At 43.5% G+C, this 72,089-nt stretch overlaps 2 protein-coding genes and 1 long non-coding RNA gene across 12 annotated transcripts; 2 read left to right on the top strand and 1 right to left on the bottom strand.

Moving 5' to 3' along the window:
• Positions 1-24,975: 24,975 nt before the first annotated feature.
• LOC127784225 (mannose-6-phosphate isomerase 1-like) lies at positions 24,976-28,969 on the top strand. Its single transcript, XM_052311413.1, has 5 exons — positions 24,976-25,340; positions 25,452-25,619; positions 25,724-25,936; positions 27,741-28,007; positions 28,316-28,969. The coding sequence occupies exons 1-5, from the start codon at positions 25,038-25,040 to the stop codon at positions 28,631-28,633; spliced, it is 1,269 nt and encodes a 422-aa protein (XP_052167373.1). The 5' UTR covers positions 24,976-25,037; the 3' UTR covers positions 28,634-28,969.
• Positions 28,970-31,560: 2,591 nt separating this feature from the next.
• Positions 31,561-34,821, top strand: LOC127784243 (uncharacterized). 10 transcript variants are annotated; one of them, XR_008019473.1, is made up of 8 exons: positions 31,561-31,839; positions 32,092-32,233; positions 32,775-32,826; positions 33,300-33,651; positions 33,775-33,802; positions 33,983-34,053; positions 34,148-34,204; positions 34,580-34,821. It is a non-coding gene; the product is annotated as an uncharacterized LOC127784243 (long non-coding RNA). The 10 variants fall into 10 exon arrangements; XR_008019466.1 differs by having other exon boundaries at positions 32,775-33,651; XR_008019468.1 differs by having other exon boundaries at positions 32,768-33,651.
• Positions 34,822-37,165: 2,344 nt separating this feature from the next.
• Positions 37,166-52,508, bottom strand: LOC127783743 (lysine-specific demethylase JMJ26-like). The gene is given in 8 exon segments (XM_052310916.1): positions 37,166-37,212; positions 44,676-44,799; positions 45,494-45,579; positions 50,409-50,481; positions 50,558-50,788; positions 50,790-50,870; positions 51,201-51,530; positions 52,398-52,508. Coding segments are annotated over 8 exon segments (1,083 nt in total).
• Between the last annotated feature and the right edge of the window lie 19,581 nt (positions 52,509-72,089).

Raw genomic sequence — 72,089 nt, 5'->3', positions numbered from 1 at the left:
AAACCTAATCACTAGGGCTTCATGTTAGTTTGCCTCCTCGAATTTATAATTGTGGTGGGTCTCCAAGACTTTAAGCACACACCTTAGCACCCTGGAACTAAATATCCTACAATTAACTTGATGAAACGCATTAGTCCCTCAACCGCTTTTGTCATTAATCACCAAAGCCCACTAGGGGACTAGATGCACTTTCAGCCTCAACATGTTTTACCTCCATGCTGATTTGGAAGTTGATGCTGGGACTGCTGCACGTACTGAGGTTGTTGGAAAACCTCTGGTTGATGGAAGCTTGGATAAGCCGAATGATGAGGAGCACCCGGCACCTCATGTTGAGGTGGTGTTTGGAATCGTAGCTCATCCCGGCTTGAAAGCAATGGTGCTCTCGACATCGGCGGTGGTGTGCCAATTGGTGGAATCGGCAAAGATCCAGGTAGGAATGGAGGAACTTGAGTTGTCGGCTGGATAGTATTGGCTCCTGGCTGGAAGTCCGACATTGGTGGTTACTTCATTCTCGAAGCTTGAGCCAACTCCTCCTCCTGCTGTTTTGTCAGGATCATTGGCGCTGAAGATGTTGGAAGAGCTGATGTCGATGGCGCCAATGAAGTTGTTCTCACGGGAGCCGATGTGTTGACGAAAAATCTACCAAATTTCATTGTTAACACGACGTCGATGGAGCCATGATCATTGGCTGCTTGGTAGATGACTCAAGAGTAAATGTCTTCAATTCTCTGTAAGGTGGAAACTTGTTCTCTAGAAAGAACACCGGTCCTTGAGCAGCATTATAGATGGTGCCATCAAGCATGGACTTAACCACCGTTGACATTGTGTTGACTAGCATACCGGATTGATTGGCCAATGCATGATGAACAGCATAATCAACAACATCTTGAAAATGTGCATACGCCATCTTCGTCGACATTTGACTTCTTGTCGACCTCTGCAGATTATTCTTCTTCTCCGGAGGCTGATGTATCATCAACTAGGCTCAGCAACAAAATCTTGTGACGCTGGATGATGGTTCCATGCCGAGTCTTAGTTAACAATTGCAAATACATCACCTGCACGTGATCTTGGAGCATTTTCTTGTCCGCCTTGAGATCATTGGAAACAGATCTTTAGTAATTGGGATGACTTTCTCCTCCGAGATCTCGCCAGCATCCTTCGTCACGGTTTTTTTTTTGACTGGGAATACTGCCAGGGCTTTGCCCAGCAGTTTAAATTTTATAAAATGGAAATATGTACATAGTTACAGGGCAATTTACAAAAGAAAACAAAGAAGCCACAAAACTATAGGGCCTGCAACCAGTCAGAAACAGATTGTTTGAGAGGATCTTTCATTCTGCACAGATGCAGAAGAACTTCTTTCATGAAGAGCGATTCCCATGATTGAAAGGTAGGCTGGATATTTTCGAAAATAAGACCATTTCGCTGCTTCCAAATATGCCATGCAGCCAAAAAGAAAATCTCCAGCAACCCCCAATGAGCAAACCGAAATCTTCCCAAAACAACCATCTGGAAAAACTCCAAGTTCTGGCTCCACTGAATTTCCAAGTACTGCCAGCAGTTAGCACTAAACGGGCATGTGAAGAAAAGATGAAGTCTTGTTTCTCTGATCAGTATTGCACAAGACACATGTCAGATCTTCATCCTCTTTAGCACAATGCCTTCTGTCCAACATGTCGCGTGTGTTCAGTCTATCACAAAACAAGAGCCACGCAAACACTTTAATCTTCATAACACATTTTGTTTTCCATAGCCACACCAGGGACCTGGGAGGCTGTAAAGCAGAGAAATTCAGCTTGTAAAACCGTTTGGATGTATAAACGTCAGAGTTCCAAATAAAGCTCCATACATCTCCTCTTCCAGGTTGAAGCTGTAAGCTCTCTAAGAGTTCCTCCAACTGCAAAAATTCACCATATGCTTCAGATGATGAAGGGAGCAAAAAAGAATCCTCCATTGGTCTGGAACACATATCTCTGACCGAATCATTCTTGTACATAACCACATTGTACAAATGAGGGAAACTTGTGCATTGAAAATCATCATTCCAGAGATCATTGCGAAAGAGAGCAGTTGAGCCTGACTGAATTGAGCATTTGGTTATACCCCTGTAAACATCTAAAAGAACAATGATATCCCTCCACCAGAAAGAACCCTTACTCATGATTGAAGTATAATATGTTTCTGAGATCAATTTCACCCATGACAAATCTGCAACATTATAAAATTTTACCAGGTGCTTTAGAAGTAAAGCAGTGTTTTGCACCCTCAAATTTAGCATTCCCAGTCCTCCTTTCTCCTTCGGTGTGCAAACTCTATCCCAAGACGCCAATGATTTCCTAGTTGAGGTTGGGTTATTTCCCCTCCAAAGGCAATTTTTTCAGGTTGTATCAATTGCCTTAATAATAGTAACAGGGAGCTGCAGGGAACACATATAATAGGTAGGGATTGAAGAGAAAACTGAGTTGATCAGAGTTAATCTTCCACCTTGAGGCAAGAACATGGAGCTTGCTGTCAATCTCCTTTCCACTCTATCCACCGAAGGAGCAAAATCAACCACTCTTGGTCTAGTTGTACCCATAGGGAGCCCCAGATATGTAAAGGGCAGAGATCCAATAGTGCATCCTAACAAGCTAGCCATCAAGGATGCCTTTTCCTCTGAGAGATTCAGAGGGTATAAACTGGATTTGCTAAAATTCACCTTTAAGCCTGTTGGCTGAGCAAACATGTTCGAGATGGCCTTGAAACAGAAAATCTCTCTTTGGGAAGCTTTCAGCAAAACTAAAGTGTCATCAGCATACTGAATAATGGGAAAACCACATCCATCATCCTCATTGATTGGTTTTGAATCAAACCCATATCAGAGGCTTTGTTTACTATTTTTTGTAGAAGCTCAGCACCTAAGACAAAGAGTAAAGGGGACAGAGGATCACCTTGCCTCACCCCTCTTTTACACTTGAAAGAATTCCCTGGCTCTCCATTAAGAAGAACAACAGAGGAGGTATGGAAAAGACCATCTGTACCCAATGAATCCATTTTTCAGGAAAACCCATATGCTTCAGGACTGAGAGAATAGCAGAGTGCTCAATGGTGTCAAAAGCCTTTTCAAAGTCCAATTTCAGGAGTATGATCTCTCTCTTAGACTGTTGGCACTGGTGAATGTATTCAAAAGACCAAGCAAGGCAGTGTTGTATAGTTCTTCCTTTGATAAAGCCATACTAATTATCACTGACTAGCTTGAGAATTACCCCTTGCAATCTATCTGCCATGAGTTTGGTAAGAAATTTTAGGCTGAGCCCCATGAGGGAAATAGGTCTAAAATCATTGACAGTCTTTGGAGAACTCTTCTTTGGGACCAAAGTTATGTAAGAGCTATTACGGATCTGTAGATCAGTACAACTAGCATGGAAGTGTGCAGCTAGTCCGTAATAATCTTGGATTATAATGTGCCAGCATTTATTCAGAAAATAGCCATTGAATCCATCTGGGCCAGGAGCTTTATCTGCTGGGACGATGCTTACGTGGCTGCTAATCTCTTGTGTAGAAAACATGTCAACCAAACTATCCAAATTTAAACTCTGAGAGAAGAGTGAACCCAAATCAAAAGCTATCTCAAGATAATTTGTGACCCCCCCCATTCTGTTTTTGAAGCTTTGCAGAAAAAGAGAGGCTTTCTGTTCATGTGAAAAGACAACCTGTCCATTATTGTCCCTAACTTGGGATACTGTGTTAATTATATATCTCTCTGTGGCAATGGATTGAAAGAACTTTGTATTTTCCTCCCCAAGTAACATCCATCTGTTAGTACACCTCTTCTTCCAGTAAATTTTCCTAAACTCCAGCAGCGTAAGGATTTGCACTTTCACAATTTCTCTGAAAATCCATTCGAATGTCGTTAGATTTCTTGCCTCTTGCACCAGATCCAGAAAGTCAATAACTCTATTGCAATTCATCAAGAGAAGCATCAGCCTGGACAGATTTTTACTCCATAAGAGAAGTTTTTTCCTCAACAACTTCATGTTAAAAGAGATACATTTAGCAGGGTCCTCAAACCCAGGGTCAAAAGACCAGACCATCTGGACAATATCATAAAAACCATCCATATCCACCCAAAAGTTCTCAAATCTGAAAACTGGTGATTTTGGGATTTTTGTGTCAATTTTGACCACACTGGGCACATGACCAGAAATATTTCTTGTTAGCGGCTGCACAGTTGTATTTGGAAAAGCCAAAGTCCAGGCAGCTGATGTAAACACCCAATCAAGTCTTTCTAGAAGGGGATTCTGCTACATATTGCTCCAAGTAAAACTTCTACCCTTCAGAGGGATCTCTAATAGACCAAGAGTACTGATGATATCATTGAAGATAAAGATGTCATTCATATCAGCTCCTGGCTTATTCCTGTCTTGCACAGACCTGTGGAAGTTAAAATCACCCAAAAACAACAAATTTTCCTGGGCATAAATGCGAATGTTCTTGAACCAAGAAACAAAATTTGATCTCTCAGGACCATTACAGGGGCCATAACCACATGTCAGAGACCAGATTTGGGCTGAGTGCCTTGAGGTGAATTGAATAGTTACAGAGAACAGATTAACTTCGGTCACAACACCCACAAAAAACTTTGAGGCCCAAACTACCAAAATTCCTCCTGAGGCACCAGCAGAAGGAGCAAAAGCAAAAGAGTCAAAACGCTTTGGAGCAAACTTTCTTATATCAGACAGATCAAAATGGTCCTTTTTAGTCTCCTGTAAGCAAAAAATCTGACAGCCACTGTCCTCGATTTTCTGTCTTAAAGAAAGCAACTTCGGTTCAGCATTCATTCCCCTTATATTCCAGCATAACACATTCCAGGATTTGTAGCTATTCATGATTATGACAGTAAGAAAGAGGAGACCATCCAGAGCTAAAATAAGTAGCCTGGTATAAAGTAACAACCAAAGTGTTTACATATAAGCGAATAGAATTCATAATTCCAGCTTCCCACATAATATTATAGACCACATCATCATAAAAACAATGCAGGCCCCGGTCTGCTAAAACCAAAAATATGACTAGAATCATTTATCCTCCATTTCTGCCCTGGGCAACTTCTGTCTTCTATCACCCCCCAAGCTGGATTCAGCTACCTCCTCAGGAGCCAAGCCACACATGTCCACCCCCATCTTTTGAAGCAGAGACACGGAGCAATCAGATGGAGAGGAATCAGAATGTATATCATCGTAAGTATTACCATGAAAGTCAGAGTCTTTTAAGTTATTGTCAACAAAGATTTTTGCTATACCTGCTAGCTCTTTCAGCTTCTTAACGGACTTTCCCGTAGGTTTTCCAATGCCCATTCTGGGATCTTCCTTCAGTTCAACTCCCTCCTTATTTAGCTGCAGTCTTGCACTCTGTCTTCTGTATGGACTGTAAAGCAGAGTCTTACCATCCCTTTTTTTGACAGGGGCTTTGGGGAGCAAAAGAGGACTAGGTGCATTGCAAACTGGACTAGAGGGAGGTTCAATACACAGTGGCATGACATCTAAAATCTCCATCCCATCCTGGGTTTGAGCATCCAGAGGACCAAAAACAGACTTGTAAGGCCCGAGGGCCCAATCAGTAGCCTTGGATTCTACATAGGGGCAGCATCAAACATTGTCTTCTTAGGCAGAACCAGAGGAGTGAAATGGTTCAACATTTGTACAGCTGTTGGGATAGGTTCAATACTTCGCAAGTGATGCATGAGATCTTTTGCCTTGCATAAAAAATCTACTTTCTCATTCAGGCCTGCCATAGGATAAACATAGTGGTGCTTAGGATATTCACTCCTAGCTAACCTTTCCAGGCGTGCAAGGAACTTCTGAACATTTGGATCCTGTACTGGGACCAAAACCCTTTTCCCCTTATCTGATAGGTCCAAAACCCTTTTCCCCTTGTCTGATAACCTTGAAGAAACAGGTGGCACAACAAGCAAAACATTGGCATCCTTAGGAACAGCAGGAGCCAAATCAATCAACCCATCTAGATTAGCTTCCATAATCTGGCCCATAGGGTGGTCTTGGCCCCATGCATCCTCCTCCTGCTCACCAGCAGCTTGCTGCTGCTGTACCATAGCATCCTAGTCGTCAGGTGCTGCAGGGTGTTGCCCAAATTGCCAAATATTGCCATCATCTGGATCATTGTCATCATCCCCAGGATTTGGCTGTGGGCCCGCAGGAGGTAGGTCCTTATCAGGTGGCATATTGATGAAATCTCCCTCTAAAATAAAAATAGAAATTGTCCAATATTCACCACCTCCACCCATTCCCACAAGATCATGAACAAAAATTTTACATGGAATAGAATCATTGGCTTTAAATTTCGCCCTAATAAGCACCCTCCCCTTTATTTGATCTCGTTCTAACCAATAAGACAGCTGTCCAAAAGAGGCTGTGGCAAGAACAGGTGTTCCCAGTCAACAAAATCAAGCAGGAAATGCAAGAAAAGGAACCACCCCTCCCTATGATACGGAGAAGCCCTCCAGTTAGGGCCTTGGTCATGCTTAACAAAAGTTACCGAGTGAATACCATCAAAAACAAAAGGTTCACTGTGAACAAGAGCATCTCTATGCATCGGAGAGCGAAGTTGAAACATCCCTACCGCAGAAGCATGACGGAAGCTAGCCCTGACCTCAAACAAGCGCCCATCCAGAATATTTTCAAGAATCAACTCCCGGTGATGTTCCCAATCCTATTCCGGTAAGGCTGGCTCCACCAAGGCAAGACAAAAATCTTCATGGCGACGCGTAGGTCTTTCAGGGATAGTAAGATCAACTCGGGGAACACGAAGATTTCCTCCCAAGTGCACAATGTGTCCCTCACGAATGAACCAAAGGGGGTTAGGGTTGAGATTAGCCATGGGAGAGGAGCAATGAGGTTGGGGAGAATGCAGAGTATTCGCAACAGGAGAACGGAGAAGTTGAGAAGGCTGCGAGATAACCGGAGCTAACTTTTTAGGATGCCAAACAAGATTTCCATTACTCCGGGAGTGTAGGACCTTAGCAACCGCATTAAAGCGAGGTGCGGCAATAGACTTGGCCTTAGGCCGAGGCACATTAACTGCAGGGGCATATGCAGACTTGCTAGCACAGAAATGGGCTGCATACCCAGGGGCCTTTCACTTGCGACAGCAAAAAGGCCCAGTACAAATGCTCTTTGAATGACCCGACTTCAAGGAACGGCCACAAATTAATTCAGAATTTAAAACAGGCTTAGAAGACGGATCCCGATTACCTTGCGAAATTTGAAATTTGGGTTTAACCGCCTGTTTGATCACCGGAGCATCACTGGCGGCTATCTTCTGCAGAGGTTCCTTTAGTCTACCAAAGACATTCTTCATCGGGATATCTCGATGCTGGACCGCTTGATCATAGAAACGATCAGGCTGCCTTAAGGAACCAGAAAAGCATTTCTTGGGTGTCACAAGAACCCACCCTTTCTCCTGCTCATGATTCCAAGAATCAAACTCCCAATGGCAATTTGGACCACCATTTCTCCACAGGAAGAAACGCAAGGCAAAATCATTGCAAGTATAAGATTTCAGACGATAAATCCAAATACCCACTTGCTTAGAGCAAACCAGAAAGGAGTATGAACGGTCTTTGAGATGAACAACAGAAAGGTCAGCACGAGAACCACCAATAGCAGCCCTGAGGGCTAAAGCCACTGAAGAAGTAGTCAGCCGGAAATTAGAGCAAGGCAGATCCACCACTAACCAAAAATGCGAAGAGCTGAATCTGGAAGAAAAGTGAACGGGTGATCGAAAATGATGCCAGGTGTGGAGATTATGGGTACCACATACCCATATGGCATGGATATCCGACTAGTTACAGAGATACCATATGCAGATAGAATATGTTTATTAAAGGACTTGGTTGTTATGTTAACTTGCATATCAAGGAAACACCCGATAGTCCTAGTCGGTTATGGTTGCAACTTATCTTTACATGCCTAATCCATAAGGAACATGGGTTGTATGTTGTAATCTCGGCTCCTCCCCCTATATAAGGTGGGATCCGGGTGCTCTTAGGGGGCATAACTTTTCTCCCAGATCTCACGGTCAATAATATACTCGGCGGTTCAATCCCTGGATAGGAGTAGGGTATTACTTCTTGTCAAGAAGGTTTGAACCTGTATAAACCTTGCGTCTCCTAACCCATCCACTTTTCCAGCTTGATTGCCACACCCTTTTCGTATTGCCGAAATCTTGTTTCGACAGTTGGCGCGCCAGGTAGGGGTTGCGTCAAGTTTTTCGCCAACTAGTGCGATGGGACTCGTTTTAGGCATCGACGACTTCGCCTTCCCTCCCGGGCAGGCGTACCAGTTCAGTAGCCTCGACTTCATCACCGACAGCTTCGACAAGATTTCTCTTCTCGACTCGGATTGAAACCAGTAGGGAGGAGATGCCATCTCCGCCCCGTTCGGTCTCCCGGACTCGGCAGAGATCTACTCCAAGACTTTCTCGTCTGAGTAGGCTTCAAACCACTCGGACGGGGATCCGTCGACTTCTTCATAGCCAGATAAGACGGAGCAGTTTACCCATCAATCTTGATGCGGCTACCAGATGATCTCGCTGCTGTTTTCACATCAAGAGCACCTTCTTCCCGTAGGTCCAGATCTAACCCGGTTTCGACCTAGGTCCGATCTGGCTCCAGGGAAGTTGGTGTAATTCTCCAACGACTTGGATCCATTTCCACGAATGAATTAGGAGACTACCTCAGCTCTCCCAGTGTCGATTCCCGCCATCCGACTGAGATTATCGACTACGGCGACTTCGACTATGACTACGACTTCAACAACTTCAACAACTTCGACGACTTTGACGATCTTGATGAAGACTTCAGCCACAATTATGAGGACAACTACACTCCACTCTTTTTTGGTGTTTTTATGGCCGACAACGAGATTGAGGAACAGCGCCTTGCTCGCGAAGCTAATGAACAACGGACACAACAAGAAGCCGAGCGACTCAGATTGGAGCATGAATGACAAGCACAGGAGCAAGCAAGATTGCTGCGCGACCTACAGGAGCGCGATCGACTGGCAAGGGAAGCTGAGGAGCAAAGACAATGTGCCTTGGCGTCTGGGCACCGAGAATGGGAATTGATTGGCCAACAAGACATTGATGGCACACAAGTTTTTCGCACCCGCAACAGAACACGGTTGCTGCGATTACACTTTTGGATACCCTTCTAACAGCGGCGCCACCGGACAACGTCTCCAACATACTTAATCAGACGTAGACGATGATCACCGCAACAGTTCCAATTAGCTCGGGGAGCACTCGGACGCCTACAGGCAGTCGGGTTCCACCTCTCCCATCTCAAAATTATCATCAACCAAATCTCAGCATAGCAGGCTCAAGATCACATTATGAGAGCAGGGCTCATCGGGAGCGTTCTGTTCACTCACCCGCTGACGGGCATCGAAAGCGTCGCGCTGAGCAGCCTCGTTCGCCCCGCCGTCGGCAACCTGTCGACCTACGTGACACCCTCAATCGCCGCCATGCAGAAAGAGACGATCGACGACGCCACCCACCAGATCGCTACGATGACGATGACGAGGGAGTTGCGGCTTTCACAAGTGACCTGCGTCAAGTGGATTGGCCGGCCGGTTACAAGCAGACTGGTATCGAGAAATACGATGGTACAACAGACCCCGAATCGTGGCTTACCGTCTACACTCTCGCAATCCGCACAACAGGAGGAGACAGCAAGGCAATGGTTAATTATTTACTAGTCGCCCTAGCTGACTCGGCCCGGAGCTGGCTCGCCGGGTTACCACGAGGCACAATTGGATCCTGGGCTGAGCTTCGTGATCACTTCATCGCCAACTTCCAAGGCACCTTCGAGCGACCCGGCACACACTTTGAACTCTACAACGTGATTCAGAAGCCCGATGAATCTCTTAGGGATTACATTTGATGTTTTTCTGAGCAACGCAACTAGATCTCCGACATCACCGACGACGTCATCATCGCCGCGTTTACAAAGGGAGTTCGTAATGATCTCCATGTCGGCAAGTTTGGATGCAAGCCTCCCAGGATGGTCAAGCAAATGTTCGAGAAGGCCAATGAGTACGCCAAGTCTGATGATGTTGTTCGTGCCTCCAAGCAGTTGGGCAGTGGCTGGAAATCCAAGATGGACGGAGCAAACACTGGGGCGAGTGGAAGCGGCACCAGTCACAAAGATCGCAAGCGTAAGCACGAGGATCTAGTTGCTACTGCAACGCATTCATCACGCCAACGATCGTGCGTTAGTATTTACGACAAGATTATGAACGCCCAATGTTCACATCATCCCAAATCCAACCACGGATTGTTTCGTCTACAAGCAGTTTGCTGAACAGTATGCTACACAGTTGAAGAAGCCGACTGACGGAGAACAGAGCACCTCGAAGAAGAAAAACGACGACAGCGATTAGGCCCGTCTTGTTTTCAAGATTCTCGCAAGGAGCTCAACCATATCTTCGGAGGGCCTCAATTCTATGAGTCCAAGAGGAAGCAGAAGCTGACCAATAGGGAGATCTACGCCGTCCAGTCAGAAACACCCCAGTACCTTCGATGGTCAAAAGTGGCAATAAAGTTCGACCGCTCGGATCATCCCGACCGAGTGGTCCACCCGGGGCGGTACCCCCTGGTACTAGACCCAGTGATTCGCAATGTCAAGCTCAGATGATCTCTTACTGATGGTGGCAGTGCACTCAATATTCTTTTTTGCCAAGACTCTGGATTAGATGCAAAAACCAAGGACCGAGTTGAAGCCGAGTAGGGCACCCTTCCATGGAGTCATCCCGAGGTTTTCTTCTACACCACTCGGCCAGATCACTCTGATGGTTACTTTCGGCACTTGGGAGAACTTCCGTGCAGAGAACATTTGTTTTGAGGTTCCTGACTTCGAAACAGCTTACCATGCCATACTCGGACGCCCGGCGTTAGCCAAATTCATGGCTCTCCCGCACTAAACCTATATGATGATGAAGATGCCAGGACCATGGGGAGTCATATCTCTGCGGAGCGACATCAAGTAAGCAGTTACCTGCGACAAGGAGAGTTGCGAGATGGCTCAATCTCGTGAAATAGGACTCGACCATGAAGAAATTCGACTGGTTGCATCGACCACGGCTGAAGGAGAAGTGTCTGCTACAGGCTACCCAAGACCGGAGAAGGCGACACCAAAACTAAGAAAATCCCCCTTGACCCATCTGATCCCTCTAAAACTGCTGTAATAGGCATAGAGTTAGATTGTAAATAGGAAAGCGCGCTCATCACCTGTCTTCAAGCTAATAAATATATTTTTGCGTGGAAACCATCTGATATGCCTGGTATTCCTAGAGAGGTGATTGAGCACTCCTTAAATGTTAAAGAGGACGCGAAACCCATCAAGCAATAACTCCGCCAATTTGCACAGGACAGGAAGGACGCAATCAAGGAAGAATTGACCAACCTATTTGCAGCGGGCTTCATCAAAGAAGTCTTTCATCCCGACTGGCTGGCTAACCCGGTCCTAGTTCGGAAGAAAACAAGGCAATGGCGCTTGTGTGTTGACTACATAGATCTCAATAAGTCATGCCCTAAAGATCCTTCTGGATTCCCTCACATTGACCAGGTAGTTGACTTAACAGCCGGCTGCGAGCTACTCATTTTTTTGGATTGCTACTCAGGATACCACCAGATCAGCTTAAAGGAATCCGACTGTTTGAAGAATTCATTTATCACTCCATTTGGTGCTTGTTGCTACATCACTATGCCGTTCGGATTGAAGAACGATGGGGCAACTTATCAACGTATGATTCAAAGGTGTTTTTCAACCCAGATTGGTCGCAATGTTGAAGCCTATGTCGATGATGTTGTAGTCAAAAACAAGTAAAAGGATCACCTGATTGCTGATTTAGAGGAAACCTTTGCGAGCATTCGTGCTTTCAGGATGAAATTGAACCCTGAAAAGTGCACCTTCGGAGTACCGTCAGGGAATCTGCTTGGCTTTATGGTGTCTCTTAGGGGCATACAAGCCAACCCGGAGAAGATCAAAGCCATTCTCAACATGAAGCCAGCTAGTTCCCAGAAAGATGTTCAGAAGCTGACTGGGTGCATGGCGGCGCTCAACCGATTTATTTCAAGACTCGGCGAGCTGGGGATGCCTTTCTTCAAACTACTCAAGAAGACTGACAATTTCCAGTGAGGTCTCGAAGCCTTTGATGATTTCAAGAAACTCCTCACAACTCCACCAGTCCTGGCTTCACCACATCCTCAAGAGCCATTATTGTTGTATGTGTCTGCAACGTCACAAGTGGTGAGCACGGTGCTGGTTGTTGAGCGAGAAGAGGAAGGCCATGTTCAAAAGGTTCAACGGCCAATTTACTTCATTAGCGAAGTCTTGGCCGACTCCAAGACAAGATATCCTCAGGTACAAAAATTATTTTAATTACCGTAAAAAAATTGGCCCGTTATTTTCAGAGTCACTCGGTTACGGTGGTCACATCTTTTCCACTCGGCGATATACTTCATAATCGAGAGAAGACTGGTCGCATTGCAAAGTGGGCTTTGGAGTTGATGTCTTTGGACTTATCATTCAAACCACGTACGTCGATCAAGTCTCAAGCTTTGGCAGATTTGGTAGCCGAGTGGACCAAGTGCCAAGAAGACACACCTGTGGAGAATTTAGAGTACTGGACTATGCATTTTGACGGGTCAAAAAGAATCTCGGGCACTAGATCAGGGGTTGTTCTGATTTCCCCGACTTGAGAGAGGCTCAGCTATGTGTTGTAGCAGAGTACGAAGCATTGCTCCATGGACTAAGGATCGCTGTGTCTCTAGGGATATGGCGCCTGGTGGTCCGTGGTGATTCCCAGTTGGTTGTTAATCAAGTCATGAAAGATTGGTCCTGTCTCGATGATAATATGTCTGCCTACCGACAAGAAGTCCACAAACTAGAAGACAAATTTGATGGCCTGGAATTAACCCATGTGCTTAGGCACAACAATGAAGCGGCCGACAGGTTAGCCAACTTCGGATCAAAACGAGAAGCATCCCCTTTCGATGTTTTTTGTCGAACATCTCTATGAGCCGACAGTACCAAAGAAGGACAAAGTCGAGGACGAGCAGGCCACGGAAGTAGGAGTGATTGACGCCGACTGGAGAGAGCCCATTATCAAGTATTTAACTCAACAGGAGTTACCTCAAGACAAGAATGAAGCTGAGCGCATTTCTCGGTGCAGTAAGCTTTATGTTATGGTCGAAGCTGAGTTGTACAGGAAGAGCCCGTCTGGTGTTTTTACAGTGTTGTGTTTCTCTTGATGAGGGCAGGCAATTGCTACAAGACATTCACTCGGGAATTTGCAAAAATCATGTTGCAGCTCACTCATTAGTCGTCAAGGGATATCGACAGGGTTTTTTTTGGCCCACAGCGGTGACAGATGTTGAGAAGGACATGCGGACATGTGAAGGTTGTCATTTTTTTTGCTATAGAAACTCATCTACCAACTCAAGAATTACAAACTATCCTGCTTTCATGGCCCGTGTTAATGCCAAAATTTGGTAAGCCCAAAGTCTTCATCGGCCTAAAATCAGTATCAGCTTCGGAGTCTTGGAATCGGCCGATGGGAGTCGTCAAATCGCTAGCAGTTGTGTTCTTGATGGAGTCGGATCAATTAAAGGAAATTTATCCAGAAGAGTCCGAGTTCAAGGACAATGCGGCATGGCAAGTGTATCTATTAATTAGGAATAGTTTGTTAGTTCATTTTATCTTTAGGAAAGTGTGTTTAGTGTCCTGTAAGGACTTTATGTTTTCCTTTTATCTCTAGGAAAGCTTCCCGCCCAAGCTTGTGGTTGGAGTTGAGCCCTCACTCGACCGGGTGTGGGGCCCAAGGGTAAGGCGAAGGCCCCGTCGGGCGGCTCATGTCGGCGACAAGCAAAGAAGACGGGAAAAAAAAGAAGTAGGAGACATGCGTTTATCAATTTCCCCCCAACTTAAGTTTGGTGAAATACCTCTTGAACTGCGTTCATCAATTTGGTAAATCTAGGGGCAGATCTATGGGTTTGGCGGAGCAGAGCCACCAATTAGACTGGTGAAGTTAAAGGTGTTTTGAGTAAAAAAGAAAAAACTAGATCTAAATCTAGTTTCGATAAATCTGAAGCTTTTCCACATAGCCATAGTCGACGGGGCAGCAACGCGGATCGGCCAATAGATCAGTAGGAGACATGCATGGCAGGGGCGGATCGCCATGTGCGGGAGCGGGTGCGCCGCAGCGGATCGTATCGCCCAGGCCGGCCCTGGGGCCTGTGATGAGGACACAACTAGCTCGGATATAACCATGACTACCATATGTATTAATCAACCAACTGAAGAGTGATCTTACGTCCCGATCTTCCGATAGGTATTGATAAACAGTCGAATTGGGCAGAGTCGCGACACAACTCGATCCGGCATCTGAACGAACACGCTACTGAGCCCCGCAATCGCAGCACCACGTCTCCTCTGGTTATCAACCGTGCCAAAACCCGGTTGACCTCGCCGAGAAGGCTAATTCTTGTGTGCGAATCGAAGAACACCAGCAAGAACAAGATAGATTACAACACAATTGCATCTGAATGATTAAGCACTCGAATTTGGGGTTCCACAAACCGATCTAGCGGCGAAACTATTTTTGGCAGAATAATCTAAGCAAAACCGGACTCCAAACGATGAAAGCTACTAACAAAATATGATTAGGGACGTCCTAGGGTTGCCCCAGGGCGCACACCCCCTTGGGCTAAGCCCACGACACAGTTCCGTGGCAGATACGTGGCTTGTTTTGCAGATTCCCGGCAGCTCGGTAGGAATTTTGACGTGGGACCAAAACCATCAGAAAGTAGACTCCATAAGCTTTCCATCAAGTACTCATGGACCCCGAAATTCTTTCTAGATCAGCGGCTAGGTTCGTTTGAAGTTGATGCTGTCAGGAGGCCCGAATCCGAATCCATACCGTGTAGAACATTATCTCTTGTTTTCTATGGACCAAAAGTGATGTGGTGAGATGAAAGAAGACTTGGAGAAGGTCTTGGTTTGGTCACCAATCAACTTCTTCAATCATCCATGCATTCCTTACACTCAGTCTCTTTTCTTTCGCCCAAGCAATTACCTCTGCAAATGGAAACACACAAAACTCATTGTGTAGCAACATTTGTTCAAATATATAACAAGTAAATCTAATATAGAACATATGCACCTTTGGTTGATTAATACATAAGGTAGTCATGGTTATATCCGAGTTAGTTGTGTCCTCATCATCCTCCCCTTCTTGATTGGAAACCGTACTCGGTTTCACCTTGTTATGGAGCGTATTGAACTATCTTTGTCTATCACAACACCCGGTGAGGAACATTTCTTGATGGCCATATGATTGGATCCTGAAATCTTGGTAGTCGAAAAACCACCACACTCCCCTTCTTGCAAACCAACCTATAACTCATTTAAACAACTAGAGGAACTGGATAGAGAATTACGTATACGCATGCGGTCCTCTGGCAATACATTTCATCACGAAAAGGAGGTATAGTCAAATTTGAACAAATATATACTCGATGCACATTATTTTCTCTTTTACTATCATAATTGCCAGTAACATGAAAAATCACATCAGAAGGGCATGGCAATTCAAATCAAGCAAATAATTTCTTCTTTAAGCAGTTGAGTGGACAAAGATCATTAAATTGAATATAACCCCAAGTATTTAAAGAAGATAGTAATTTAAGCTCTTCATTCTCGCTAGCAATGTGAATAACATGTTTAAACTCAACACATGGTGGCTCTACTGTAGAACTAACATGTTCATTCACTACTTGTGGCATGGATATAAGTGAAGCATCGCACAACTCTTCTTTATCACAAGAAACATCAAGTAAATTGTTTTGTGACAAAGATATTTCAACAATCGTTTCCACTATGGGTTGCTCTAATGTAGCACAAGTAGTGGACATAGTTGGCACATCATAAATATGCATACCGTGAGTAGTTATAGCACCATTGTCATTGCATTGTTTCTCATCTTCAGAAATTACAGGCGCTTGGTCAATTAAACATTCCTCAAGCATGCATGGAGCTATGGATAGGTCTTTTTGCTCTTCGTCTTTCTTCTCTTCCTCCTCATCATCTTCAACATCGGAGGTGCTGATGTAGCCATCTTCCGTGGTAACGTATGCCCGTTTACTAGGGCAAACCTTCTGCACATAGCCAAATCCATGGCAGCGCTGGCACTGAATTTGTCCCGTCGAAGAAGCGACGGATAAGGCACTCTTGGCGGGTGTTAATGACCAAATTTGGTAAATCATGCATCAAGTTTGAAGCTAAAGTCGAAGCGGATTTAGCTGGAGATCGTTTCTCAGAAACAGAGTGCGCATCGGCTATGGGGGCATCGGCTAACGTCTGCATCGGCTAACATTGGATTGGACAAGGGATACCCGATGTAGCCGATCTCGGCAAGGTGTTTCTAGAATCATCCTCGGGATAGATTGATGTGCTGCAATAGTATTGCCACGTATGGATTGAGTTCTAAGAAGGCAATTGTATCTATTAATTAAGATAGTTTGGTAGTTTTCTTAGAGATATGTTCGGTAAGGGCCCACCTGAAAGGGTTCGTTTGTATTTTAAGTTATGTTAGAGATGGAGTCGTGTCCAACAAGGACTTGATATCTATTTTGGGTATAAATATGACCCGAGACCATGTAATCAATTAACGCTAGTTTAATACACTTTCGGCGCATCGCCACCTTTTTACCTTCATTATTTTCGACGAGTTCTTGATTTCGAGTTGGGCTGCATCGAGTTCGATCTCCGACGAAAAGATAAAGCTTGTTATGGCGGTTTACGTTATTGGGGTTAGGGCTTACATCTTCATGACACTCTAATCATGTTCTCATAAGTTGCTAAGTTATCATATATGTCATATAATCTAGATCAACATTCTCATCTGACCTCATCGGCTAGCCTATATCATCGAAAATAGCAGATAGTCTTAGATGTTAATGCTTGGAATAGATTATATAACATATCTACCATCTCGAAAGGGTTTTTATCAACTTGTTTAGATTTATGCTTCTCTTCATACTTAATGTTGCATCGGTTAAATTTGATCTATTAAGTAATGTTTGGAATTGTATCATCTAGCTCGCTTTATAATTACCAATAGAGATAGTATCGGAGTTTTAGCCGATCTTACCTGATTTAATTATCTTGATTCTTTCACTTGATATGCTAAATCTGCCCTTTATATCAAGATTTCACTTTGGTAAAATATATTAAGCTTGTTATCAGTCTTTTAGGTTATCCTGATATTAGACTGGTTCCTATTTAGTATATTTAATCAGTATTGATATCTTAGTATAAAGTGGTATCGGAGTACTAGCCGATACGTATTAGGTTTACTTCATCGGTTATGCTATGAATATATATAATCCCTGCTTTGAGGTACTTTTGTACATAAGTGATTTATACTATCTCAGCATGCTTTCCGATCTATCCCAATCACTTGGTTTAAACATATTTCAAAGCTTAGATTATATGTCATTGATATCTACAGCCGATCAAGTAAGTCTAACTCTTTCTTTATTTTATTTTTCATGGCCGATCTGATGCATATTACATTGGCTTAATGCGAAACGATATGTCATCGGCAATCTAGCCGATCGGCTATCGTTAATGGACTTAACTTCGTTTCTGCTATTTCTTGTTGGTTGCAGGATCAAACCAACTGGCACGCCTGGAACCCGAAAGCAATTCTTTGGACCTGCACTGATCTCCCAGGCCAGTGTGTGTTTTTCACATCAACAGCGGGTACCTGCAAAGAACTTTTACCTGAATCTGCTGGTCGCGGGGGAGGTGGTTTTGGCGCTGCAGAAACTCCAAACGCAATTGGTCGCTTGCTCACTGGTGGGGGCTCCCAGAAAGAGATGGGCTTGGGAAGCCTCGAAGATGGCTTCGCCCGCGGCGTGTACGTGCTCGCCTTGTTCTTGACCTGTTGATCACGCCCCTGCAATTCCTTCTCTGCAAGCATAGCAAACTGAAACAACTAGTTGACAGTGTTAAATTCCTTATCATCAACTATGTCATGAATTTCGCGCCTCAATCCCGAGTAAAAACGACAAATAGAATCCTCGGTTCCCTCCACTATGCTACATCGCATCAATCCCTTTTGTAGCTCATCATAGTAATCATGTACATATTTATTCCCTTGTTCTAAACGCATCAGTTTCTTGCTTAATTCTCTAAGATAACATAGTGGAACAAATCTATCACGCATAGCTACCTTAAGTTATTTCCATGTAGTAGGTAAAACTCTCTCTACAGCTAACCCAGTCCACCAAATATAAGCAAACTCTTTGAACTCACTACTGGCTTGTCGAACTCTATGTTGCTCAGGCACAAGGTGGGCACTAAACTTTTGCTCTACTGTCATCTCCCAATCAAAGTATTTCTCAGCATCATAATAACCTAAAAAAGATATTATTTTAAACTTAACCTTAGAATAAGGATCATCGGGCACACGATTATTGTTACCTTGTTGGTATTGCTGATTTTGAGCGCCACTCATACCTGTCATTGCAAACACAAAAACAACAACAAACAGTGAAGATTATCCCTAACAACAAACAACAACGCATAACAGTATTTCTCCCTCCCTCCCAAGATGGAAATCAAGTCTCAAGGAGGAACTAAGTCTACATTTAACTAGGCTTAGAGTATCTTTCAGACCTTTCCTTCAATCATGGATTGATAACTTGTAATTAATTTGTACAGTTTTTCTTTTTTTAATGAAATTACCGTGGGGGACTCCCCCACTGTTTCCTGGTCAAAAAAAAAATAATCTGCTACGCGGTGTACTGATGCCTCTCAACAACTCAGCAAAATGGAGCACCTTACCAAGCTCTTACAAGTGTCTTACCCATAATGCTAAGGACGGTACAACCGGTGGCTGGTTCGTGACATCTTGAAGGACGTGATGTGGCGATTGCAAGGATCACAGCGGTGCTGAATAGAAGTATATATGTGGAGCTTAGGAGGCACAATATATAGTAGCAAAGGAACGCAATTGTGCTAATCAGAAAAATGCAAAATTGAATAATTGTTCAAAGTACTAGTCAATATGGTGGCCTAGCTTAGACTCAACTCTAGCTCAAGCAAGCACCTGACAACACTAAGGACTAGATATGAATCAATGCACAACTATGAATCAATGCACAACTCTGCACTCTCAAAACATACTCAAAGGACGAATGATTTTTTTTTTCTTTTTCTTTCTTGGTGCGGCTTTTTTTAAGCACCTTTTTGCCTTTTTTTTTCTTTTTTTAGGTGCGGCTTTTTTCTTTCTTTTTCTTTGCACCTTTCTGCATTTTCTTTTTTTATTTTTTTTATTTTTTAAACAAGAACTGACCACTAACCTCGAACAGAGACTCAAATGTAAATATGAATATTATAGGGATTGAAATGCAAAGTGCAAAATTAAAATTATATCACCTAAAAAATAGCATGCTCACATCACGTAGGTTCCGTTTTTACAAAAATATCTCAAATCCGTAACAAATATTTGGTATATGTAAGACTACGGACTCGATACCCGGAGAACTAGAGGTGGAGAAACTCTATACCCGGAGGTTCAGACTGGGAGGGTGGGAGTCGGCTCGGTCAGGTGGGGAGAGAGGCGAGTTGATGTTGAAGATAAAGTAGTCGCCCTAAAAATTAGGAAACCAACAAAAATTGATCTATATCTTAACCTCACACTTTTCCTTTTTCTTTCTCACGGCACATACGCACATATGTGACACTGGAAACCCTAACAACCGAGCAACTTCAAAACCACTCGATAAAAACTTCTCCAAACCACAAAAACGGAAACCCGACGATGAGTAGATCCGATTTTTCAAGGTCCCGGCAACAACCGACGAGATGAAAAACTGGACCCAAAACTAACGCCCAACTCAGTTGTACACCGACAGATGAACCCTAGACCTAAGTGATGAACAAATGCAATACTCAAAACTAAAGATTAAATCTAAAACTAAACTAGCACTCGACACGACGATGCAATCTAGAATTCAACAAAGCAAAATCTAATAGAACAATGTAATGGCCCAAATTGTATAGGTAAAGAATAAATATTTTTGTGTGGCAATTTTCTGGTTATGGGAAGATAAATTACCTAATGGACAACCGCGCTCTGATACCAACTGAAGAGGGATGTTAGGTCCCGATCTTCCGATAGGTATTGATTAACAGTCGAATTGGGCGGAGCCGCGACACAACTCGATCCGGCTTCTGAACGAACACGCTACTGAGCCCCACAATCGCAACACCACGTCTCCTCTGGTTATCAACCATGCCGAAACCCGGTTGACCTCGCCGAGAAGGCTAATCCCTGCATGCAAATCAAAGAACACAAGCAAGAACAAGATAGATTGCAACACAATTGCATATGAATGATTAAGCACTTGAATTTAGGGTTCCACAAACCGATCTAGCGGCGAAACTATTCTTGACTGAATAATCTAAGCAAAACCCGACTCTAAACGATGACAGCTACTGACTAAATATGATTAGGGACGTCCTAGGGTTGCCCCAGGGCGCACAACCCCTTGGGCTAAGCCCACTACACAGTTAAAAGGCCCAAAACCCAAATCAGATTCGGACCAGATGAGATACGTGGCTTGTTTTGCAGATTCCTGGCAGCTCGGTAGGAATTTTGATGTGAGACCAAAACCATCTGAAATTAGACTCCATAAGCTTTCCAACAAGTACTCATGGGCCCCGAAATTCCTTCTAGATCAGTGGCTAGGTCCGTTTGAAGTTGATGCTGTCAGGAGGCCCGAATCCAAAACCATACCGTGTAGAACTTTATCTCTTGTCTTCTATAGACCAAAAGTGACATGGTGAGATGAAAAAATACTTGGAGAAGGTCTTGGTTTGGTCCCCAATCAACTTCTTCAATCATCCATGCATTCCTTACACTCGGTCTCTTTTCTTTCACCCAAGCAAGTACCTCTGCATAAGAAAACATGCAAAACTCATTGTGTAGCAACGTTTGTTCAAATATATAACAACAAAATCTAATATATAACATATTCATCTTTGGTTGATTAATACATAAGGTAATCATGCTTATATCTGAGCTAGTTGTGTCCTCATCAGCCTGCTTGGTGCAAAAGTCCTACGGGCTATCGATCGCTGGGCACGATCGGTCCCCTCCCCACATGATTTCCTTTTTGACATTGCCGTACTTTCCTGTTTTAGTAAATTTATACATCTAAACTTTATACACATTAAGTTTACACATCTAAAGTTTATTTTTTTTTAGATAATGGAATAGATAACATCCCGGCCTTTGCTCAATAGAGCAACAGCCAATTATTATAAAGTATCACTCAAACAAAGAGTGTAGTTCAAACCAAATTAAACACACTCAAATAAAAATAAAGCGACCCACCAAGGTAAAGAGCACACAATTTTTCAAGTCTATTTAAGAATCTCCATTCATAGTTGGCAAAAAGTTGCATGACCATCGTCTCAAGCTTACGACATGCAACCTTCAGAAGCTCTCCATCTTCATCACACATTTGTAGTTGTGCCCAAGATCGGAGCCAATATGTTGCCCTGAAAATTGCCTGCATATATGAGAAAGATGGTGATTTGTCAAAAACAAAATCATTCCTACTCAACCACAGAGCCCAACATATAGCAGATGCTCCTACAAGTATTAGTTTGCTCTTCTTTTTGTCAACCCCCAAAAGAAAACCATCAAACATATGGGATATGGTATTAGGGAGGTATAAACCAAAAGCAAACCGTACCGCCCTCCAAACAAATTTCGCAAAATGACAATCCATAAACAGATGTTGGATAGTCTCATTTTTCATGCAGAAGCAGCATCTTAAGCTTCCATTCCAATTTCGTCTTGCCAAATTATCTTTGGTTAACACAACCCCTTTGAGCAAGTACCACATAAAGATTTTAATCTTGAGCGGCATCTTAAGCTTCTAAATGATCTTATTTCTCTCAATATAACTATTATTGATTAAAGCTAAATACATTGACCTTACTGAACACATACCATTCTGATGGTAATTCCATCTAAGGCCATCAGGAAAATGATTCAATTGAATATATACAATAGAAGCACATAACTCATGCCAATAAACAAGATTCTGACCCACTAAAGCTCTCCTAAAATAAACATTAAGCGGAACAGATCCCATAACATTAGCAATAGAAGAACTTTTCCTTCGGACTATAGAATATAAAGAAGGATATTTATCTTTGAACGCCAGGTTTCCTAGCCACTTATCCTCCCAAAATCTTATTTGTTCCCATTATTCACAATCCAAGAACCCATATTTAGGAAAGTATTTTTAACTTTCATGAGACCAGACAAAAATGGGAATCACCCTGTTTTTTGTCAACTTGGGTTATAGACTGATTGTAAAGATATTTTATCTTTAATAAGGTCTACCAAACACCCTCCTCATTTATCAACTTAAACAACCACTTGCTCAAAAGACACTTGTTTTGTATTTCCAAATTATGAACCCCCAAACCACCTTGATCTTTGGGCTGACAAATGATATCCCATCTAGTAAGTCTGTATTTTTTTTTATGATCATCCCCTTGCCAAAAGAAACGCGATCTATAATAATCAATCTTTTGAAGAACCCCTTTCGGTATCTCAAAAAAGGATATCATAAACATAGCTAAACTTGAAAGAACAGAGTCAATCAAAACCAGTCTACTCCCAACAGACATATGTTTACCTTTCTAGCTACTAAGTTTTTTCTCAATTCTTTGTTCAATGACTCTCCAATCTTTATTACCCAATTTTCTAAAATGCATTGGAATCCCTAGATATTTGACAGGAAAGGTACCTAGCTTACAGCCAAAGATATTTGAATATTGATCATAATACTCCTTTGCTTGGCCAAAACAGAATAATTCACTTTTGTGAAAATTTATTTTCAACCAGATAATTTTTCAAACACGGATAAAATCAATTTCAAATTCTTTGCTTGTTGTAAATCATGCTCCAAAAAGATGATAGTATCATCTGCATATTGTAAAATAGACAAACCATCATCTACTAAATGAGGTACTACCCCATGAAGAGAACCAGCATCTTTAGCCCTCTTAATTAATAAAGCAAGCATATCTGACATCTAAAGTTTATACATCTAAAGTTTGTACACTTAAAATTTGTAGGCCCAAAGTTTATATACCCGATTCAACTTTGTATTTAGATTCAAATATGTTTTTATATAGAATATTTATATACATAAAGTTTATATGTGGGAAGTTGTTAACAGTGAAATTTGGTAAGCCCGGAGTAATCATCGGCTTAGAGTCAGCATCGGCTTCGAAGTCCTGAGATTAGCCGATGAGAGTTGTCGAGTCGTCAGTTGTCGGATTCTTGCTATATTCGGTTAAGGAAATTGATCTATTAAAGGAAACTTATCCAGAAGAGACCGAGTTCAAAGAGAATGCGGCATGGCAAGTTATCTATTAATTAGGAATAGTTTGTTAGTTTCCTTTTATCTTTAGGAAAGTGTGTTTAGTGTCCGACAAGGACTTGTATCAACCCATGGGTATAAATATGTACACCCGGGGTCTATGTAATCTATCACATCGATCAATACAACTACTCTCGGCGCATCGCCACCCTCTTTACCGAGGTTTTTACTTATCTTCCGGCGGAATTTGGGCACCTGACGCGGGGCTGCATCGGTTCAGTTCGATCTCCGGCGAAGGGGTAAGTCCTACGTTCCATCGGGCCCTGGTGAATTTGTCATCTACGTCGGCGTCGTTCAAGGCTGCATCAGTATATTCGACCTTTTGGATTGCTACGGTTTGGATGATATATCAACCTACCTATTTATCATATGTCTCTGTTAATCTAGTCTTAGCATATCAATTTAGCTCTATCGGCTGCTACTCGCTTTAGGGATTCTGTCGGTATCGGCTAAATCGTGTTGCTAGATTAGATTAGCTTAGACATCTACCACCCTGAAAATAAATCAAGGGCTTGATTGTCTATATATTGTGTTTCTCTCCATACTTAGTGCTGCATCAGTTAAGTTTGATCTAATAAGTCGTTCTTAGAACCATAATCTCTAGCCTGCTTGTTGACTGCCAATAAGGGTTTCATCGGGGTTTCAGCCGATGAATTATCTAGACGTTGCATCGGCTTATAAGGATTGTATATATAAGTTGGATTTAGCCGATGACAACAAAGATTTCACTGTTTAATCTAATCTTGTGGATTTTATGACATCGGATCTCCAGCCGATGTATGCTTTAACCTTCGGATCAATGCTTATCTATCATATCATTATTAGCCGATTGGTTTATACTGGATTATATTGTTGTTATATTTTATCATCATCAGCCGATTGCCTTTATATCATCATATACATTGGACATATAGCCAATTGCTTAAACCCTATCGCTATCGGCTGGTATCGGCATCGGCTGGAATTACTCCATCGGCTTATCAGCCGATCGGCTGTTTGATCTATTGTTTACATATCTTGTCAGTTGCAGGATCAAACTGACTGACAGATCTCCCAGGCCGGTGTGTTCGATTTTTTCGTCAACAGAAGTTTACAGTATAAAGTATATATATATAAGTATAAAGTCTATGCACATAAATAAAAGATATTGGATTTGTTTTCTATTTTTTTAACTTGTTTTTTTAAAATAAATTATGGTGCAGTAAGTAGAGAATAAGGGGGGAGGAGCTGTGTTAGGGGAGCGATCACCCGACACCCGCCCATTAGCACCACCCGCCTGGTCTGCGTGATAGCGTGACTACGTACGTACGTGAGGGTCGGGAGCGGGGCGCGTGCACAATCAGGATTGTTTTTTATTATTATTATTATAATAAAACGGCAATGACAGACACGCCGCATCGCCCCTCGTTGGGCCGCCACCATTCCTCGTCCCTCTCCTTCTATTAAACGCGTCTGCCCCTCCAACCTCTCCCAACCCCCCAACGGCCCAAACCCCAATGGAGGACCCGCCGCCGCCGCCGCCGCCGCCGCCGCAGAGGCTGCGGTGCGCGGTGCAGCACTACGAGTGGGGCCGACGCGGGGCTGCCTCCATCGTCGCGCGCCTCGCGGACCAGCAGGATCCCGACTTGGCCCGCCCGTATGCTGAGCTCTGGATGGGCACACACCCGTCGGGCCCCTCCACGCTCCTCGACGGCGACGGCGACCTCATGCTGCTCAGGGACTGGCTCGCGCGGACACCCGACGCGCTCGGCCCCGCCGTCGCCGCGCGGTGGGGAGGCGACCTCCCATTCCTCTTCAAGGTACGTACGCTACTATTCGCTGCTTAATTTGTTTTAATTGGCTTGCTTGTTAATTTGTTTCATGTACGTACGTCGCTGGTGGCCGGCGCCGACGACGCTGGTTACGTGCAGGTGCTTTCGGTGGCCAAGGCGCTCTCGATCCAGGCGCACCCGGACAAGAAACGCGCCGAGGCGCTGCACGCGCTGCGCCCTTCCGTCTACAAGGATGACAACCACAAGCCCGAGATGGCCATCGCCATCACCGAGTTCCGGGCGCTCTATGGTTTTGCGGCCATCCAGGTACTTACTATATACGTGTCCAGAACCATGCCTATGCCTCACTTAGCTCCCTTTGATCCGTCGCAACACAATTTGCTTCTGCCTGGTTAATTGATACAATGTAGGAGCTCAAGGATGTCCTGAGGACTGTACCTGAAGTTGAAGGGCTAATTGGGCATGAGCATGCTGCCAAGCTCATGAGCTTCAAGGAGTATGATGCGGGTAATCAAGTAAAATCCACTTTGCAATCAGCTTTTGCTAACCTAATGTTAGCAAGTAAAGACATGGTTTCTGAAGCACTTTCCAAACTGATCAGTCGCCTGAATATTGAGAGCAAGGTGATTATTTTTTCCTAGACCCATATATAATTGCTGTGAGCTTCTACAGTATCATTTTTTGCGACATCAGTTATTATGGAGTACTCCCTCCATCCAAAAATCTAAGTCATATTTCTTTTTTACCAACACCAACAAGAAATTTTCTCGTGTAACAAAACCAAGAAACAATATGCATGCATGCAACCAATGAATGTTAAGATGGTTGTTTGGGTTCCGGTTAACAGTTTAATTTAGCATGTTAAAACGAAAAGACAACCCTTTATCTAACTCTTATATGTATGGAGCCTACAAATAAGCCAATCTCATTTGGAAAACTCAAGAAATGAAATAGGACTAAGACTTGGATGGAAGGGGTATATAGTAACCTCCGCGCCGCCTCCATATATTTCATTATAGTATTCACTATGACGATGCATTAACGTTTTCTTAATCCATGTGTCATGGAAAAGGTCTTTACGTACTACTGCTACTACCTACTTGTAAATACTTGTCACCGTTAACTTTTGAAATAGTATTTGAGCATTCATCTTGTTCAAAAAAAATCATAAAATCGTTATTTGTTTTGTTAGATGAAACTTTTGTCATGTAATGCATATGTACCTGAGATTTGTTATTTTCATATGAACTAAGCTGTAGGTGTGAACTTTAGGGGCTTCCACTCAGCTTACAGTCAACGACACTTAAGACCATTAAGTGCCAAACATGGGTAGTATTGGCTAAAGTGCACAAATGAGATAATGTTAAGGTTGAGCATAGCTTACAAGATCATCTACATGCATGTGGCTTGTAGTAAAGCTAAATATCATATTATTTCGAGTATTTATGACAGATGTTAACATTATGTTTCCTTGAAAATAATAATTCTTAGCATAACTGTAAGGTTGATCACAAAAGCCTCGATGAAATGTTGGATATATATATTTCTTTTGAGACATAACAATTGGAAACTGCAAACATGTACTACTGCATGTAGTTTTAGATCAGTCAAAGCTTGAAATCTTGCATGCCATGCTAAAAGGTACCCAAGGTTACCATTTTTATCTACATCGTGTCATTATCCCTTTTGTTTGGATCAACATTATTTGAATGTTTTTTTTTACTCCTTGTTTCTCTGTTACAGCAAGACAAATTTGCACCAATATAATGTTCCCTATTTTTTCATATGACACATATACTTTTGAAGTTGATATGATCCCCCCCCCCTCCCTTTTTTTTGCTTACCAAGTATAGTTGCCACCCAATATTTTGGAAGCTGGTGTTAGATCTAAATAACATGCACTAAATTGAATGTATATGCGGTAAACTGCTATATTCCATAATTATAGGCTGGTATGTGCTACAACTCAAATTGCCTAGTGCAATTTGTAATGGTTGAAAAGGTCCTTGAATGGTGATAACTGATCAGCAATAAGACAAAAGAGGCAGATCGCTGGATTGATGCGGGGAACTCCAAGTTAGGTAGCTTAATCCGTGACCTAATGGCCTTGTTGTACCTCACTCCCGTCTTCAATTGGGTCTGCTCTTTTTTTTTGAGAGAGAATATACCAATATGATCTTAGTGAGGTGCGGGCGCCCCTTAGAGGCGCATCGTTGTAACCTCAAACATTTTCGATCTTAATACAAAGATACGCAAGCCTTTAAGTATTCGAGAAAAACAAACAGTCTCCTTTTTCCCAAAATAAATATGTTTGGCGTCAATGTTGACTCATGTTCCACGTTTTGCTTTATTTTGAATTTTTTTCAATGAGCAACAATGGCGAAGCCTTTGATTTCTTCTTGGCTCATGATTTCTTTATGTATCCAGATTAGGACCTTAACAGATAAAGAAGAGCTGGTTTTGTCACTGGAGAGACAATATCAAGAGGATGTTGGTGTTCTAGCAGCACTCTTCTTTAACTACGTCAAACTTAGTCCTGGTGAAGCACTTCACATTGGTGCAAATGAGCCTCACGCATATCTCTCTGGGGAATGCATCGAATGTATGGCCACTTCAGACAATGTGGTCCGTGCTGGTTTGACTCCTAAATACAAAGACATACAAACTCTTTGCTCAATGCTAACATATAAACAGGTGAGTATCGATATTACTATCGTGTCACGTCTATATTACTTCCTTTATATTGTATACTTGTTCCACCTGTATGTATGTATTTGGCAAGTATATCCTCTGTGTTTACAATGTTGCCAGTGATCTTCTATCTGATCTATGATGTCGAACCTCACAATGCAAGTTAGTACCTAAGTTCACTAGCTAGGTCCATTCCATCTTTGGTGTTAAAAAATATATGTTTTAGTCTATAAGAGTTTTTTTAATCAAGTTAGTGAAGGCATATATTTTTGTAATTTGCTTCTTGAAAACTATGTATATTTTGCATGCAGGCATTCCCTGAAATCTTGCAAGGCGTTCCTGTGCAGCCACACGTAAGGCGGTACAGCCCTCCATTTGATGAGTTCGAGGTGGATTGGTGCTTGGTACCTGCAGATGAAGTTGTTACCATATCCTCGGTGCCAGGCCCATCTGTCTTTCTCGTTATAACCGGGGAAGGAGGGCTCCACGCAGAGTCTCTGTCTGGTGGGAAAAAGGAGGCAAAGGAAGGCGATGTTTTCTTTGTCCCTGCATACACTGAGATTAACCTCTCTACCCACAAGTCCATGCAGCTGTACAGGGCTGGGGTAAACAGCAGATTCTTCAGTTAACTGTCTTTCGATCGCAAGTGGACTGCACTGTGATTGTAGGGCCTGTTACTGTTAGGCAGACAGATTAGAATTGGGCCTTGGGCCCTTGGGCTTTGACCGCATGAATGAATGTGGTTGGTAGATTCATGGGCATGTCATCCTATGGCTGTGACAGTCGTATAATAATGAATAAAACAATGCTCCATTATATATACTAGCCGTCAACGCACGGGGCACTATTACAAATATTATAAATGTTATAATTTTGGTCATATATTAAATCAATTGGTCCGTTATTATCTGAATTATAGTAGTTTGGCTTGAAAGAGTACTACATGTCAATGCAATTGCAGCTTGCTCTTTATTAATTTCATCTTTTAAAATTAAATTACTAAGGTAACATATTGAGAGCGAATGATGGGTACAACTTCATATTCTTAATTTTGAGTCTCAGACACATTAAATTGTGGAGAAGCTAAACCTAAATAGTCCATGATATTGTACGAACAACATGTTTTATTAACATGGATTGTCAAATACGATCCACATGAATATAATATAGACGTTCATGGATTGATGACAAAGCCTATGCACCTTATTTTTCTCTTACCTTAAATCAATGTATTATATTAGAATTGGCATCTCAAGAAACTCTATTGGGATCAAGCTATTAAATCCATTTGTACTACTTGTTTTACAGTGTGAGAACATTTTTTTCTTCCCTATATCCCACTTTCACTTTGTCATATATACCGCAGTGTTTATATAAAGTTATAAGCATGCATATGAAAATAACATCAAATGTCAATCGATGATATTACTTTCTAAAACAAATTTAATTTATATTAGACTATCCTCGCAAAAAAAAAATATTAGACTAACTATTTGTTATATATTTTAAGAGTTGAATCTAAAATAGTGTGCACGTTTTATTAGACTGAGGTAGTAATTAAGAGGGGCATTTGCAAATTTGCCACCGGTTTTTTCAATTTTGAAAGGATGCCACTCGAATGACAGTTCTAGTGGCATTTTTTTGCAATTTTCTAGTGGCAGTTTTAACGATTTAAAGTAGTGGTAAAATTCACAATTGCCCCTAATTAAGATTGTCGGTCATTACCTCGCTTTCAGATTGTGGGAACTCCATTTGGATTAAAAAATTAATAAACTAATTGCCTCTCATATGATAAATAAACAATTAATTAAGTCGTATCTAGTATAGGAAAATTAATTCACCATAAGAAAACATATTTACCTGCGCAAATTATGACATGTACGCATCAAGAGATTGCTCTTGCTTGATTTGGTGAGAGGTGATGTTTTCCTTTGCTAACATGTGCTGGCATTGGAAACTTTTGCGCTTGTCTAAACAGTTGGGGAATTGAATTTTCAGATGATATCGCTGAATTGCTTGCTTCATCAATACATCAACTTATGTCAACGGAGGACTTAGGTAGTCTGCCTGCACAGAACATCGAGCGGAATTAGACACAGGAGACTCAGAATCGAAGGCAACCAAGCAATGCTATAGGATTGTTGAAGATAGCATAATAGTCCAACAGAAAATCACATGATAATGAGTAATGACTATTAAGATCGTTAGTTTAACTCTGCCTTTTGCGATTTGCCATAAAAGATCAATCATTAATCTGATTAATGAATCAATCTTACCAGGTTATATCGACATTGGTGGTTGGCCTGGAATCCAATCAACTCATCGGGGGTGATAGGGAGGTTATCGAGAAGGCAAGTTTGGCTCATAGTTAGCGACGACGGCGACCGCCTGGACCAGCCTCTCGTCGTCCTTCGGCAGAGCACAGAGTAGGGTTTTGTTTTTTATTATGTCTACGCTGTTATGATTCGGTACCACACTGGTGTTTCTTTTTTTCTTGAGTACACGTGCTTTTAATTACATGTTTCAATGGGCTTTTAGTTGCACGTTTATTAATGGGCCTTTTAGCTGCACGTTAATTGTACGGTTAAGATAGAGCGATCAATCTAATCAATGGTTAGATCTTTCTGATTAACGTGGAAGCTCATAGAAAGTTCCCAATTAGTATAGGTGTAGATAAGGTGTATAAACTTTTAGAGTTATCAAGCGAGATAATCTTATTACTTTCATCGGCCACAAGGCATAAGAGTTAGTCTAGAGACAATATTTGGCAATGGCAATTACTTGGTGCCAGAGGCTATGGTGCCTCCTCGTCCTAGACAATGGCGCTCGAACCTTTAGACATGACAATAACATAGCAATTCATTTTGCGATGCCTATAATTTTACGATGTTCTAACTTATATTGTGACTATATATCATTGACAATTGCTTATTTCTATAATTATACTAACTTACTCTATAGCGCACTAAAGTGATTTGTCACTGCGTACTAAGAAAAAATACACAAGTTTTATTTGGAATGTGCAATAAAATTATATTTGCACAAACTCCATTGGTTTTCTAAGGAATTGAGAGCATGATTGGAAGATGAAATTTGGACCAAACTAGGGTACTTTACACGTTTTATGTAAAGCTCCATTAAACTTCAGAGTGAATCATTGTCCTACGCGGTGTGGTGCCAAATCAACACCTAGGTTGTTTCCTGTTTTGGACGGAGAGAGTAGGCAGTACATATATAGTTTCCGTATTAGAAAATTATGGTCAAACTTCTGCATTACTAACTAAAGAAATCAAACGCAATATTTTTTACTGAAGGGAGTACTAAATTTAATCAAATGGTTAACTTTAGACATATATGCAGAAAATAATATATATATATATATATGCAGAAAATGTTAATTAAATCAATACTTGTGCGTGCTGTCTCATTTCGCTGAAAAGGGACCATTATCTCAATTTTTTTTACTGCACAATTCCCCTCAAATACTCCACCGCCAATTCTATAACACTTTCCCTCCAAAAACCAAATGTTACCCACACCTAACAACCTGCTAATCACTCTCCGCAGATTCCTACGCCATATAATCCCAACTAACCCACGACCTCCATTTTTCTTGGACGAGCTGGACTACCCACCAAACCACAACTCGCCTCTGAGATCAGATTCTTCATCTCCAATCTGAAATTCGCAACTGCCCCAGCCCTCTCTCTAGCTAGGGGCTCTCCTCCATCAAGACTCCTGAAGATCCAGATTCTCCTGACTGCTGTATCCTTCTTGCGTGCCCTTGACAAGTAGGGCAGAAGATTCAACATCTGAACCCCAAAAGGAGTCCATGGTTTGTGTGTCTTATCACCAAATTCTTGATGCTTATTTCTGAGAGATTGAAGAACTAGGGTTCAATTTCGATTCATTGATGTGTTCTCTGTTACACTAATTCTCTATGCACTTCATATGTTTGATGAAATGCTTGACCATGTACAGTTTCTGTTCATGGTGCCACCACTGCCTTCCCATCCCTGCCATATGAGGTCCATTTATCTGAGTTAAGATCACCGAGTTTTTAAGCAAGCTATTTCTTTCCTTTTAGGAAGAAGTAATGTGCTACTCTTTGGACTCTGGGAGATCCTCTGCCTAGCAGCATGTGCGTTGAAAAAAAGATGGTGGTCAGGCAAGAGGCATTTTGTCTAACTGAAAGCGCTTTGATTCGACCAATATTGTTACTAAATATGGTAGGATGATTCACTACTGTTTTTGGTTATGTTAGATTTTTTAAATATGGTTTTAAGTATATATGTCTATATTTCCTTTTGGATGAAAAATATTTCATTATATTCTCATATGTGAGTTTTGATATGAACCAAATGTAGCTATGGATCACATACGTATCCTAGGTCTCCTAATTATGGGCAATAAGTTTACTATCCTGATTACAGCAGGATTTGCATTGAGATTGCATTCAAAAGAAAAAACAATAGAAGATTATCGTGTTGAACGCACAGGCACCCTGAAATAATTTTAGGCAGGCAAGGTATCTGGGTAATCTTTGGCCATGCTACAAAAGCAAACAGGCAAGTCTGATATGTATGGTCTATCATGAAATGAGTGCCACTATCTTAATTGAGAGTTTAGTAATACTTATTGCATCAAAGCTCAGTTATAGCCTTATAGGCATCCAAACTGTAGCTTTTCTCTTGCAGCTGCTATTTTAAAATCTCCTTTTACATTTAGCTGCAGCTAATTATTTTTTTTCCTTTCCTGGCAAGCGGCTAGAGTTCAAGCTCCAGGAAAAGGTCACATTTAGGCAAGTTCTACAGTCTTTCAGGTAATTGATCATTTGATTTCCTTGCACAAGAGACTGCACAGATTTATTGTGTGTATGTGGTGCCACTACCACTGCACAGAAAACTGTTGCATGGTATTATATTTACCAGTGCTGTAACTTTTGTCCATCTATATTTTAAGAGTTATTTCCATCAAGTACAATGTAGTTTTCACCATTTAACTGATTTATGAACTATGGGAATCAAAGGTCCAGAGAATATAATATTTGTTTGCTTGAGGCTTTCATGTATGCTTCTCCAACTGACAACATGTGATGTGGGATATGATATTGTGCCTTACTTCAATGTACAATACAAGTAAATACTTTATCCATTCAAATGCAGCTTGAATAATCAATAGTTTTTTTCAGCACGTATATATATTTATATATTTTCATTGCATTTTTGTATAATTGAACTGTCTGCAAAGCAATTGTTTTTTGTTAAGTATGAGTTATCCTTTTTAATATGAAAGGTTGTGTGTAATGGTCAATGGTTTGCAAATTGCAATGCCGCAAAATGAGAGCTGAGCCACATAGTCCATGTGCCATGATTTTCTTATCCACTCTGTAAGCACGTGCTCCTTTAAAAAATATTATATGGTTCAGCTTGATTAACATTTAATTTGTTATTTCCCTGAAAGTTAATTCATTATAATATGATGTTCTTGCAGAGTTTCTGTTTCCAACCTGCTAAATGCTGAACATAAAGACGAATAATCTAATTTTATTAGGTAGAAGCAATGAGACAACTGCAGTGGTTGAGATTCGAACTCATGTGGACAAGGAAATGTTCACTCCAGCTAGCCTATTCTGTTCTAATCCAGTGTATATTTCTGTTTGAGCTTTTTTTAGCCTCACTGTAGTTTGTGCAAGAAAGTTTTAAATGCCATATTCTATCTTTGAATCCAGGGAAAAAAAATCTTATTATTAACCTTCATTCAATTGCAGATGGCTGATAGGAGTTGTACTACCACAGGTAGGAGTTGTGAGAATGCTCATGTGCATACTAGGGAGTTATTGTTGCAAAATTAATTGATGGTTCAAAATTGACTTCTTATCAAGCATATATGCATTAAAAAGCATATTATCTTTCTCTTCCATGGTGTGTGGTTCCAAAGTTTAATAGGTTACCAATATGTGTTCTTTGCCAGTGCAGGATATCAGGATCAAAGTAGGTATTTATTCTGATCTGTATGGTGGTGGAGGGTAATTCTTCTAGGTCAACTGGTACCTTTCTCATTTTCAGAAAACAACAGTAATCACGATGATCATTTTTAGTGGTAAGAGTATCATCATTTTTACTCTTTTTTTTGCGAACCAGGCTCAAAAGAACATATTTCAGATGAGTAGGAAGCTTTGTTTTCTGATGGTCTGAAAGGTTAGCAGTTAGCCATTCTCTGCTTTCCCTTTACTAGACAAAAATAATATGAAACTCTTTACTATAAGATCTGTTCAAAATCAATTATAATAACCCAGTTTCTAATCTGAGGATGGAAACCATTAATAAATTATCTTCTCCATAGGATCAGCAGCAATCTTAATGAACATCAAGACAATTGACAATATGCCCATGGTAAAGAGTGCCGACTGATTGGCCTTCGTTTAGTGTACATTTGTAGTAGCTTTCTATAATAATAATAATGAACAACATATATAGTGAATATAGTCGGCCAACCTTTCGGCCGATCCAGTAAAATATATGGTGAATTTCATAATTACAACTGTGAATACTAAGAACAAATTTTCTATGCAGGTTCAAAAAGATCAATGGTTGAATTTCCACGGTTTAAGTGACTGCTCAAGAAGTTATCAAGAATTGGAAGAATGAATAAAGACTAGATAGGAATAGATATATTTCATATTTCTGCTAGTATTTTTTTTTGCTTAAGATGTATTTCCTCCATTTAAAAGACATGCTTACTATGAAATGATGTAAAAACAGTACTTCCTACAAATTTTGTTATGGTAATGCAATATATTACGATCAGTTCACTATACTTGTGATTATTTATCCATTGTGTATATGTGGTTATGCCTATTTCTTTTTTGATGTTCTAAAACCTCCAAACCAGAATGTATTAATAGATGTATTCTTTTCTTAAATGTATTAATAGATGAAATGTCTTGCCGGTTCATATGTAGTTATGTTACAATATGTAAAAAAAGGTGTTACAAATATGTTGCTAGATTTAGAAAATGATATCACTAATAGTGTTGGTATAGTTAACAAAAGGTGTCACTATGGCCTATAGTAACACATAAATATGTGTTGCTATAGAATGGATGTAACACTTTTCCAGAAGAACACCTAGATGTGTTACAACTGACTGAACTATTGTAACATAGGCTATTGTAACCGTTAGTAAATGTGTTACCCTATACCCTTGTAACACTTTTTCCAATATATTGTAACAGAAATTCCTGTTACTATAAACCTGTACTGACGTAGTGGCGGCCGCGGCTCGGCAAGCGGCTCGACTCTAGGGTTAGGGCAACGACACATGACATAGATGATAGGAACAGAAAAACATAGCCCTAAAAGGACGGAAAACCTCACGGGAAAACAACGGCGGGCGGAGGGAGGACGACGGCGGCGGCGGTTTCGGCGGCGAGCTCGGGATCGACGACGACGACGCTAGAAAATATTGAATGGTTAAGTTAGATAGATGAACCAATGGTTGCAGCTGCAAACCCATTAGTGGAGAGGGAGAACGGAGTATCGGCGACGCTACAGCGGCGACGGCGACGGCAACCGGCGGCGGCACAGGGGCTAGGCGGCAGCGCATGGCTCGACTAGGGCTGCGGGCGGCAGTGGCTAGCTCGGGTGGGGGCTAAAACTATTGAGTTGGAAAAGGAAAAAAACAAGGGGAGGGATTACTTATATAGGGGAGGATTAGATTAGGAAAGGTGGAATCCTAGTGGGAGTAGGATTGGGAGAGCGGAGGGAGTCCGACTCGGCTGGGGGAGGGGTGGCGCGTGCTGGGGAGGGGGAGAGGGGGTGCACGGCCGGCTGGAGAGGGGGAGGGGAAAAAGGAAAAATGAGAGGACTAGGACTTTCCCAAAAAGGAAAATCAATGTGGTGCCGTTTTAGGGAAAGAACAGAAACGGTCCCGCGAACGAAAACGGATACGGTTCGCTAAGCAAAACGAAACCGCGGACTAAGAGGGGAGTGAATTGGGCACAATTCACGACCAAGGGCAAAGGATGAAACTACTATTAGAGAGATCTTGACACTTTTAAACTTAGCAACACTGCATCTGGTGTTCTGATATTTACTCTTCAAGTCCTGTTAGTGATTTTTAGATAAAAGAAATTGTAAAAAAATTCTCCCTGACAATTCCAATTATTATATGTGTTGTTAACTGGGGTTTTTCTCTTGGTTAACCAAAGCAAATTCTTGAAGCCATTTATTAGTGATTTGGAACCTAAGGGAAGGGAAAACTCCGGGTGTCACAACCATGCAACAACAAGACTACTCACGAATCAAGATAAAATGGAGAGAGAGCTCCACGAGGAGGGAAGAGGTGTAGAGTTGAAACACTATTGGAGAAATGCTTAGGAGTCCTGGTTGGTAACCCCTGTAGTCCCGGTTTTCCAACCGGGGCTACGAATCCGGGACTAAAGATATTTTTTTGGCCATATTGCCTACTGCATGCATCTATATTTCATTCATATATATATATATATATATATATATATATATATATATATATATATATATATATATCTAATTAAAAAATATGTAAGGTTTCTGGAGGTTTTTTTGTCCGTCATCCCGATCAAGTTGCCAAAATCCATTTTTAATCCGCTTAATAGTCGGATCAGACCTTTTCCAATCTAATCCAAAACCTCAGTTAATATACAGTATGTATCCGCTCATGTAATCACCAATCACAAGAAGCATCTTGCCTACTTGGTTAGTGGAGAAAATCTTTGACCTCCCCACCAGGGTTTGATTCCCTCCACCATTTCCTTTTTACCCCTATTATTACTTGGCCTCTCTCATGCTAGATTGCTCGGAATAAGTCTACTTTGCCTCCCACATCTCAAATCCTATTATTACTTTGCCTCGGAATAAGTCTACTTTGCCTCCCACATCTTAAATCCAACTCGGAATGAGTCTACTTTGCCTCCTAAATCTCAAATCCTATTATTACTTTGCCTCTTGCTAGATTGCTGCCCAATTTTTTTCTCTCCGCCACTAGCACGTTAGTGATTCTGAAATATTATAATCAACCAATTTTTTAATTTTAAAATTAAGCATAATTATTTTTTTTCTTTTCGTCATCTGCAAAACACGACATATTATGGTCCGCGCCATCTATTTGTATCTCTTTCTTCAACATATATTTAGTGATTCTGAAATCTTATAATGAACCAGTTTTTAATTTGAAAATTAAACATAATTATTTTTTTCTTTTTGTCATCTGCAAAACACGACATATTAGAGTCCGCACCATCTATCATCCACGCATGAGCCGTGAAAACGATTCATCTCCACGCAAGTCCGTGTTCAATTTTAGAAATTATATCAAGCGCTTGCCGTGCATCTGATGGCTGAAAAATCAAAAGTTTTGCACCTCTTTCTTCAACAGATATTTAGTGATTATGAAATATTATAATGGACCATTTTTTAATTTGAAAATTAAACATTTTTTTCTTTTTGTCATCTGCAAAACACGACACATTAGAGTCCGCACCATCTATATATCGTCCACGCATGAGCCGTGAAAACGATTCATCTCCACGTAAGTCCATGTTTGATTTTAGAAATTATATCAGGCGCTTGCCATGCAAGAGTTGAGAGAGAGCGTGTGTTATGACAATATGAGTATATCAATATGCAATCGTGTTTCTTATCGGTCCTGATTATCATTAACCCAATGAACAATTTATCTATCTTAAAACATTATTATATACATGTTAACTGTATATTTATAGCATTTACTATGTCATTATATTCATAGCAAAGCACGGACATTTTGCTAGTGTGTGTGTGTGTGTGTGTATATATATATATATATATATATATATATATATAAGCTGACAAGACATTACACCACATCATTTTGAAGGGCTTCTAATCTGTCTGGATCGATCGATGACCTTCTGCGAAATTGCATTTATGAAAGCACATAGCTTTGTTATTGCTGCCCGGACATTGTCAGGGAGAATACCTCGAATTATAATAGGGAGCAGTTGTGTCATTAACACGTGACAGTCACGAGACTTTAGGTTTGTGAACTTCTTATCCTTCGTGCTTATTATTCTCTTTATATTAGAGTAGTATCCAGACGGTACCTTGATGCTCTCCAAGCATTCAAACATATTTTCCTTCTCTGCCTTGCTCAGGGTGTAGCTGGCTGTACTCAAGTACTGGCTTCCTGATCCGTTGGTTCCGGGTGGAGGTCGTCGCGCTGGTTCATATGTTTGAGATCATTATGTGCTTCAAGTGTATCTTTCGACTTCCTATATACACCTAGGAAGCCCAACAAGTTGACATAGAGGTTCTTGGTGAAGTACATCACGTCGATTGCGTGACGGACGTCCAACACTTCCCATTATTCTAACTCCCAAAATATAGACTTTTTCTTCCACATCGCCGTGTAACCATCTTCGCCTGCTGTGGGTTGGCTGCTAGGTCCCTTTCCAAATTCAAATCTTTCACCATAGCAAACACGACTTTACCGTTTCGATGCCTTGGCCTAGTACGGTGGTCCGCCTTCTGTTCAAAATGCTTGCCTTTCTTCCGGACAGGGTGGTTTGCAACAAGAAATCGATGATGGCCCATGTACACAACCTTCTTGCAGTGCGTCAGATACGTACTTTCAGTGTCTTCCATACAGTGGTGCTAGCGTTGTACCCCTTGTTTGACTGTCCAGATAGGTTGCTAAGTGCAGGCCAATCGTTGATGGTTACGAACAGCAGGGCTCGTAGGTTAAATTGTTCCTGTTTGTCCTCGTCCCACATAGGGACGCCTTCTTTCTTCCACAACAGTTTCAGATCGTCGACCAGTGGTCTTAGGTACACATCAATGTCATTACCAAGTTGCTTTGGGCCTTGAATAATGTAATGCCCCGATTTTCATTCGGGATTAAAATAATTAAATAACATATTTTCCAAAAATTAAATAAAAGTTAAAGCAATTTAATCAAGTGAAATTATGGGAGAATTAAAATTTTCCCTTAAAAATCATGGCCGAGAATATTTTGTAATATTCTTTGTGCCCTAAAATACTCTCTGAAATTTCCCGTGAATTTTCGGAGCTCAAAGAAGTATTTTTAATGGCACAAAGTTCATTAAACTCATTTAAATAAAAAGAAAAGCAAATTAAACCTTCTCCCTCTCCTTCCTTGGGCCAGGCCCAAGCCTTCCTCCCACTCCACTGGCCGCCCTCCTCTTCTCCTCCTTCCTTTGGGCCGTCGGCCCAGTTGGCCCCCCTTTCTCGCGGGAAGTCTGTTTCACCTCCCTCCTCTCTCCGAGCCGCTAACAGGTGGGTCCCACCTGTTGGGCTCGCCTCCCTCCTCCAGCTAGGTCATGCCGCCCACTCCCTCTGCGGAAACCGCCCACGCCACCACCCTTCTCGTGCCCCCTCGCGCCTCTCTCTCGCATGGACCGGTTGCCACCTCTCCCCTCCACCTAGCGCCGCCCCGCGCCCATTTCCTTCCCTCCACTTCTTCCCCCAAAAACCAGCCGCCACCACCCCCGGTGCCGCCGCCACCACCTTGCCGGTTGCCACCCCAATCGGCCACGATCCTGCCTCCCCTCCCCTATAAAAATGCTCACAGCACCTCCCTCTCCCTTTTTCCCCATTTTCCCGAGCTCCTCGCGCCCTCTTCCGCGCTCTCCACGCTGCTCCCCATCGCCGCCACTCTCCGGCGAACTCCGGTCGCCGTTTCCTGTCACTAGGGCCGCCGCCGCACTGCTTCGCCGTCACCGCCAGCTTCGCCGCATCAAGGGCAAACTCGGCCACCGGTCCTTCCTCCCCTTCCACCACGCGAACCACCTCCCCACCAAGCTCCCTCTCTCTACCACTCACCGTCGAACATTGGCCGCGCACTACCGCCTCCCTAGCCGCCTCCGCGTTGTGCAGCCGCCACCATCAGCATCGCCGCACCTCCCCGCACATCGGCCACCGCTTCTTTTCCCATCTCCACCCCCGAAACGCCAATTCCACCGTCAACCCGAGTCCTCGCCGCCCACGCCGCCTCCATCAGCTTCCCGCCGGCGGGTGAAGCCTCGCCTAGCCGTGCTACCGCCTCCAACGGCATCGCTGCGTCCCACCGTACCTTGGCCACCACTTCCCGTCGCCGAAAACCCGCCGAACATCCGTGATCCCGCGCCGCTGCCGCTCGTCCGCTCCTTCCCGAGCGCCGCCGTCGCCGGAGCGTCGCCACCCCCCTCCACCGAGCTTCGCCGGCGCCTCCCGACCGCTCGCCGCAGTGCTCTCCCCGCCGTCGGCCCCTCGACGAGCACTCCCCTCCTTCTCCCTCTTCCTCCCCTTCAACGGCCTCCTCCCGGGCCTGCTCGCGACGCGCCGCTGCCGTCGGTGGCCGTCCGGCCGGGTCGCCGCCGCCGCGCTCCGCGCCCGCGCCGTTGCCGGCTATACCGGGCAGCCGGCTGCCGCCTCCCCTTGCCACGCCGCGCCTGCCCGTGGCCGTCCGATCTATCGCCCCGATCGATCCGGGCCGTCCGCATGGCGCCTCTCCTGTGCTGCCCGTGTTGGTGCCCTCGTGGCGCCACGTCAGCGCCACCTCGCCTTGCCTTGCTGCCGTGGCCGCCACGTGGCCGTCCACGTGGTGCGCCCGCGCCTATGCCGCAGTGGACCGAGTCCACCGTGGGCCGCTCCTCTTGCGTCGCTGACTCATGGGGCCCGCCTGTCGGCGTCGCCCTTTGATGACGTCAGCGACGGCCCTTTTTCTTTGGAAGAATAAATAATAATTGTGCAATAATTCGGTTGAATTATAGAAATTCAATTAAATAGCTCAAAACTTCTAAAATTCATACAAACTCCAAATTGAGCCGTTCAACTTGCAAAATTCATCTAAAATTGAGCTCTACATGTTTGTTTACTTTTCATGTACTGTTTACTTGGTTTTTATTAGAGTGTTTTCTCATTTTGCGTGCCAGCGTGTAGTTTCCACCGTTTTGGAAGTCCGCGGCCGCGAGGATCAGTGTACGGAAGATTGTTTTGAAGAAGCAAGGCAAGTCACACATTCCCCTTGAGCATTTTGATCCTACTTTACAAATGTTTTACCGTTTGCAAATAAATATGCTTGTTTTGCTAATTACATAGGAATAGGGTTTACCTATCTGCTCGCTTGTGCCATATTATTTGATATCTGTCCTTTGTCAACCTTGGGTGATAAATCGACTAGCGTGAGTTACTATGTTGACCTAGCTAGAACTATTTGCTTAGCCATGCTTAATTGCCACTAGCTCAGTTGATGGGATAATTGCAGTATTAGACATTTTTAGTATCAGAACGAGTTGCGTGCTCGAGACATCCGACCATGTCATTGGTCGTAATTATCCAACTAAAATGCAATTGAAAGGTGGGCTGTGGGTGCATGGTTTTGCTGGTCTCACCCATGGCAATTAAGGACCGGTTCGCGGGATGCACTGGAAGACATACAACGCTTGCCACAAGCGGGAATGGGTAACTGCCTGACTTGAAGTATAGCTTTTCTCTGGCTGACGCATCCAGGCAAGGGTGAGCGTGATGGAGTTCGGATGGGCCCTGCGACGGCCTATGCGGCTTTCGGATTCGCCTAGGCACGAGAGGGGACTGCCCGCTGCCTGTTGAGGAGTGGGGGTGAAACCTGAGGTGTGGTGTGCTTGGTCAGAGGGGGTTATATGAAGGGTCTTGTCACAATCACTCGACATGGTGACGTGTCCGGCCGGGCACGGTGACATGCCGGTGGATTTTGTCCTGTGGGTACAGTTGTGCACCTCTGGCCAGAGTAAAACTATTCGAATAGCTGTGCCCGCGGTTATAGGAGATCAACCAGAATCACCGTGATTAGTCTCACCCTTAATAAATCGACTCAATGCACTGTAGTTCAGGTGGGATGGTTGGGCCTATTCAACGTGGTGTAGCGTTGATCAGTGGAGATTTAAGGTTAACTTAATTAACCAAATGTTTTAATGTTTGCTCAATAAAATGCTTTACAACCGCCTTTATGCAAATAGCCACAAGCCATCCTTAAATCCCCTTGCACGTCTGCATCATTGGTGTGGCTTGCTGAGTATAGTGGTTGTACTCAGCCTTGCTATTGTTCCCCCTTTTCAGAAGTGTAGTGCTTCTGAGCTGAAGACGAAGTTAGAAGACCAAGGCTCAGACCCCAGTTGAGTTCTGCCTATGGAGTGGAGCTGAAGCCCCGCTAGGATTGCCTTTTTCCGCTGCTGCTGCTTTTGTTTCGGTGTGAGGACTAAGTGCCTTTTTTGTACGTATTTTACGCTTGATTTACGCTTGGAACTGTATATTACTTGTCGTTTTGTGTACCCTGGCTGAATCCTGGACAGGGATTTAATACACAAAATAGTCTGGAAATTTGGGCTGAATTTCTAGGCGTGACAAATAATAATCAGCATCGTGATGTACTTCCTCTTCATGCATAGCTAGGGGGGAGGTTGTAGATACACATCGTAACAGGCCAAGTGCTATGGCCGCTGCTCATCTTTTCAAATGGATTCATGCCATCCGTACTTAAACCGAACCTTACGTTTCGTGCATCCTCTCCAAAGTCTTGAAATGTTCTGTCATGTTTCGCCACTACGACCCATCGGCGGGGTGTCTCAGCATCCCGTCTTGTTGATGTTTTTCTGCATGCCAGTGCATCATTCTTGCATGCTCTTATAGGGAAATATCACATCACCTTATCAGGAACTCTCTTCTTCGAAGGCTATCCGTCAACTTCACTTGGATTATCTCGTCTAATCTTGTATTGTAGTGCTTTACAAACCGGGCATGCTTCTAGGTTCACGTACTTCTCACCGCGATAGAGGATACAATCGTACGTCTATCTTATGAACCTCCAGTCCTAGAGGGCAGACTGTCTTCTTAGCTTCGTATGTTGTTTCGGGCAACTTGTTTTCCTCCGGATGAATGTTTTTTACTAGTTTCAATAAGTCGCCAAATGCCTTGTCACTCACACCATTTTTTCCTTCCAGTGCAAGAATTCCATAGTGGTACCCAACTTTTTGTGCCCCCTGTTCGCAACCTAGGTACAATGACGTCTAGTGGTCTGCTAACATACGCTCCAATTTCTGGGCCTCCTTTTCACTTTCGCAGTCCTCCTTAACATCCTGCGGCATCTGACCAAGATCATCTGCAGCGTCATTATCTTCAACAGCCCCGTCCACCTCGCCCTTTGTATTTCCTTCAAATCCACCGTATTGAGCCCAGTCCGGAATGTTCTCATCTTCTGCTTCATCTTCTTCCATTTGAACCCCTAGCTCTCCGTGCGAGGTCCAACAATTATAGCTCGCCATGAAACCCGTCTCAGACAAGTAAAAATTAATTGTTCTTATTGAAGAATACTCCTTCTGGTTTTTACACTTAGTGCATGGACAACGGATAAAACCATTCTGCTTGTTAGCCTCGGCCACTCTAAAAAAAATAATGCACGCATTCAATAAAGTCTTTCGACTATCGGTCCGCGCGCATCCATTGCCGATCCATCTACATTAAATGCACCAAAAAAACATGAAAAATATTCCACGAAAGTTAAACCAATTAAACAATTATACAATAGTTATATATAATTATTTGTACAATAATTAGCAAATAATACCACATATTATTCATGTTTTAATTACATTTAAAGTTGCAAACAAATTAATATTTAATGTGTTGTACCTATATTAATTTTAAATTAACTTAGTTTTCTATTTTTTAGATTAATTTTCTATCTTTTCTTCCTCATCTCTTTTATCACAAGTTTTTATAAAATTCTATAAATACCTACTTTCTATATTCTTTCTTCCCTACACAAACTTTCTCTCTCAACATTTTCCATTCAAAGTTTCTAGAGGCAAAAATGTGTAGAAAACTTATCTCTAAATATAAATGCTAAGCAAAAAAATAGAGGAGGTTGAAGTTGCTAACCTTTTAGACACGTCAAAATTGTATATTTTCACTAAACCAAATTCACAAAAAAAAGGGCAGCACCTCCCCTCCTCCTCTTCAAAAAATAAAGCCCTGCTTAGGCTAGAGGAGAAAAAAGATCAACATATGGGCATGCTAACTTTAGTCCCGGTTGGTGTTACCAACTTGATCACACCAACTGTGACTAAAGATCCCCGGTGCTCTGACAATGTCTGACAACCGGCGAACCAGGACTAAAGATCATCTTTAGTCCCGGTTTTTTGGTGAACCGGGACTATGATGAAATTTGGCCGACCGACCAAAGATCGTTTTTCCAATAGTGAAAGGAAAAAAAAAAGGCTGAATGGCTACAAGTTGGCACCTTGGTATATCAGCCATTCGGCCGTAGAAATTTGTATGCCCGTATAATGACCAATTCCATATGTATAAGGAAATACGATCTGATCGTTTTGATGAGATATTTCATTTGCTGGTTTAGTTCTTAATTTTGTGGTTATGTTTCAACTTTCAACCAAACAATATATATTTGTTGATGTCCTTTAGCCTTGTTGTGAAGTTGCAATTAGAAAGGAGACCTAGAGTTCAATTATTGTTTAAAATGTCTGCCATTTGTTTTTTGTGTGAGTAATCCAATTAAAAGTGTTGCTAATTCATCTTTCTGGATATATGGGGTAATAAGGTTAAGCCTAGAACTACACATACTAACATATTTCGTGCCGAATGGTTCAAAATGTGTTAATTACCTCTAATGTGTCTTCGTTGGCCCTGTGGTTCCTAGGAAGTCTTTGGAAGTCCTCGGTTAAGCTGAGACACTCCTTAACATTCTCGGGTGATACAAAATCCACGGCAATCTTGGTACAGGACTGCAACGTAGCATTAATAAGAAATTAGCTACAAAAACATGTGAAACTTGGCAAGTATTTCAACCCAGTTCTCAAGTATCCAGTGCTGCAAGAAATCACGGTACTGAAAGAGTACACTGAAAAAATTAGGGTAAATACCCAACATGATCCTTGAACTTTCGCTTAAGGATCAATTTAGTCCCTGACATTTCATATTGTCCAAACAAGTACCTTAAGTTTATTGTGTGATTCAATATAGTCCTTAGACCCTCTACACATGCCATGTGTACATGCCACATCATCTATGCATGCAAATTCAATATTTAAATGTCCTTTACACCCTTATGTTTTCATAGGAAATAAAGAAAAACTATTGAGAAAACACACAAAAAAAAAAAGCTTTTGACCATTGGCAAAAATATGTAGCATTGATAGATAAAAGAATTGACATTTTTCTTTGTTTTATGATTGCTTCTTCTTGTTTTTCTTTTCTTTATTTGATAGAAAATTGAAGGTTAAAATGGACATTTAAATGTTATCTTACATGCACGAATGACGTGGCATATCCACGTGGCGTTTTAAGTGGGTCTAAGGACTATATTAAGCCGCATGATAATCTTTAGGGTCTTGTTTGGACACTATAAAACATCAAGGACTAATTCGACCCTTGAGCAAAAGTTGAAGGACTAAACTGGCTATTCACCATTAAAATTACCTTAAGATTCCGTACTTGATGAGGACACCCAACAAGAATGAAAACTTCCTCCCCAAGTTTTTGTACAAATGTCCAAGGCTCGATTCCTAAATGAGCATATCAGGATTTCAAACACTACTAGAAAAAGCATTTTCGCCGACGTTGGCAAATCATTTTCGTAGGTATCGAGTGAAAACCTCGCCGGCGAAAACTAGAACCGGGGAGGAGTTGGCCGGCCGCCTGCGAAGATTGGTTATCGCAGGCGGACCACATAACAGTGAAAACCGATCTTCGCAGGCGGACGCCTTATGTGCGCCGCCTACAATAATCATAGGTGGGCGACTTATGTGCTCCGTCTGCAAAGATTTCTTTTCGCAGGCGCCCGTTATGTTGTCCGCCTGCGAAAATTGAACTATAAAGTCATCTTCCTCCCCGAGCCCTGTTTATTCTATCCGATGTTTCTCTCTCCTAAAGCAACTAAAATGTAGAGGGAGGTTTTGAACTTCAAATCTTGGGGGGATTTTTCTACGGTGGTTAGATCTACTCATTTCCACTCTAGGTATGCATTTTTTTAAGCTTTTAGACCTCAATTTTTGATGGATCTATGCATGCAAATTTGTGAAGGAAAAGCTCCATGTTTTTTTATTTACTTTCTTTTGATATGTTGCTGTTTGATATATGTGCAATATTTGATGCCTCTTGTTGTAGTGGTTAATGAGCTAATATAAATTCCCAATTTTTTTTTTATTTTGCTATCACATCCACCTCCTAGATCTAGACATATATATGGGAGAGAGAAGAAAGTTTTTTATGTCTATTTATTTGGTCCATTAAAAAAATTAATTGTATTATGTTTAATATGCCGATGATATGATTTTGTTAGATTTTCCTATTATATTAATTTGGTATGTCTCTATATACCAAATTGAAATAAACTTTGTTTTTGATAAATTTATAAATTACCTTCCCTTAGTTATGAATAGTGCTCTCTTATTTTTAGTGAACCCTAGAAATTTGGTATGAATAGTGCAAATATTTGTCATTCATTTTTTGTAGGGATATGGACAGGCGGCAATGGATGTATCATTCGCCGAGGTATTTGGCTCCATATAGAGATTAAGTGTCTAAATTTATTGGTATTACGAAGGCATACGCTGAACAGAACAATATGAGAAAGATACTTTGTCCATGTGATGATTGTAAGAATGAAATAGCCTGGGAAGATGTTTCTAAAGTAATGGAGTACTTAGTAACTCGTGGATTTATGGAAAAGTACGAAATATGGACACGTCATGGCGAACAACAAGTGGACGGGCCTGAAAAGTAGTTCCGACAGAAGTTGAAGACATGGTGTACGGCGATGGTTGTGGTGAGAACAAAATTGATCTAGAGGAAATGTTACGTCATGCAGAACCTGATGTGCTGATTGGGTCGGCTAGAGGTTTAAATAACTTTGAAGCTTTACAGAAGGCAGCTAAGGAAGTTTTGTACGATGAGTCAAATGGCTGTGACAGTGAGTTCTCAATACTACGGTCAGTTCTTGAACTTATGAGGTTAAAGGTGAGACATGGATGGTCTGATAGTAGTTTCGACAGTCTGCTTGAACTTCTGAAGAAAATGCTTCCAAGGCCTAACTCATTACCATCCAACACGTATCAAATGAAGAAACTCATATGTCCCCTTTCACTTGGTGTGGAAAAGATTCATGCGTGCGTTAATCACTACATACTGTACAAGAAAGAGTACGCTTCTTTGGATGAATGTCCAACATGCGGTGCTAGCCGGTACCAATCGAATAGCAATACTTTCCTAGAAGCATCTGACACATTCGAGGGAACTAAGAGAAACATCCCGCAGCTTGTGATGTGGTACCTTCCTGTCAAAGACCGCATTAAACGGATATACTCAAATCCGCGAGATACGGAACTAATGCGCTGGTATCAAGAAGGGCGCAAGAAAGATGGGATGCTTTGACACCCGGCATATGCTAGTCAGTAGATAAATTTTGATACTCAGTAAAGAGAGTTTGCTAAAGAGCCACGGAATATTAGGTTTGCCCTGAGTACTAATGGAGTTAATCCTTTTGGAGACATAAGCAGCTCGCATAGTACTTGGCCAGTGCTTCTTGCCATGTATAATCTTCCTACCTGGCAAATGATGGATTTCTGCGTCAGGCATCTTATTTTGCCCGACCCCACAACCAAAGAAACTGAGCCAGATTACCCCTTCGATGACCTGAAGGAGAATACACCCTGTAAGTTGCACGTTCCAATTGGATGCTCTGGAAGAACTCTTGAGGCCGCTACAGGAATTGCTATCCCTGGCAGAACATATAACGAAGAGTTCATATCCGATGAGTATGCCAAAGTGCAGCCGCAAGTGGTCCACCAAGGGTTTGAGTCATACGACATCGACATCCCTACTCCTAATGGTGTATCCTTACTTGGGGATGAGGTCGATCTTATAATTCTTTGGCACAAGAATGACATATTCTTTGGATTGGGCACCGGCGCCCCGTGAAAACCGGGGGTGCAAAAACCGAGGGTGCAAAAACCTCCGAGACCTCCTCCGAAGAAGCAGGTGACTGATAAGGCGGAATAACCCGAGATGCCTAAGGAGATTTCAATGCCGGAGGTGTCTGAGGATATTTCAGTGCCGGAGGTGCCTAAGGAGATTTTAGTGCCGGTTGTGCCTGAGGAGATTTCAGTGCCGGAGGTGCCCATGGAGATTTCAGTGCCACAATCAGATGTGCAACTTCTGGCAACAGTCAGTACAGATATTGAAGTTATACCAGGTTTAGAATGGGACGGTACAGAGCCAGAAATCTTTGAAGACCCTAATCATGTGAAAGACCTCGAGGTGGAAGAACCCCCGGTCAATGACAAGGCCACTGACAAGTCTGAAGTGTCTAGAGTGCTTAGGAGCCACAACTCCAAGTCCAAAGATGATCAAAAGGAGAAGTTCATGGTATCCGCCTTCAGAGGGGGCAAGGAACATGCCAAGCTCAGAGAAGATGACCCCAAGAAGGCCGCTGAACTAGCCGGGAAAAAAAATACTTTGCAACTGATGACTACCTGGAAAAATACCAACATGGGAAAGCAATATGGCCGGATTTTGCACTTGAGGACAGTCCATGGGAGATGACAAGGTTACATAAATGGTACATGGACGCCAGCAAGAAAGGCCTAAGTAATATCGTCGATGGGAGATGCTTTGCCGCATGATGCTTTTGTCGGCGATGGTTACTTCTAGCTAGATTTCGAAGATCTCCACACCCTATATCGTCGAGAAAAGATGGACGTCAACTATATCGGTGCTTGGTGCATGTAAGTATGAGTTTACATTAATTACACGAAAAATATGTACAATACAAAACCATGTGATTATTACTAACAAACTTCGTTTGTAGGATGCAATACATGGATGCTAAGAAGAAAAAAGAACCTATCGGATTCCTGGATCCAACTAGGATCTGTCAAACATAGCATACCGTGAGGCTAGCACCAGGGTCAGCGCAGCTGAAGGACAAGACTCCTGAAGAGATAGCTGAATACAAGAAGGGCTTGCACAAGCAGAAAATGATTACTGTCGCACAGTACATTGAACGAGCCTTCTTGCACTTTCAAAATAAGAGAGTCGTCCTGGCCGATTATAATTTTAAGTAAGTCCGGTAGTATATATCTTATTTTATCCGTGACTAACTACACTGTCGTTAATATGTAGCGATCATTACATCTGTTTAATCAACTACCCGAAGCATGGAATTGTGACAGTCTTGGATCCTCTCAATTACCGTCATGAGTCATACAAAGAATTTCTAACAATCTTAAAATAGTAAGTGATTCTGGCACTTGCATGTCTAATATGAATGTATTATAATTAGATATCCTCCTTAATGCGAAATGGTACAAAATCCATACAGTGCGTACAACTACTACAAGTTCAAGGGTGGAGAACATATTCGAACAAGGGAGAAGCTGCTAGTACATACATATTGGCCGGTAATACTCCACTCACTTAACGTATTCCAATTGTTTCACTAATTACAAAATTTAACTATTTTCTTCTATGATATGTCATGAAGTGTCACAAGCAACCTAGAAGCACTGCCCTCTGTGGGTATTACGCGTGCGAATTCATCAGGGTTAATGGGAGGTACATGGTTAACGCAAAGGATGTAAGTCTCTAGACTATGGACTAGACAACTTCACATATAGATATGATACTAATATATTGTGCTTCTTCCATGCATGCAGTTGCCAAGAATAGAACATCGAACAAGCTTTGACGATACAGACATCGCAAATATCCAGCGCGATCTTTGCCACTTCATCCACCATGAGTGCTATCATGTGGACGGAAAGTTCTTCGACCCAGATGGTCCCCTAGCTACAAGTGACGAATACAAGAATCTTTGGGAGTGGAGCAATGCTATGCCATAATGTAATTAGATAGCGTACTTCAAGTGACAATGTAAAAAAATATTGTAATATTTTGACGACACTTTTCACTTATGCAATATATGTAGATTTCTCAGTATCAAAAGCTTGTTATTTACTAATATTATTCATGCATCAATTATAATTAAATAATTGAAAAGTAATTTATGAGCAAATTATTATTGCATCAAATTTCAAATTTTTGTACCTATCTTCGCAGGCGGCATTTTCTTACTTTTGCAGGCGGCCGTTCTCTATTTTCGCAGGCGGCCCGTCTAGCTCCATTCCGCCTGGGAAAATTAACTTCAAATGCGGACCTCCAGCCCGCCAGTGAACTTTGGGCTGCAGGTGGACCGGCCGTCTGCCTGCGAAGACGAGTTTCCCCCGCCGGCGAAAATGCTTTTTCTAGTAGTGAAATAACCTTTCAACGCAACCATTTGCTATACAAATAATTATTACAAATCCACAACATCACATTAACAGATAAAGGAACTCACCATGCTCCTCTTTGAGCTTTCTCTTTTGTTCTTTTGTTAGACAAAATGTTTCATCATGTATAGGGTTACATACCTTCAAAAAACATAACGTGGCATTAAGCATGATGGTCAGAAGTGCAAGGTTGTTCATTAATCACGCCCATACTTACCTTTTGAACTGCAGAACAGTATATATGGCGAAATTTCTTAGAATGCTTGTCAAGGTACAATTTCAGTTTTGGAACATCTTCCCTCCTAAAAATATCCCATAAAGCACCTTCCTCGGCGGACTCACTTTTTATAGGACAGGCCAAGTCATTTGCATCCTCACAGATTTTAGACGTATAATTTTCGCCTGTTGCAGCATTCCCTCAACACTCATTTTCATTCTGCGTTGTATATATGTCTTCTTTTCAAGCTTTTTATTGCGTTTATTTGTTCCTCAGAAGGGTCAACTTCGGCAGTATGCATCAAAACGTTAACCTAATAAAAAGCCAACATATGTTTAGATGAATAAACAAAACAAGATGCCAGCGTTGTAGGCTAACAATTTCACTGTGGGGAAAAGTATAGTTAGGAGCTGGTATAATCAACTAGCACGGTAAAAGCTGGTAGTACAAAGAGCACTGTGGGCTCAGTGTTGGAGTTACAAGAAAAAAATGTTCTCTGGTAAATAAGGATGCAGATTCTCATTTTGCATACCACAGTTAGTTTTAAAGAGTAACAAGTCTTTAAAGAACATGAGTTGCTCAAGGCCTCTTTATGAACTTATGAACTATAAATGGGACCAAAGTAATATAACAAACGACTTACTGCATCAGACAAATCGCAGTGAAGTTTTGTAACAGAATCTCCTCTACCAAGCTCCTGTGCATAGCCATAAGCTATATATGATTTTGGTCCCATGTCAAGCTTTAAGATGTCATCAGGAAGCAATGTTGAGACATTCAGCAAACCAGACTTCAAGTTTGTGTATGCTTGAAAAGGCAAAGAATTGATGTATTTAACTCCATGAGAAGGCAAAAGCTCTTCAAAATGGTTTGAAATAGGCCAGTCATTCAATTTAAGCATTTCAGGCCATAGATTTTGATACATCCGTCCTTCATAATACCCATTGAAGAAGTGCTGAGTGCATATCTCGACCTGGATTACACATAGAGAGAATATTACTTTTGTTTTCTTTTTTCTATATTATATGATAAATAAAAAATAACAATAAGTGCACTGATGGGGACCATATGCATTCATTTGTCGTCGTTAACCACTATTATAATAGAGTTTAAAAAAACTGTTTGAAGGTTATCCCTAGTAAAATACATGCTCCCTTCGAAATGTGTTTACTATATATAATTTCACATTATCAGATAGACAACTATAAAAAATGAAAATTATAGCTCAATATAGTAAAAAATTTTCTGGCAAATGAATAACACGTGAGACTAAACTCCAAAAATTTCTAGTGTGATGCTGAATGTGATGTGTGTTATTTTTTGCATGGTCAATGGATACAGAAAGGGGGTCCTTCATGCTAACAGACACCCTCTGTACTCAGGAACAACTCAGTCTTTAATCTTCAATTCATACATAAGTTCTGGGTGTTGACAAGAGAATTAATGATCTACAGTGTGGCATCGATGGCATCCAAGATTTAATTACGTTGAATCAATGGTAAATTAATTAATACTAATATCCAGATCTGGCTAGTGTGCAACGTGAACAACTGCAAACACCCTTGGGAAGAATTCTGGAGTCTTGTTTCATATATTACAAAGTGTTTTTTTTTTAATGCAACTATTAGCTGTTTGTCCTCAGCATGTTATACCAACGTAAGATAAGCAAAAATGTTGCACAGCCTTCAGGTTGACAACTAAACATTTACAAAAAGGAAGGCATTACTACAAATACAATTTCACTAGAATAGCAGCACTGCTTTGACAAATAAACTACAGTCAGTAGCAACCAAGAAAAACTACTGTAACTATATTGTAGCTGTTGGAATATTATACTGACCTCACAGCAAGATAAGCAATCAATAACCTTCACCTTTTTCATCAAAGGACTAGTGCTGATACCATGTGCTTCAGACCACATGTCTGGTGGCTGCCAACTCAAACATGACATTAGCTCTCAGCCGAGAGTTCGGGAGACCAAACGGAGCCAAGTCGCCATCTCCTCCCGACTGGTTTGAATCCGAGTCGAGAAGAGAGATCTTGCCGAAGCTGTCGGTGATGACACTACTGGAGAAACCATCTTTGGTCGGTTGCCCAAAAACAACAATAGTCCCGGTTGCTTAAAAAACCGGGACTAAAAAGCATTTTTAGACCCGGTTTAAAAGTACAATGATCTTTAGTCCTGGCAGGTCTCCTAATATTTTTAATCCCAGTTGGTATAAACAACCGGGAGTAAAGATCAGATCTTTAGTCCCGGTTGTTTATACCAACCGGGACTACAAATCAGTTTCCCACGTCTCGCTCTCTCTCTTCCATCATTTCTCCGCGCGCATCGATCTGAGTCCTCATCACCCTCTTATCTCTTCCTCCCCTCCACTCTCATCTCTTCCTCTTTCACACTCATCTCTTCCTCTCCCCTTCCTCTCTTCTCTTCCTCAGATTTGTGGGAGAAGCGGCCGGCAGCGGCCGGGCCCGTGCCGGGGAGGGGCGGCGGCGGCCGGGCCCGTGCCGGGGAGGGGAGGTGGCGGCTGGGCGATGGCGGCCAGGCGGTGGCTGAGCGACGGCGGCCCGGCGCGGAAGGCCGCGCGGCAGAAGGATTCATGGATTTTTTTTTTCTTTTTCCTTCCCGTAAACCGTAAAAACGCGCGGCGGTTGCCTTAGCTGACTCGGCCCGGAATTGGCTCGCTAGGTTACCGCGAGGCACAATCGGTTGTCGGGGCGAGCTCCACGATCACTTCATCACCAATTTTCAAGGCACCTTCGAGCGGCACAGACACACTTCGAACTATACAACGTGATCTAGAAACCCGATGAATCCCTCAGGGATATCTGGTGGCTACAACAACACATTCTTCGTATGAAAGACCGCGCATCAGCACTTACGGCAAGATCATGAACGGCTCTTGTTCACACCATCCAAATTCCAAGCAAGCGGTGAAGGATTGTTTCATATACAAGCAGTTTGCTGAACAATACGCCTCACAATTGAAGAAGCCGACTGATGGAGAAGCTGGCACATCAACTCAGAAGAAGGATGACATAGATCCGGGACCCCCCGGTTTTCACGATCACCGAAAAGAGCTCAATCACATCTTTGAAGGGCCACAAGCTTACGAGTCCAAGAGGAAGCAAAAGCTGACTGATAGGGAGATCAACACCATCCAGCCAGAAACACCACAATATCTTTGATGGTCAGAAGTTACAATCAAGTTTGACCGCTCGGATCATCCCGACTGAGTGGTCCACCTAGGGCGGTACCCCCTGGTACTAGACCTAGTGATTCGCAATGTAAAGCTCAAGCGTTCCCTCATCAATGGTGACAACGCACTCAATATCCTCTTCGCTAAGACTCTGGACGAGATGCAAATCCTAAGGATTGAGTTGCGGCCGAGTAGTGCACCCTTTCATGGAGTTATCCCTGGGCTGTCATCTACACCACTCGGCCAAATCACTCTGTCGGTTACTTTCGGCACTTGGGAAAACATCCGTACAGAGAACATTTGTTTCGAGGTTGCTGACTTCGAGACGACTTACCATGCTATACTTAGGCGTCCGGCGTTAGCCAAATTTATGGCCATCCCACACTACACGTACATGATGATGAAGATGCCAGGACCACAAGGAGTCATCTCTCTGTGAAGCGACATCAAGCAAGCTGCTACCTGCGACAAGGAGAGTTGCAACATGGTCCAAACTCACGAGACAGCACTCGGCCGTGAAGAAATCCGACTGGCTGCATCGACATTGGCTGAGGGTGAAGTGCCTGCTACCAAGTTACCTAAGACCAGAGAGGGTGATGTGAAAACTAAGAAGATTCCCCTTGATCCGTCCGATCCTGCCAAAACTGTTGTAATAGGCGCTGAGTTAGATTATAAATAGGAAAGCGCGCTCATCACCTTTCTTCAAGCTAATAAAGATATTTTTACGTGGAAACCATCTGATATGCCTGGTATTCCTAAAGAGGTGATTTTACACTCCTTAAATGTTAAAGAAGACATCAAACCTATCAAACAACGACTCTGCCGTTTTGCACAAGTCATGAATGACGCAAATAAGGAAGAATTGACCAAGCTGTTAGCGGTAAGATTCATAAAGGAAGTATTTCATCCCGACTGGCTGGCTAACCCAGTTCTAGTTCGGAAGAAGACAGGGCAATGGCGCATGTGTGTTGACTACACGGACCTCAACAAGTCGTGCCCTAAAGATCCTTTCGGGTTGCCTCGCATTGACCAGGTAGTTGACTCAACAGCCAGCTGTGAGCTACTCAGGTTTTTGGATTGCTACTCAGGTTACCACCAAATCAGTCTGAAGGAGTCCGACTGCTTGAAGACATCATTCATCATGCTATTCGGCGCTTACTGTTATATCACTATGCCGTTTGGTTTGAAGAACGCTGGAGCTACTTACCAACGCATGATTTAAAGATGTTTTTCAACACGGATTGGCTGCAATGTGGAAGGATGACTTGATTGCCGATTTGGAAAGAATACCTTTGCTAGTATATGTGCATTCAGGATGAAATTAAACCCTGAGAAGTGCACATTCGGAGTACCGTCATGGAAGCTACTTGGCTTTATGGTGACTCATAGGAGGAAAAAGATGGAAGAAAGAGAAAAAAAAGAAGGAAGAGGGAAGAAATAAATAAAAAAAATTCCATGTCATTGTCCACGTGGCGTGCCACGTAAGCAAGACCACGGTCAAACGCGGCTTTGCACCGGGATGATACAATAAACTAAGTTTAGGAACCTCGATGTGCGCTTTGAAAGTTCGTGGACCTAAGTGAAACCTCCTGACAAGTTTAAGGACCGCTGGTGTATTTTACTCTTTATATTATTTGCTAAAAGCGGATGGTGAATCCATTATGAGGTTATATTACTCGGATCTTATACCACATATGCTTTGATATAGAACAAGTTTTAAATTGCTCATTTCATTTAATAAAGCAGTCAGTATAATATTTGGGTCAAGTTATCCAAAGTTTGACACATCGTATGCTTTATCATATGTTCACCTTGGTGATTAAATTTATAAACCACTCGGCTGGTTGTTTTTTCTTCATCATTGACTATATGTTTAGTTTACTCAACTAATCACTTAGTGGGGGCTACATCTATAAGGTGCATCTAGTCGATGCACCTAAATTTTTATTTCAGCCATTCACAGCCTTTGATTCAAGCACTCGGGAGACCAAGGCAGAGATAATTGAAGCACTCAAGATTTTTCTTTAATGACTCGGGGGAAGATTATTTCGTCGACTGTGAAGGATTCAGGGGCTACTATGGAGATTATGAGTACCACATACCCGCACGGCATGGATATCTGACTGGTTATTGGGGATAGTTTATACGTGTAGAATATGTTTAGGAAAGGATTCGGGTATTATGTTAACTTGTATATCAAGGAAATATCCCGTAGTCCTAATTGGTTACAATTGTAATATATCTGTAAGGCCTAATCCGTAAGGAATATGGTCTGTATCTTGTAATCTCGGCTCCTCCCCTATATAAGGAGGGGTCTGGGCGGTCCTAGGGGCATAACTTTTCTCCCAGTTCGTCAGATCAATAATAAACTCGGCGGAATATTTCCCCGGATATGAGTAGGGTATTATTTCTCATTGAGAGAGCCTGAACCTGTATAAATCATTTGTTTCCTAATCCATTCAGTTTTCTAGCTTGATTGTCACCCCTTTAGTATTGTCGAAATCTTGTTTCGACAAAACTAAAAAGATGTTGTACTGACTACTGCATAAATTTTCATTGTTACATGCCATGAAGTAATTAAAGGAAGACTCCTTTTATTATATCTTCAAGCAACTGAGTGCACACATGATCCCTTATTTTACAAGCTTTTCTTTTTTTTTTAAGAATTACACAGTGCATGAACGCACGCGCGCAAACCCATGAAGTAATTAAAGGAAGACTCCTTTTATTATACCTTCAAGCAACTGAGTGCATGCATGATCCCTTATTTTACAAGATTTTTTTTTTAAGAATTACACAGTGCATGAACGCACGCGCGCAAACCCTACCGCTATGAGTATCTTTTTTTTTTTGAGAATTACACAGTGCATGAAAGCACGTATGCAAACCCTACTCCTATGAGCATCTTCGAAGACGCATGATCCCTTATTTTACAAGCTTTTTACCCCTATGAGCATCTTCTTTTTTTTGAGAATTACACAGTGCATGAACGCGTAAACCCTACCCATATGAGCATCTTCTTTTTTTTTTGAGAATTACACAGTGCATGAACGCACGCGCGCAAACCCTATCCATATGAGCATCTTCTTTTTTTTTTTGAGAATTACACAGTGCATGAACGCACACGCGTAAACCATACCCTTACGAGCATCTTCGAAAACTAGGCCGGCAAATAAATCCTGGAAAATTCACTTCCATGGGGAGTCAAACTCAGGACCTAAGATATTACTGAGGCTCCTGTAACTACTAGGCTACTGGCCCTTTCACACTAGCTACTAGTATTAGATTAGCCAGGTAATCTCTGTAGAACAATTCCGTGATGGAGCAAGCAAATATCGCACTCAGAGTGGTTGTTGGCTCAATGCAGAGCATTTCCTCTGATTTAGATCGAACAGTTTCTAGATTAATTAAGTATTAATTAGTAGGAGTACTATCTCTTCATGACACTCCATTATATGGAAGTGCGACCGTGTCAACCCATACTAAGCAAAAATATCCATTATTGATGACTACATCGAAAATGAAAGAAAAATATCTAACCAAAATAAGTTTTTATGGCATACAACCAGGTAATCTCCAGTAGTATACTGTAGTTGTCACCTTTTTTAACGTGGTATTAGCTGCACTGGTAGTCTGGTAATGACGTTTCTCACAAGTTTGTGGCCTTTACAACAACAACAAAAGAAGGTACTCAGTGTAATAAACAACTTTCCTAGCAAATAGGAAAAAAAAGAGTGTACAGTGTAATAAATAGTGAGAATAAAGTCGAGATCGATCTTACTTGTTTCCAACAAAATATAAAAATGTATATAACAAATAGTGAGAATGAAGTCGAGATCGATCTTGTCAATAACAGAATATAAAAAAAAAAAGAATCAAACTGTTTCAGAATCAAATCGAATCGAAATTAATGGAATTGAACATCCATGATCATTTCCTCAAATCGAATAGAGCATCTCCCAACCATGCAATCTCCCGGGCAAATGCTTGTTTTGGGCCCCACCTGTCAACGACTGTATCGCGCACCGACAGCGGCGAACTGACCGAGCTGGACCGCGAAGGGGTTGAATGCTACTCCTCCTACCGTGTTCGAGTTTGATCGATCTGTGCATTGATTAGCCGGCTCGGTCGGTCGATCGAGCTTGTAGTACTAGTCGTATGTGGTGTTAATGTGTGACTCGCACCGGCCGACCTAGCCTCGTTCCACGCTCTGCCACACTGTACCAACACAATGGGACACTCGAGTAGCTGACAGCAATGCTGCGTTGTTCCTGATTCCTCTAACTGTTCCATCTGATTGTTGCAAAGCTATAGCTTTTTTTTAAAAAAAATCACAGATATAGGCTTTTTATATAAACGTGCGCATAATCATGAGGGACGAATCTATAATGAAATGAAAAGATTCCATTTACTTATTTTACTCTGGTTTGAATCGAGTTTAGCTTAATACATATACGTAAGTTTTGGATCTAGGAGGTGTATATATGGTGAAAATAAAAAAACTACAGCTAAAAAATTTTATGAATCGGGTTCCTGGGCACCCAACTGGATACATGTAGCTCTGGTCTGTACTCATCTCTATGAACGTACACACGCATATTCATCATTATGAACACACATACACATATTCTTTGCTTATGTGAAATATGAAATATGAAATTTTAAAACTCATCTCTAAAACGTACTTGCCGTTGTTAAAATATGAAATTTTAAAACTCAATTTTGGAGTTGGTTTTAGGGTATTTCTTCCAACGTATTTCTTTTCATATAAATTATTTCATTTTGCTAATAAGTCAATATTTCCTACTCCCCGATCCCATAATATAAGGCGCATACACATTCTAAGATTCAACATTTAAAACGTTTGATCAACACTTAGTATAATATGAAATGAATTTTATTTGTTAAAATATATATCATTATGTCAGGGTTACGGATAAGGTATAACCTCTACCCTTGGATGTACGTTGTATACTGATACGGTATACTTGCACGTATACGGATAGTTTCCGTATACATTAAGGAAATCTATCACGTGATAGGGATGGTATCTACAGATTGAAGGAGTTCTACTAGGACAAGACTAGGTCTTTACCATATCGTGAGAGGTCCGATATCTCCGAGTCCTACTTGGAGATCAACTGACCCGCAGTATATAAGGGACCCCTGGGCAGGACCTAAGGCATTGAATCTCATCGCCAACACATCCACCACAGCCTACGGAGCCGAAGCGCGCAGGAGCCAAGTCGCTGGGAGATCTAGTCGGACCAACTCGACTACGGTCTCATCGGTATCGTCAAGTTCTGCTATTCCTTTTGTAATCTGTGGTTTCAATCATATAATCCCATACCAACTAGATTAGGGCTATTACCTACCAAGGGGCCTGAACCAGTATAATCATTGTCTTTTGTTTGCTTGATGTCGTACTATGTAGATCCTCGTACCAACGGACCCCAATACCCTCTATATCTGGTCTACGGGTATCCACCGTCGACAGTGGCACGCCAGGTAGGGGATCTTGGTGCTCAGGGTTCTACTACTATGATTTCAAGCCTTCTCGACGACAGCGTCAACACCGGCATCTACCAAGGAGCTTCAACTTCAACGATGCTGGTGTGGACCCAAGTCGGCGAAATCGTCTTCCCGGTCTACACCACAATGTCAATCTCGACTAGCCCAGCAATTATCGGGAGCGAGAACGGCCTGGTTACGACCCCGGTCGACTCCATGTCGAAAGATCCTCCCACAGAGGCGGAGAACGGAACATCGACAATATCCAAGCCCGAGAAGGATCCTAATGCGGCCAAATCTTGTCCTTCCCACAAGAAGTACGAGCTGACAAGGACAACTTCCGGGGTGACAAAAGCTTGGTGTCCCATCCACAGGACTAGCAAGCACACCTTGCAAGCTTGTTCGGTTTTTCTCAACGTACAAGCTGAAATCCGCGCCTGCAAAGAACGTGGAATTCAACGTACTTCCCCAACTCATGATGTTTATTGTCCCATCCACAAGGCAAAGACTCACGACCTCTCCAGCTGCAAGGTTCTTCTCAGCGCCATGAAGACGTCACTCCCTAAGGTCTAGCAGTCACGAATCTCTCCAAGAGATGCGAACAAGGAACAAGGTGTGGCGACTACATCAGATCGATTTGTCGGCGTAATCGATATCGATCCCCACGAGCCATCTGTCCTACATCTGCTCGAAGACCAGGCCTCATCATCGACAAGTACACCACGTGACGTGTACGCCATCGATGGAACCAGCACATCTGGAGGCGTTAACACGGGAACGGCGGATCAATCGGTTACACTGACGCCGGCCCACCATATCAGAACCCTTAATGCGATACTGAACGAAATCCCTTTCGATCCCGTCTTGAACGCTGATCTCGATCAATGGGCAGAACGACTACGGGAATCAGTGGCTAATCTCAGTAACGCGTTCGCAGAGGCCACCGCCAGGACCCCACCAAAACAACCGCGGGCCGACGGTGCTAATAGGGAACAGCCTGATCAGCGGTCGCCACCTTGTCAAGCTACCCCTCCACCTCGCGGAACCAGTGATCTCCACGACCATCTAAATGGCCGCCGAGAAGCACAACTCACTCAAGATAATGAAAACCGTTCCCGACATCGCGTCTCTTCACGACATCGCGAGAACGAAGAACAAGGAGGACGTCCGAGCGAGAACCGAGACCGTGATGATCGCCACAACCGCCGTGAACATACTAATCACGAGCAGCGGGTGCCATGCGACACCAGTCGAGGTCGGCACCGTGACAACGACAACGACGGAGATCAACGCCGGGACAACAACGATGGGCGACGACGAGGCTCGCAAGAACCCGAGCGTCGTCCTCGAAACCGCTCCCCGGAACCAAGTGACTCATCATCATCATCGTCATCTTCGTCATCTTTATCATCGGACAGACATCCACGACGAGCATATGATCGCCGACAACCTACTGCCCCTGGCGGTGGGTGCAGGGCTTTCACTCGTACTCTGCGAGATGTTCGATGGCCTGAGAAGTTTCGACCGGGAGCAATAGAGAAATACGACGGAAGCACCGACCCTGAAGAATTTCTTCAGGTCTATTCCACAGTACTCTATGCTGCCGGAGCAGACGACAACGCATTGGCGAATTATTTGCCGGCTGCGTTGAAGGGATCTGCACGTTCATGGCTGGTTCACCTCCTGCCCTACTCAATTTCTTCGTGGGCAGATCTGTGGCAACAATTCGTCGCTAACTTCCAAGGAACATACAAGCGCCACGCGATCGAGGACGACCTACATGAGTTGACGCAGAATCCGAGCGAATCATTGAGGGACTATATTTGACGCTTTAATGAGTGCAGAAATACGATCCCCGAGATCACAAATGCTTCTGTAATCCGCGCTTTCAAGTCTGGCATCCGATATCGCTACACAACCCAGGAATTGGCGACAAGACGGATCACAACTGCTCGCAAGCTATTCGAGATTGCCGATCGATGCGCTCACGCGGATGATGCCCTGAGACACAAGAACAACAAGTCGAAAACAGGAGAGGAGAAGAAACCAGCCAAGGACGCGCCTGAGTCAAGCAAGAAAAAGAGTCGCAGGAGTGGGAAAGGGAAAGCTCAAACGGAGGTCCTCACAGCAGAACACATTGACCCACCCAAGCACCCGTACCCACAAGGCGACAACACGAAGAAAATATGGTGCCCTATACACAAGACGGACAAGCACTCTCTGGAGACTTGTTTCGTCTTCAAAAAGGCACTGACGAAGCAACTGGCGTTGGAGAAAGGCAAGCGAGTACGTGTAGTCGAGAAGGCCACCGAAGCGGCTACTCAGGACTCAGACTCAGCATACCCAGACTCCGACCTCCATGTTTCGCACATCTTCGGAGGTTCCATGGCGTACTCTTCAAAGCGAGAGTACAAAAAAGTGGAGTATGAAGTTTGTTCGACATGGCAGGGGGCTGCGTCCAAGATGAATTGGTCGGAGCAGAAGATCGAGTTCTCAGAAGCAGACCACCCCAAGACTGCCGTTACTCCAGGGCGATATCCGATCGTTGTTGAGTCCACTATTCAGAACATCAAGGTCGCACGGGTTCTCATCGATGGTGGCAGCTCCATCAACTTACTCTTCGCCAGCAGCTTGGACGCCATGGGGATCCCACGAAGCGAGTTGACACCCACTGATCAACCCTTTCATGGAATCACTCTTGAGTCGTCGTCCAAGCCATTAGGCAAGATCACGCTACCCGTGACTTTCGGCCAAGTAAACAACTTCCGAACAGAACAGATCACCTTTGATGTCGCTAAGTTTGACACAGCATATAATGCCATCATCGGGAGGACTGCACTTGCGAAGTTCATGGCCGCATCTCACTATGCGTATCAAGTACTCAAGATGCCTAGACCGAAGGGAACAATCACTATTCAGGGAAATGTGAAGCTGGCAGTGCAGTGCGTCAAGCGGAGCCTTGACATGGTCGAGCACACTCCCAACCCACCCGCCGCAGTTGAGCCGCCCAAGAAAGTGAGCAAAACCAAAAAGACGCCGAAGCCAGACGGCGCAATCAAGATCGTCCCGCTCTCCAGTGCCAACCCCGACAAGACCGTCAAGATCGGGGCGTTACTGGATGAGAAATAGGAACTCGCGCTCATCACCTTCCTCTGCGACAATGCAGACGTGTTCGCTTGGCAGCCGTCCAACATGCCGGGAGTCCCCATGGAGGTGATCGAGCACAAACTCATGGTGCGACTCGATGCCAAGCTAGTAAAACAAAAACTGCGGAGATTTGCACCAGATCGGAAACAAGCCATACGAGAAGAACTAGACAAGCTTCTCAAAGCTGGCTTCATCAGAGAAGTTTTCCATCCAGAGTGGCTAGCCAACCCAGTCATGGTGCGCAAGGCCAACGGGAAGTGGAGGATGTGTGTCGACTTCACCGACCTCAACAAGGCGTGTCCCAAGGATCACTTCCCTCTTCCTCGAATAGACCAACTGGTGGACTCAACAGCCGGTTGTGAGTTGTTAAGTTTTCTTGACGCTTACTCCGGCTACCACCAGATCAGCATGGCAAAAGAGGAGGAGGAGAAGACAGCATTCATCACGCCGTTCGGTGTATTCTGCTCCGTCAAGATGCCGTTTGGACTGATAACCGCAGGAAACATTTTCCAGCGCACGGTTCAAGGGGCACTTAATGACCAGCTCGGACACAATGTCGATGCCTACGTCGACGACATTGTTGTCAAGACAAAGACAAGCGACTCATTGATCGATGACCTCTAGGAAACTTTTGACAACCTCCGACGATATCGCCTTATGCTCAACCCAGAGTAGTGCACGTTCGAAGTACCATCGGCAAGCTCCTCGGATTCCTCGTCTCCGGAAGAGGGATCGAAGCAAATCCCGAGAAGATCAAGGCGATCGAGAACATAAAGTCGCCCACAAGACTCAAGGAAGTCCAGAAGCTAACTGGATGCATGGCGGCATTGAGCAGGTTTGTCGCTAGGATGGGAGAGCGAGGATAACCTTTCTTCGCTCTGCTGAAGAAACAAGACAAATTTGTGTGGACACAGGAAGCCGAAGACGCGTTCATCGCGCTGAAGCACTACCTGTCAAATCCTCCTGTACTTGCTGCTCCCCAACCTAATGAAGAATTATTCCTCTATATCGTTGCCACGCCATATTCTGTGAGTACTGTGATTGTTGTCAAGAGAGAAGGTGCAAAGACCGGTTTACTACATCAGCGAAGCTCTCCACGACGCGAAGACAAGATACCCATAGATCCAAAAGCTGCTTTATGCAGTAATTATGACATCAAGAAAGTTATGCCACTACTTTCAAGCCCACAGAGTCACAGTTGTTTCCTCCTTCCCCCTTGGAGAAGTCGTGAGAAACAAAGACGTTGTCGGCCGTATTGTGAAATGGGTAGTCGAGCTAAGCCAGTTTGATGTCCACTTTGTGCCACAAACAGCTATTAAGTCCCAAGTTCTCGCTGATTTTGTAGCCGACTGGACTATGCCTGAGAATAGGTCAGACAGTCCAACGGACAGCGAAACATGGACAATGGTGTTCGACGGCGCACTCAACAGCTAAGGAGCAGGGGCAGGGTTCATCTTGACATCACCTTCGGGAGATCAGTTCAAGCATGCAATTCACCTCAACTTCAGGGCGACCAACAGCACAGCCGAGTACGAAGGACTACTTGCCGGGATAAGAGCAGCAGCCACCACACTCGGAGTTAAACGAGTAATTGTGAAAGGGGACTCAGAACTAGTCACGAACCAGGTGCACAAAAACTACAAGTGCTCTACCCTGAGTTATCCAAGTACCTCGCAGAAGTCAGGAAGCTGGAGAAGAGGTTTGATGGGATCGAGGTCCGACACGTATACCGTAAGGACAACATCGAACCAGACGACGTCCCGATGAGAGCCACTCGAACCTGGCACTTTTTCTGGACATCCTGATAAAGCCATCGGTGAAAGAGGCAAGCGATGACGGTAGCACGGTTGTCCCCGACATCAGCTTGGGGGCTACAGAGGAGGAACACGTCGTTGCCGATATCGAGACCACAGACGACTGGCGGACCCCACTCACTAAGTTCCTGAGTAGCGACGAGTTGCTCGAAGACGATGCAGAAGCTGAGAACATAACTCGACAAGCCAAAATCTATCGTATGATCGGCAACGATCTGTACAAAAAGGCACCAAACAGAGTACTTCTCAAATGCATCTCGTCTGACGACGGCAAACATCTCCTCCTGGACATACATGAAGGGATCTGCGGGTCACACGCCGGCGGACGGATGTTGGTAGGAAAAGCTTTTCGACAAGGGTTTTTTTGGCCGACCGCGCTCAAAGACGCCTGCGACATGGTGCAGCGGTGTGAAGCTTGTCATTTTCACAGCAAACACATAAGACTGCCAGCGCAAGCGCTCCAGACTATCCCTCTTACTTGGCCGTTCTCGTGCTGGGGGCTCGATATACTCGGACCATTCCCACGAGGACAGGGCGGCTACAAGTTCCTGTTTGTGGCCATCGACAAGTTCACCAAGTGGATTGAAGCGACGCCCACGGGGGAAATTAAGGCCGATAATGCCATCAAGTTTATCAAGGGATATTCTGTAGATATGAATTGCCTCACCGCATCATAACAAACAACGGCTCCCAGTTCATCAGTGTCGACTTCCAGGATTACTGCATTGGATTGGGAGTCAAGATTTGCTTCGCCTCTTTTTCTCACCCTCAGAGCAATGGGCAAGTCCAAAGGGCAAACGACATAGTGCTATAAGGGATCAAGACCCGCGTCTACGACAGACTCATGTCTACGACAGACTCATGTCACACTAGGGTCAGCACTTTTTCAACCAAGGCTGGTCAAGGGTCCAAGAGCCTTATCCTCCGAGAATGATTCTCCGATGACAAGACTGGGGGCTAGGGAGAGTGTATGGCTAAAGTGACTGACCGAAGTCGTAAAGTGAAAAAAACACTCATACACAACATACCCAGAGTAAGAAAACTTAGTTAGATAGACTTCATTTCTATTTTGCAAGGATTTCTTACAAGTCATAAATACTTCAAAGTATATTACATGCTTTCTTGAGATATTTTTCTACAGGATACAAAAGCTACCAGGACGGCCAACGCCAATCCATGGAGCAGAAAACCTTCTCGGCAAGCGGCACCATCGATTGCGCAAGACCGTCGATCTCCGCGGGTGTCCTCCGAGAACGAGAGAACCCTTCGTGAAGGAACTCGAGGTGCATCTGCAGGCGGTGATCTCGGATGCAAGCCAGCACATGTCCCCCGGCGTAGCGGCTCGCTCGACGGCACTCCTGCTTCAGGGGCTCGTCGATGCGCTTGCCAATCCCTTCGAGCTGTGCGCAGGCCCCCTTCATCCACGAGATATAACCAGCAGTGGACTCCTCGGGATCTCCGCAGGGAACTCGGAGCTCCCTGCAAACTTCCGCCATGGCCGTGCAGCAACTCTTGAGGTACAAGTTGAACCACACCTCGCGACCTCGGAGGGTTTCCACGGCCTGGTCCTTCTTTGCCTCCAGGATGGTCTTTTCGAGTATGGCCACCTCAAGTTTCGTCTTCCAATACTGGATTCGATGATCTCGGTCAGCCAACGCGTTCTCGAAATCTGCCCAACACGGAAAGGACTAAGTCAAGCTACTCTTCTCTTTCGAGAACACAGCTAATTAAGTCAATCCGAACACGAGGAGCGAAGGAAATCAAGACGCAAACCTAAGGATGTCATCGCCATGCTCGTCTCCGCGGACGGGCTTTGATTAATTTCCACTCTCAGCGCGTGCGGCTCAAGCGTGAGCGCCGGAACGACAACCGGCGTATCGGGCTGCCCGTGCTGCTGGACATCCTCGACATCAACGTATCTACAACGATAAAGGTACTCAGGATCACATGCTAAGGAAACAAGGGAAACAACTGTTCAAATAAAAGCAGTTCGGACCCATAGGAAGTTTTACAGCATGTAGATTAAGGAGTACAGAGGAAAATAAAAGTCCTACTCTTCAAAAAAGGGGAGGACGGACTCCCCCAAGTCACCGACTTCCTCCATCGTGTCCTTGCGAGCGTCATTGGCGACCCCCGATCCAAAGCCTCTTTAAGGTCTATGTCGGGGTGCGCCAGCCTCATACACACGAGGACATGGCACGCCCCGGTGAGATGCCGTTAGACGTCTCCTCGCGAATCCTGGCCGCGTGCTTGGAGGGGATCACCTCCATCGCCTTAGCTAGTTCCGCGAGCGATGACGTCAGCGACCACTCGTCAGGGTATGTCGGGATCGAAGCCATGACACCGCACTCCCTGGCGAGTTGGTGCAGGCCGGTGAACGATGTCCGCAGCGAACCTCGGATGTCTGTCATATGGCCCTCGAGTTCCGATATCCGGTGCTCGAGTCCGCGCCGCTGCATCTCGTTGCCAGCTACCAACTCCTTCATCTTTTGGAGGTCTTCCCGGGCCTCCGCCAGATCATGCGCCAGCCTGTCGGCGCGCCGGTTTGCCGAACACGCCGCTGCCCTGGCCTCCTTGATCTCGCGGCATACACCGCGAGCACCAGCCTGGAGGATGCGCTCCATCTCTTCTTGGAGCTCCCCCCAGGTAAGGGCATCGGCGGACAGGGGCCGGGTAGACGCGAGGCTGATGACAGGGCTATTCGGTGCCACCACCTTGTCCTTAGTAGCAACCACAACTTCCGTTGAGGTAGCCGCAGGGGATGCACTGGAAGCAATGTCAGCCCCACTGTGCGCCGCTTTCGCCTGGGCCATCCTGCCAAGGTTTTTTCTCTTCTCCATGAGGCTGGGTGATCAAAATTTAGAGAGCGAAAAACACCTCAAAGACATTTACTTACTTCTCGCCGACCATCACCAACCTCTGCTTTCGCTGAGGTGGTAGTGACGCGTTCGAATCCTGAGTAAGATGATATGATGTGAGGTTAAGTCGTTCCGACTACACACTCAAGGACGAAAGAGAACCTTACCGCTGGGCTCGTTGCCTTCCGGCAGGTTCCGAGCACGGAGGAGAACATCCTCCCCCTCTTCGGAACATTACTGCCACTTGTGGTGGCAGCAACAGCGTCTGATGCCTACTTGGCGACGCCCTCCTTCAAAGACGTCGCCGCCTGGTGATCTACAAGTGGTCCGATGGCGTCCGTCAGAAGGAGAGCCTGCACAACGTGAAGTCACGACGTGGTCTCGAAAGAAAGATGTAAAGGAATCATCGAGTACACTCACATTAATCGCGGCGGCGCGTTCGGCCGAGTCCTTGTCGCAGAGTGGGACGGGGATGGCGTCCGCCTCCGAGGGTGCGCTGATCATTATCTGGCCGATGCGGCGCCCCACAGTGTCACTGTCTAGACCTGTAAATCGAGAACGAGAACTCGATAAGTCAGAAGAAACAGATGCACTTGGAACAAAATTAGAAATGCGAGAATAAATACCCCGAGGAGAGACCCGGGTCACGTCATCTGGCCCAGAGTAATCGAAGGCCGGATGGGTGCGGGCCTGTAGCGGTTGAATCCGCCGACCTACGAAGTCGGCAGCGACTTCATATCCCGACAACCCCCGTTTCCGGAGATCATCAATGATGTCAATAAAAGATTGGAGGGAGGGAGTCAGGGTGGGTTTAGCGGTCCACTCGTGGACCTTTTCTGGCTGATCCTCTGGGTTAACAAGGACGGGATCCGAGTTCTCTATCTGGAGATAAAACCATCTCGTCCGCCACTTGCTGCGAGAAGAGGGGCACTTGAAGGGGATGTAACGCGACTTCAGGCTATCCCGAAGTCGGAATCCGATGCATCCAGCTACCCTGTTGGATTCCATCCAACGCAGTTCGTAATAAAAATGGAAGAGGTCAAGGAAAGGCACTACCCCAATGTAGGCCTCGCAAAGATGAGAGAAGATGCTCAGAAAGGCGATGGAGTTGGGGTTCAAGTGAAGCAAAGAAAAGCCGTAGAAATTCAAAACATGGAGAAGAAACTTGGAAGGCGGAGCAAGAAAACTGCAAGAAACATAATCTTCGACAACGACCATGCGGCCCAAGATGGGTTCAGGTTCCATACCTCCAGCCTCCCTCTGCATGGTCCGCACGACCGGGGAGGGCACCGTCGTCCTGCAGCTTCTTCATGGATGCAGTGTTCGAGGAAGACTTCTCAAGGTCCATCGCCGCCGGAGGATTGTCGGAGAATAGGATGAAGGAAGTGAGCTAGGGTTTTCTTTTTTGCGGGGAGCGGAGAAGACGAAGAGCGCTGGAAGGCAGGAGAGTTTTCTGGCAAATGGACTTCAAATGGATCCCCAAAATCCCTTTAAATGAGTGCACTACCAACGGTGCGTATCCCAAGGAAAGGAGAGAGATTGCCGCCGGAAAATTCTGGGTCCGTTGCACACGGTAGTTTTCAGACTTCAATTTAAATTCACTCATGACCGTTGAACTTCACGCGGTGTTGTCGATGGCTCTCTGTCTCTACGGTTTTCACACCGAGATCGATCAGATGAGAACGACAACAATTCTGACATCAGAAGTCGTGATCGATAGCATGAGCTCATTTAAGCAGAAGTCGGGGGCTACTGTCAGGGTTACGGATAAGGTATACCCTCTACCCTTGGATATACGTTGTATACTGATACGGTATACCTGCGCGTATACGGATAGTTTCCGTATACATTAAGGAAATCTATCACGTGATAGGGATAGTATCTACGTATTGAAGGAATTCTACTCGGACAAGACTGCGTCTTTACTATATCGTGAGGGGTCCGATATATAAGAGACATCCTGGGCAGGACCTAACGCATCGAATCTCACCGCCAACACACCAACCACAGCCTACGAAGCCGGAGCGCACAGGAGCCAAGTCGCCGGGAGATCTTGCCGGACCAACTCGACTACGGTCTCATCGGTATCGTCAAATTCTGCTATTCCTTTTGTAATCTGTGGTTTCCATCATATAATCCCATACCAACTGGATTAGGGCTATTACCTACCAAGGGGCCTGAACCAGTATAATCCTTGTCTTTTGTTTGCTTGATGTCGTACTACGTAGATCCTCATACTAACGGACCCCAATACCTTCTATATCCGGTCTACGGGTATCCACCATCGACACATTAGATTGACATTTAAATTTATTCAGTAAATCTCACAAAACTACAGATACTATGACCAAACTATCACAAAACTACAGATTTAAGGAGTTGTATCACAAAACTACACATTTAGCACCAAATTTATCACAAAACTACATATTTAAGATGAAGTGTCACAAAACTACATGTTTAGTAACTAAATTATCATAAAACTACAGGTTTAGAACCAATTTAATCACAAAGTTATAATGTTTATAGCTCCAGCATAACAATGGTGCTAGGGATTTAAACTCCAAAAGTTGTAGTTTTGTGATAAGTTCAATATTAAATATGCATTTTTGTGATACCTAACCTAAAATCTGCAGTTTTGTGATAAATTTAGTGCTAAATGTGTAGTTTTGTGATACAACTCCTTAAATATATAGTTTTGTGATAATTTGGTTAAAATACCTGTAGTTTTGTGAAATTTACTCAAATTTATTTTCATATGGTTATAGTTTTGTTGCTAGAAACTCTACAGTATATGAGAAATTATAGGTTAAATATTAGTTTTGGAGACTATGCCAATTTTGACTACGCCTTATATTATGGGAAAGAGGAAGTATAAATTTGTTTTCTCCAACTAAAAGATAATATATAGTTGTTTAATTTGTCTGAACTTTCACAGGTTTGGTGTTGATCTCATGATATCGGTTTTGGCACTGACTTGATTGATCATTGGATTAATGTGAAGATTATGGGTACCCCATACCCTCATGGCATGCTTATCCGACTAGTTATAGGGGATAACTCATATCTATGGAATATGTAACGGATCATGACTTGAGTATTACGTTTCCTTGTATATTATGGAATGGCCTAAAGTCCTGATTTGATAATATTGTAAAGTAGATTTAGGAAATCGATACCGTATTGGTTAAGATTTCTATCTTGTAATCCTACCCCCCATCCTATATAAGGTGGGCAGGAGGCCCTCTAGGGGGCATGAGCACATATGATCGTCAGATCAATACTACACCCGGCGGATTCAAATCCCCAAACAGAAGTAGGGTATTACCTCTCATCGAGAGGTCCTGAACCTGTTTAAATCATTGTCTCCACATCCATCCACTTTTAGGTCTCGTGCGCTACCCTTTTTCATATTTCCATAAATTTGTTTCGACAGTTGGCGCACTAGGTAGGGGTACGCCGTGTTTCCTATTAAGAAGTGCGATGGAATCAATTTGAGTAGAAGGGTTAAGATCAATCTCAACGAGTTCCGTTGCTCGAACCGGTGACGCCGGCCTCCGGACTGCGTTCAAAGTTTTTTTGTCGTTGATTGCACTCGGGACTACCGGCAACCAGGAGAAAACACATGCATTAGTTGATTAAATTAATCAACATGCACGATTTACCTAATCAATGCATGCATCACGCATCTATAAGGGATTAATTTCCTAATCCTAACCAGATTTTCTATCTGTTTGCATGCATGTATCGCTGGAGCTACCGTGTCATATCGTGGCAGTCGGACTTTCGGAGTCGTGGCCACGCGGCAAGCATCATCACGGATTCGGCTGGCAGTGGTGGTTAATTTTGGGAATCGCCCCCGCTGAACGCCGACCATGACTATTGGCTATACACCTGCGCACGTAAATTCTAATAATGCACAGTGTGACACCGGCCACCGCTCATGATCCAAGCCAGACCGCACAACCCGGGCCCCAAAGTTCTGCTCCAAGGCACACGGCTGCTACCGATTGGTTTCACCGTCGACCGACTTCATTGCTACCGATTGGTGTCATCGTCTACACGGTTGGTTGGTCACACCACCGTTGTTGGGTGTCTACGACTTCACTGCCGGCCTACCTCCGTCGCCGCCGACTGGTGTCTCCGCCTACACGGCTGGCCTATTTGCCGCCGCTGTTGGGCGTCTACGACTTCACCGACGGCCTGCCTCCGTCGCCGCCGACTGGTGTCTCCGCCTACACGGCTGGCCTATTTGCCGCCGCAGTTGGGCGTCTACGACTGGTGTCCTCGCCTACACGGCTGGTTGGTCACACCACCGTTGATGGGCATTTATTTACCTACACCGCCGGTTGCCTCAACTGCATACACGGTTGGTGTTTTCATCACCATTGATGGACTACTTTGTTCCCACTTCGGCTACTTCTGCTGTCACCGAGGGAATATTACAAAGCTAAGTCATCGTTATTTTATTCTTTATATGATATTTTCCTTTTCCTCTGCCCCACTACATCAACTGATTCGCCGGTTCGCCGTTGACTAGTGAGTCATGGGCTACAGATGTCATATCAAATTTTTGAACACTTTTTATAATATTTATCTTGATTGCTTGCGACATAATCCGGGTGCAAAAGTTCCTATCGAGTTATGGATCTCTATTTCCCTATGCTTTCCGTTTGGTTTGTCGATGGATAGTTGCCTTTGGGCCGATTCCTAGCACCCGGGGGCTCGTTGGATGGAGTGTATAACGCAAGGTGCTAAATGTTACTCGGAAGAAATCAAAAGCATAGAGATAAGATAATTTATTTTCTGCTCTTAACAATTGCAAAAGTACCCAAGTAGTAAATTCTTATCCGTGAAACTTTGTTCCATTAATAACGAACTTATGTCACTCATTTGCATGTCTAGGAAGTGCTTTAGCCGACTCCCGATGCGTGGGGGCTATCACTAGTCGGGCAAAGTGTTTAAACGTAATGAGTCATCTACTCAGGGAAATCAAAATTGA

This window comes from Oryza glaberrima, chromosome 9 (assembly GCF_000147395.1).
Source record: "Oryza glaberrima chromosome 9, OglaRS2, whole genome shotgun sequence".
Classification (NCBI taxonomy): Eukaryota; Viridiplantae; Streptophyta; class Magnoliopsida; order Poales; family Poaceae; genus Oryza; species Oryza glaberrima.
Note: the sequence above shows the minus strand (reverse complement) of the source record. Positions and strands in the feature narration are given on the sequence as shown.

Coding starts and splice junctions, on each gene's coding strand:
- LOC127784225 (XM_052311413.1), top strand. CDS start 25,038: ATGGAGGACCCGCCGCCGCCGCCGCCGCCGCCGCCGCAGAGGCTGCGG. Junction 25,937..27,740: donor GCCTGAATATTGAGAGCAAG/GTGATTATTTTT, acceptor TTATGTATCCAG/ATTAGGACCTTAACAGATAA. Junction 28,008..28,315: donor CAATGCTAACATATAAACAG/GTGAGTATCGAT, acceptor TTTTGCATGCAG/GCATTCCCTGAAATCTTGCA.